Here is a 70,485-nt window from a genome sequence, read left to right on the forward strand (position 1 = left end):
GGGTTTATGTGGGAGGTAAGGTGCACGTCCCTAAACCCACTAACCCTGCTCTGTTCTGCCCATCCAGTCAGCGATGCTGGAGCGTGGCACACCCTGTATGATTTCTGTTGTTTTTTCAGCCTTTGCTAGCTGTCAGCACGATTCCCCATCAATTGTTCTAATTTAGGAGGCATTTCACACGGCAGGAGGCTGGCAGGAGCACGGGGCTGAGGGGCGGCCGGCTCAGAGGCTCACAAGCTGTTTGTGTTCATGTGGGAGTTGGGGAGGGGCCGCTTTCCTGGCTGGGGCACGGGATCAGCACTGGGCAGGAGCTCGGATAAAGGCAAAAAGTTGGTACATCTGGGTTTTACCACTTCCCCCAGCTCCCAGCTTTGCTCTACATGCCTGGAAATTCCTGCATAGAGCAGGGAACTATTCAACAGGACAAGGCAGGTGGGCAGAGGTGGCAGAGTTCACCTTTCCCAGGATGCAGAGGTGAGCAGAGACTCCACAGTGGCAAGCAGCATCCTAGTAAACTTAGTGCAGAAACAGGAATATTTACAATGCAATTGATTTTTTTAGTCCTCACCCGAGGATATTTTTTCCATTGACATTTTTTAGAGAGCGTGGAAGGGAGGGAGGAAGAGAAAGAGAGAGAGAGAGAGAGAGAGAGAGAGAGAGAGAGAGAGAGAGAGAGAGAGGAAGGAGAGGAGAGGGAGAAAGGTTGATGTGAGACACATTGATTGGTTGACTCCCCACATGAGCCCTGACCAGGCCTGGAGATCAAACCTACAACCCACGTATGTGTCCTGGAGCGGGACTCTTCAGTGCACGGGGCTGACGCTCTAACCATTGAGCACACTGGCCAGGGTCATACAAATTATTTTTTTTAAAGCACAACACACACACACACACACACACACACACACACACACACACATGCACACACACATGCACGCGCGGCCATACAAATTATTTTTAACCAGCCGTATCTAACCAGAAGCAAAAAATCAGGGTATGTTTTTCCTACTACTTTTGTTAGCCTACTGATTTATTTACCTATCCGTTTTTATTAGGGGCAGGTAATGTTGCATACATTTATTTGTTTTTTAAAGATTTAGTGATTTATTGTTATTTTTAAGATTATATGTTGGATGCCACTTCACAAAATGTGATTTTATGTTGTGTTTGCCCAGAATTTAAACTTATAAAATAAAAAATTTAATAAAGTTATTAATATTTATTTAAAAAATTATGTCAAAGTTTCAGACATCATATTTGGGGGCATTGGAATAGCCTTATTTCTGAGTTTTAAAAAGGCAGAGGACTTGTTGCTGGGATTATTTCAGTAAAGAGACATATTAGAATATTGATGGTGGGGTCTGTTTTGAAATCCCGCCCCCGCCCCCCATCCTGCCCTTGGCCACATCCCCCAGGAGACTCAGGGCAGAAGTGGTGGTGTGACTGAGTGAGGCAGTGGCCCCAGGGACAGCTTTGGCTGCCTTAAATCCTTCTCTCTGAATCCCCATCATTAAAATAAACATCTAAGTCCTCCTGTTAACTTCAAACTCCTGTTCGTGCTGCTGGCTCTCCTCCCAAGGCCCTTTAGCAAGCGGATCATCTCATTTAGAAGGTCTTATCTACTTCTGTCTTACACCAGCATCTCCTTCTGCATTGTATTCACATCATTTTGTTTATATGCTCTATTTCTCTACATCAGTGGTTCTCAACCTTCCTAATGCCGCGACCCTTTAATATATTTCCTCATGTTGTGGTGACTCCCAACCGTAAAATTATTGTCGTTGCTACTTCATAACTGTAATTTTGCTACTGTAAACAATATGTAATTATATATGTGTTTTCCGATGGTCTTAGGCGACCCCTGTGAAAGGGTCGTTCGGCCCCCAAAGGGGTCGCGACCCACAGGTTGAGAACCGCTGCTCTAGATAGACTGCAAGCCATCTGACTGTAGAATTCATGATTGGTTTGTCCTTGTATTACTCATATGATTATCACTACTACGAATAACCAGGTGGCTTATATATGTTTGATGCGTGAATGAATGAATGAAATCTCAGATCTTAATATGCTGTAAAAATGGCTACATACTTATTTTTAATCTAACAGCTCGGGCACAAGCCAGGCATAGATATTGCTTTTGTCAGGAACAGCCACACTGCTGTCATATGGGAAGAGCCCCTGACAGAGGCCACTGCCACCAGGGGAAGGTATAAGCAGAGCATTATATTGAGATGTGGGGAATAAGCAGTTTGGCTTTGCCCAAAGCTAGTGCCAACGGAGGGGTGTGAGGTCGGACTGATGAAAGCTTCCGGCAGGTACACTAGCCGCTCAGGTTTTATAGGCGCAGCCCCTACTGAACATGAACTGACACTGTGGACACCAATTAGTGTTTGTAAGATCCTGGGTGGAGGCTACTGAGAAATGCAGAAGTTATTCAGAATTAGAATAGATTTTAATACTTTATGAATTGAAAACCTCATTGGTTGGCAGGAGCTCAGTCAGGAGGGGAGACAGATGTGTAGACAGGAAGTTCTAAGTAGTCAGACAGGAGGTTCTAAGAAGAGGCCCTGTGTCCCAGCCTGTGGGTCTCAATGCTGACGTCCCAGAGGTGGCACCATCTGAGCTGAGAGGACTTAAGAGTTTGCTTGAGAATCTAGTGTTTGCTGGAAAAGGACTTCTGGGAAGAGAGAATAGCACAGGGCGAGTCAGAAACTGTGTATGTGTGTGCATGTGTTTGCACATGTGTGCGTAGGAGTGTGTGCGTGCATGCCTGTGTGTATGTGTGTATGATGAGGCAGAGGAGGTGGAGAGAACATGGCTCCTTCGCAGACTTAGGAGTAGTTTCACGTTGGAGGGTGATCTGTGTGATGTTTTACCATAAGAGAGCACCTGCTTGCTTGTGCCCATTGGCTCTGGAAGGAAAGCATGCCTGGGGCTTACAGACGTGGGTCAACCACAGTGCACTCCGTCACTGGGCACAGTGGTCTATGGCGACATGTGCAAGGCACTGTGTGAGGGGCAGGGGTACAGAAGTGGGCAGAGCATGTAAGAACCCCTGCCCGCATGTGCCAACATTTCATAGGAACAGACAATCAACAATGCAAGAGGGTGACCAGCGTGAAGAAGTAAAACAGCAGGAAAGAGGACTGAAGATGTGAGGAAGGCCTGGCTGCTCTTGTCCACTCCGTGGCCAGGGAGCGGCCCCTCTTGGTGACATTGGAGTCCAGAGTGGAAAGAAGTGCCCCCTCCTCCCGGGCCCTTTGACATGCAGATGAATTGGCTCCAATTCCAGAGACTTGGGCTGCAGACCCTTCCTCCCACTGTGAACAGCCGCTTTCCTGTTTGTGAGGAAAAGCCTTCCTGAGAGAGAGGGTGAGGAGGGCTTTTACTTTGCCAGGTTATCTACTTCCCAGTCCCTGACGCTCCTGCTTCCTTGGCCTCAGGCCCATGGTCGTCACAGGAAGGTGTCCTTCTTCAATGTGCACACATTCCTCCCACCATCAGGAAAACACATTCTGAGCTTAATCTCCCTCAGGGCCCACCTGGGGTGCTCTGGACACAGACCTCCCAGCCCTCTGAGTTAGTCGGTCTAGAGCAGTAGCATCGGATTGGACCATCTGTGCTGCTAGGAGGTTCTGTGTCTGTGTAGAGCTGGAAATGTGCCTAGTGCAACGGAGCATCTACATTTTCAATCCAAATTCAGTTCAGTGAATTACAATGTAAACAGCCACACTGGGCTAGTGGCCATGTATTGGACAGAGCAGGTCAGGAGTAATACCGTGGGGGCCATGGGGCTGGAGCTCTGGCGAGCTGGTCCTGGAGAGATTTGCAAGTCCATGAAGGTTGCCCAGAAGATCGTCTTCTAAGTGCCTCACTCCTGGATATCTCTCTCTCTCTCTCTCTCTCTCTCTCTCTCTCTCTCTCTCTCTCTCTCTCTCACACACACACACACACGTCCCTTGTGGGGATTAAAAAAACAAACTTTTCCTCCCACCTTCTAAGTTGTTTTAGCTGGGCTAATAATCAAATTAACAGAGACAGGCTAATAGGAGAAAGTCGAAGTTTATTATATGTGCACAGGGAATTCACACAAGCACGAAAATTCCAAAGACAGTGAAGCAAAATTGGGCATATATGTCATTTTGGACTAAGGAGAAAAGGGGAGAACAGGGTCTTGGATTTTAAAAGTGAAAACGAGTGGTTAAAAGTAATTGAGGAAAAGCAGAATACACATGGCAGGTGGATTTTTTGCTCGGCCACCCAGAAACAATGGGACGCCAGAGACCTGGTCAGCAGGCCGGGGCCTCCCTGTCCAATGCTGAGGCAATTATGCCGAGGCTCCTTCCTGAAGCAGGTTTTTCCATCTGAATCTCTTAGGCAGGAAAGGAGGAAGGTCAAGGTTCTTTCTGAGTCTTTCGTTTTCCAATAACCAGCTAAAAATAAAAACCCCAAAGGCAACTTTAGGACAAGCGTTGATTTTTGGAGATTCCAGTCTATATCCCTAAGGTGGGAAGCTGCTATGCCCACCTTAGAGTTGGTGCTGAGCATTCAACTACTCATCCTCTCCTCTCCCTCCACACTGCGCACAGTAGGTCTGCCAGGAAACAGGAATCTGTTTCCCTATGACCCGACCTCCCTTAAGGACCTCTCCTTGGCCACAGCAAGGCCAGACGAGCTGTGAGCATAGCTTTGGCTACCTTTGGGATGGGAGGGTGGGCTGGCTAAAACAACAGAACAGCCTGTACTGAAAGAGGAGCAAAGAAGAGAGATGAGAGCCAGGAAACGCTCGCCATGAGCAGGGCTCAGAGCGGAAGCCATGGCCATGGCCACACTGCGGTGGTTTCTCGGATGTGGCTGCCTGCGGTCTGGGTGTCCTCCTGAGAGAGGAGCCTGCGCAGCTGCACAGCACTGGGGGCGGATGCACAGCTGGAAGCTCCGCCTCCAGCGCGGGACCGGCCCCCCCCCCCCCCCCCCCCCCCCCCCGTGTCAGTGGCACGGTGGAGTGAAGCGCCGGGCCTCTCGGACTCCATCTTGCTCACGCCTGCTGTGCTCTTGCATGCAGACAGGCTGGGCATTAGAGGAACTCTGCTGCGGCTTGAGCTTTTCCAGAAAAGCTCCGTGCTGGAAGGTACCTCTCCAGAGGAGATGGGGGAAATACGTACAAAAATAATAATTGTTTAGCATAGACTTACAGGAGCCCGGGGACCAGACTCCAATCAACTGGGGACAAGGGACTGGGAACAACGAGGTTTCACGGACTTCCTCGACCCCTGCTGGTGCCCTGACATCTGAGGTCACCCCTTGCCCCTCCCATTTCTCCTTCCCTTGACATGAAAGAAGACTGAACTCTGTACTTTAGGGAGATGGACTCCCATTTTGTAGGCTGGTGCTTTCTCGATCAATAACCCTTTCCTCACTCCAAATGCTGTCATTTGCGTGTTGGCCTTTTGGAGCGTCAGGCACGTGGACTCTGCCCGGTAACATGACTACACCTGTCCTCTCACCTTGGTCTCTGAGTGCCACTGTCCACTGAGAGGAGCCAGGGAGCCTTGGAGAAATGGGCTGTCATATGGGATGGCTGGGACGAGGGAAATGCGAGATGAGCCTGGGATGTGTGTGCGGGAGGGAGAGTGTGAAGAACGATGGGGGCACATCGAGGGAGAGAGCCAGCAGGTGCCGACTGGTCACATCTACGGCAATTTCAGCACCAACACAAAGAACAGTAGCAATGGAGTATCCGTCATGAAAAAAATAAGAATCTGTGAGTCCCTACTGGTAATAAGTCATTAAAGGGGAGAAGAAGAGAAAATCAACTAGAGTAGAAATCAGCTCGTAAAGGGAGGAGTGATGGAGTTGGCCGGCCACCCCTCCCACTCCGGAGGCCCCCCGACGCAGGTAAGAAGCAGCAGTGGAAGCTGGAGTGATGGTACAACTGCCATTTACATACTTTCAAAACGTCTCCCACAAATAACTTATTAATTACAAAGGAAAGACAGCAACTTTGCACCGGAGAAACCTGCAGATGCCGCCGTGACCAATGGTCACAGTTAACCTCACCAGAAATGAAGCAAATCAACATTATGAGAACATGCCACCTCCATGAATGCCTGCCAAAAACGTTTAATGGGAATTGAGTTACGAGGAAACATTGGACAAACCCAAATGAGGGAGGTTTGGGGGTGGTGGTGGAGGAGGGGGGGTGGGTGTCAAAGGTCCTTTCTGAGCCTTTTGCTTCTTAATCAATATCCCAAAAGGCACATTTGGGGCGGCAAAGCTCTGGAACTCCCCTCTACTTTCAGTGTGGCCGGGAGCAGGTGCTGCTCCCTGGGAGTCATCTTCCTCATCACCTGTGGGGATGGGGCCATGCGGGAGGTCTGCCCACCGGGACCAGGGCGCCTGGCCTGCCCGTGCAGGCTGCCCTCCTCCCACTCCCCTGCACTTCCCCTGGGTCCTGCTTCTAAGAGCCGCTCATGCTGGGCAGGGCCAGGGAAGAACGTGCCCCAACCAGTAGGAAAATTGCCCATTTACTTGGAGACTCTGGAGATACAGTAGAACCTCGTTTCTTGAACTTAATTTGTTCCAGAAGGCTGTTCGAAAACCGAATCATTTATTCCCATTAGAAATAATGTAAATTGAATTAATCTGTTCCAGACTCCCAAATGATTCCCTGTTTTAACCTTGCTTGCATACAGGACATGTCTATTGTGCTGTTAATCTATAAATAAACACTTTAAAAACAAAAAGGACATGAAATGTAAATGAAAATTTAACAAAAAAGAAAGGAAATGTACAGTAAAAAATGAAAAATTTACAATAATTTTAAGCAGCAACAAAAGCAAAAAAACATGAAAATATTCACAGCACAGTATCCTGAGATTGTAACAGTGGTGAACTGCCTCATTTTTGTGAATTCTCTCCTTTGTTTGTCACAGAGATGGTGACTGATCATACAACATGAAAGGGTTGTCAGGTTGAGAAGCGAAGTGTTCGAGATGGGAGACATTCGAGAAATGAGGCTCCACTGTATTTCTTAAGGGTGAGGTGGCTGACACTCAGGGTCCAGCAATCAAGGCAGGGGAGCAATGTTGGGGAACAAGTCCTTGTTGAACGTCAAGCTGCCTGCTCCTCCAGTCTTCCCTAGGAGGAAACGGAGGCTTGGGCAATTAAGTGGTCTGCCCACAGCCACCCATTAGTAAGGGGACCCCAAAGCCTATGCTCTTTCTGTGGGGTGTAGCTAGTTAGCTAGTGATTAATAAAGAGGGGGAGCAAATGGATCCAGACATTATTAAACAGAATCAAGTGGGGAGCATGAGCCTGCTTGCTTCCCCAGCAGCTGCAGCTCTCATGGGACACACTCCAGGGACCCATCGGCCCATTCCCTGCAGGTCCCGGGGAAGGGAAAGAACAATAAAGGGGCAGGTAGGCACATGCGCAGTAGGAGCCAAGATGGTGACACAGAGGCCAGTTGGTCTAGCCTTGGAAAAAGGATTCGATTGGCTAAGAGACACAACCCCGGAAGGTCTAGGAAATAGATTGGTTGCGGGGTGGACCCGACAGAAGCCCATGGAAGCTTGAAAAAGTGCCTGTCAGGACTCAAGCCTGAGATGACGTAATCAGCTTAACCTTGGGCTCCCTTCTCTCCCTGAGTAACAGGCCTGACCCTGTTCACCGTCCATCGCTCATCGGGTGTTCTCTCTGTAGCAGCCATGTGGCCCCAGCAGCACCTGGGATCTGAGACAGCGCCCGCCCGGAGCAGACTAAGCCAGCCGGAGGGGACAGGAGCATGGACTGAACCCGGTGCAGTGTCTGGACACTGGTCTTGTTTCTGGGCCTGATGAAGAAGATGGGACTTTTTCTATGGCGGGGGGTTGGCACTGGGACACTGGGGACTCAGGGGAACGAACTCCTTTGTCTTTGCATCTGGCGCCACAACTAAACCTTATCACCAGCTCTTAGCCTTCCTTGCGGCTCTCCGGGAATGCTTTCCTGGCCACACCACTAGGTCTCCACTCCCACCGGCAACATTTCCACATGTAGACCTGGGCTTGGGAGCTGGGAGGGGTGGAGAGAAGGCACAGGCATCCTCCGCCACAGCTGAGCCCAGCATCAGGCCCAGGAGGTGGGCGGAGCTCAGCTGGCCACGAGGAAGATGCTCCACCTGTAGAACTTCCCCAGCAGTGACCTTTCCCGCACTGGGATTACCTGCACAGGGGCTGGCCGGCCAGGTGTGCGGGATCTACAAGGAGCAGCATCCACAGAAGCCCGTGGTTGGAGAGGGGGCGTGCCAGTCCTTTATATTTCTGTGAGAATTCGCTTATCAGGCTGCACGTGTTGCTGGCTTTCCCTCCTAAATACCCCTTGCGTCTATCCTCCTTTCATCTCCACGTTCTCCTACTCTGTGTGGAGTGCTAGCTCCGCGGTGATGGTTGGTCTCCTGCCTTCTGAGTGGCCCTCTCCTTACCCATCTTTCTCCAGCCTGCAGGCGCTGTGATTGCTCCTGAATGTGAAACTACTCATGTCCCTCTGCCTTCCCCTGCACAGCCTCCTCGCATGGCTTTGGTCACTCCAGCCCTGACTACAGGCTCATGCAGCCTTGCTCCCTGCCCTTGCTCATCTTGCACCTCCTGCCGTGTTCCTTATTCTTCCATGCTGGCCGGCGGGACAGCTGGTCTGGTGCTGTCTCACACAGGGACTGTGTACATGCTGGCCCTCCGTCTAGAGCAGCGGTCGCCAACCGGTGGTCCATGGGCCACTGGTGGCCCGTGAGGTCTGAAAGGTTGGTGACCACTGGTCTAGAGAACTCTCCACCACCTGCTCCCCTTCCACTTCTCTTAGTCAACTCCTATCTAACCTGCAGCCCTTAGCTCAGGCATCACTTCTATGGAAACCTTTCTTGGTGCCGCCAGCCCCATTCTGTCCTTAATGGTAATCATGCTGTTTTGATCACATACTGTTTATACGACAGTTTCTCCCTCGCACGCCTGCTCTCCCTCTGGCGTGAACTCCGTGAAAGCAGGCACCCCGTTTGCTTTGCTCACTGCCATCTCCAGGTGCCAAAGCTTAGTCCCCACCCACACCCACCTCGGAATTACCTGGCAGATCCTGAGCAAGGGGCCCGGGAGCGGGGCTTTGGGGCGATGGCGGGCCAGCTGCCCCTGCTGACAGGAAGGCTGTCCGGGTGCCCCGGCGGGAGTGTGTGTGTGTGTGGGGGAAGGGACCTGTTCTAAACACGCACTCATGAGGCCTCTGTGTTAATCGGTTCATCCTGGGGGACGGGTGGACAGACATTGTCTCTGGCTCTTCAAGCGGCATTTCCTCGAGGCCCTCAGATTCCCCGCATGACCCCCACCCGCCCTACCTGCCATGGGAGCTGAGGAGAGTGGAGGATGGGAAGGGCCATCCAGGGTTCACCTGGGAGGGGATGTGGGAGGGGGAGGGAGGAGTAGAGCTGGGAGCACCACAGACCCCGGGTGGGAGTTAGAAGCAGTGATCTGGATGCTGACCGCCAGGTCCCAGTGTCTCAGAAGCGTTTCTTTCTCCTCCCTGAGGGCGATGCGGAGACAGTGGAAACTGTGGCAGCTGAAGTGGTGGCTTTGGGGTGTACTGGAGGGAAGCCACCGCAAGCATTGCCTTAGTCTGCGCGACTTGGGGCTGGTCTCCGCCGTTCTGTTCTGTGGTGGGGGATCCTCTCAGTCCTGAACACTGGAGTCAGGGATTGGAGTCGAACCACCTGGGCAAGCCCTTAGCATTGGACCCTGAGCCCTTTTGCGTCACGCGTGACCTGGGTTCTGGGCACAGCTGATCTGTGAGTCCACAAGGGGGCTTCATTTTCCTAGTTTTCAACGTTTGCTTTCCATAATACTGTGCATTCTGTTTTGTTGTTTTTTGTACCAAAAATAAAACCATTTGCTTGTTTCCAATAAGTACTTGTCATCACTGAAGAGAGCTTTGTGGCGGAGGGGGTTGGGGGGCGCATGGAAGGATGAGGGCAGCCAGACAGGAATGACCCGCCGGCTGGACCTCAGGGTGGGAGGCTGGTGATGAACATTCCACGTCCCTTGTGTGGAGCTCAAACTAAGGCCTGGGTTGTACAGTCGGACTGCCGGTGGTTCTTAATCCAGCATCTAGAAGGGGTCAGGAATCTGGAGAAGCGCTGTGTGTAAATTAATCAAGAGTCCAGAGACGAAACATAATTTTGGGAGGCATTTGGGGAGTCAGAAGAGACTTAGCTAAAGGAACTAAGTTCTCCTTGTCTCAGGACCCCTTGCTTTTAATTAACACAAATTGTCCTAAGGCGAGGTAGATATACACATCAAAGGTAGGGTTTGGTACACAGAGTCCATTGTCAGATTGGGGAAAAACTGCCTACGGCTGTTCAGGTGTTTGGCCAGGAGGAGGCAATAACAGGTAGATTAAGATGCCCTCAGCTGTCTGGCAGCAAGCAATCATTTTATGCATCCTTTTCAGGTTTGGGGAAATGCCCTCAGCCATTCCAGATGACTCAGCCCTGCTGACATGGTGGAACTGGCTTCCCGCATCAGACTCTCAAAACAGACAGCCTCCTGCCAGCAGCTGCTGGAGACCCTGCCTTCCCAGGGGTGGAGCAGAGCATGGGGCCTCCTCCCGCCTTGCCTCACATCCTCCCTCATGCTCTGGCTTCCCTCCAGTACACCCCAAAGCCGCCACCACGGCTGCCACAGTTTCCACTGTCTGGGCATCGCCCTGCCCTCAGGGAGGGTGCTGTCGCCTCCTGCTGTCTCCCCGCTTCCTCTTCCCCTCAGTCTGCTCCTGACACAGGAGCCAGCGGGCCCTCACCTACAGCCCCGGCGCCTCCCCCTGCACTCAGGGGACGCCAGGTGCTCATGGCCCTCGATCCTTGCAGGATGTGCCCCCGACCCAGCCTCGACCCCCTTCCACTCGGCCTCTTGCTCGTCCTGCTGCCCCTCCATGGGCTGCCCCTCTGCCCAATGCCCTTCTCCAGGCATCTGCCTGCTCTCCTCCATCCGTCCACTTTCCCTCAGCGAGCCTCCCTTTGCCCCTCCCTCCTGAGCCCCTATGTGGCTTCATTCCCATGTTTTCATGGTGCCCGTCCCTCTAACGGCTGCACCTCACATCTGTCCGAGGCTTTCCTCCCCGCACCGCCGTCCTCGCCTGGCAGAATGCACGCTCAGTAGGACAGGGCAGCCGGCTCCCTGCTGCTCTGCGAGCACCGGGCATTGCCTGGGACAGGGCAGGTGCTCAGTCAGTGAGACGGGTTCAGTAAGGTGCTCGGGCAGCGGCGCTGGGTGTAAAGGCCATGGGCAGGCAGACTCACTCGGAGGGAGGGCCGTGAGCTCCCGGCACAGCGCTCAGGGGGTGGGAGCCAGGTGTTCCTTTTCCTGCAGGAAGGTGGGAGGGAGAGAATGACAACGGAGCAGTTGTGTGTTTTCCCTCCACCACTTACCAGTGAAGCTGGTGCTTAGTAACGGTCAGCTTCTGGTGCTGTGATTCGGGCACTGGTGGGGGGCGGCCTGCGGGGACCAGCCTGCTGTGGGCTCATCCGGGTAGCCCAGCGCTGTGAACCCGCCCTCTGAGCGGCTGCTACCGCTGTGGGAGGGCCACGCACTGACCACCAGGGGGCAGCTCCTGTGTTGAGCTTCTGGTCGATTGGTCGTTCTGGTCGTTCTGCCCTTCGGTCTGGGTTTTTATTATAAAGGATGCTATCATTAGAATATGTAAATGTCAGCCCGACTCTATTAGAAAATATAATGAAGTTATCAGATGTTTGCACCTACTTAAAACGAATATACATGGATGGAGAGGAAAGATTTTTGTTAAAGATTTTTCTCAGTGTTTGATGTTTTGAAGTAAGGGCTATAGAATGCTTATTCAGGGAACATACTGATCCACGGGGTCGCCGTGACAGCCACAAATGCAGATGTAACCAGATGTCTGTGCTGGAGATGACTGGAACACCTTGGGGGCATTGCCACTGTGACAGGATTTTTTTGAAAGAAGAGCAATTTCCTTTGATTCACAGGACTCTGCACTTAAACTTTCAGTATATATGACATTGGGTGATGTACTTTGTTTTCATATGTAAAGTGACACCAAGTTCCAATAAAAACAGGGCTGTCACCTATATGGATGTCCAGCAGCACGTTCGGAAGTGGGGTGGGGCCTGCCCATGTGCTGCAGAAGGGCCACCAGTCCTTTCAAACCCAAAGTTCTAAGGCATTCCTGGGGGCAGGAGCCCTCTGTGGGCAGCACTGCTGGGAAGAGTGGCTGGCAGCGTGGCCCAGAGGAGGAGGAGCCGGGCAGGGTTTCTGCCTCATCTGCCCTCCCCGCACCCTTGTGCCACCACCGTGCCAGCCATGGCGATGATAGCACTCGGAGTGCTCAGTGCCTCTGGCCACCGTGGTCCTGCTGACACCATTAACCCCCTCGGGTTGGTCCCATTATTCCCATTTTAAAGATGGAGACACTGAGCTCCCCCCGTACTGTGAGTGGTGGAGCCACCCCCCCCCCACCCCCGTGCTATGAGTGGTGGAGCCCCCTCCCAGGGTTACAACTGGCATTTACCTTACAGAGGAAATATCTCAGGGGCCCACAGTTCCTGGCAAGCTTGTATCCTTAGTGAATTTCATATTCAAAACACCCTAAAATTCATAATGTTATCTCCATTGTGTTGATTCGAACTGACGCTGAGAAGTTAAGTCACTCTCCCTGGGTCCCAGAGCTAGTTGGTGCCAGAGGGGAGATTGTTCAGCTCTGCCTGACTCGAGGGCCATTCTTTTCGATAATGTGGACATGTTCAACCACCAGCACGAAAGTGCCCACAGTTCTTTTTAAAAGAGGGCACAGGTTCTTTTGCACTTACTTGAGTGGTGGTACGTGCCAGGTCACCCTTGTCTCCTAGCCCTACATTTTGGTTTCTGGTCATTGGAGCTTATGTATCTGTTAAAAGTGGAACATTTAAGTCCGCCTTCGCCATTGGCTTTCTAAATGCGGCCAGCGTGTCTGGGCCGCAAGCCCGGCTTCCAGAGTGCTGCTAATATCCCTCACGACAGAGCCTTCTTAAATGTTATTTTTCCATTACAGTTCACATTCAGTATTATTTGGATTAGTTCCAGGTGTACAGCATAGTGGTCAGACAATCATATACTTACAAAGTGTTCCCCCCATATTTCCAGTACCCACCTGGCACTACACACAATTAATACAATATTACTGACCAGATTCCCTAGGCTGTACTTTCCATCCCCATGACTTTCTGTAACGACCTATAGTATTTGTATTTCTTAATCCCTTTACCTTTTTACCCAGCTCTCCAACCCCCGTCCCATCTGGCAACCATCAGTCTGATCTCTGTATCTATGAGTCAGTTTCTGTTTTGTTTGTTCACTTATTTCCACAAATAAGTAAAATCATAGGTGATTTGTCTTTATCTGACTAATTTGACGTAGCATAATACCCTCTAGGTCCATCTATGCTATCGAAAATTGTAGGATTTTTTTTTTATGGCAGAGTAATATTCCACCGTGTATATGCATCATATCTTTATCCGATCACCTATTAATGGGCACTTGAAAGTTCCTGTAGTTAGTTCTATTTTTGGAACTGGGCCGGTTAAAATCCTGTTGGCCCCTAAATCTTCCCTGCTGCTATGATGATAAAAAAAATCTCAGGCAGAAAATGAAAAACAGCTGAGCAGTGTCTCCTCCAAAGGAACATAAACAGGATACACTCATCAGCAGTTCCTTCCACCAAAGGAAAAGTTCTCTAACACTCACAGAGCGGTCAGCGGGAGCCCGACCTACTGCCCTGCCTTCTGGAGAGGAGCGCTCTCCTCCCAGCCAGCAGGAAGGGCGGGTCCTGGGAAATCAGACTAAAGGGCAGGAAGCTGCAGGGAGGGGCGTCCCCGAATCCCAGGGTGAGGGATGTCTCTAACCCTTGGCAGGGGCCCCGCCACAGTAAGCCTTTAGAAGCCCCTGGTACCTCTCCACATGCATTTCCGTCCCTATCTTCTTTAACTTGGCCGTTGAGTGCTTTTATGATAGAGATTGACCTGTTCCTCCGGTGGCTCCCGTTGGACAAAGTCCCATTTCTTAGTCTGGGGCCCAAGACCCTCGACGGTCATGCCCTAGTCTCCTGCGGGATGACCAGGCTTCCCTCACCCTAAGTCCACCGCACCCCAGGTGGGACGCCTTTCCCTCCTGGTGTTCCCCACTGCTCTGTGCCACTTCCCTCACTGCACCTGCACCCTTAGGGCCGTGAACGTGGCACGTTTGCCTTTTCCACCAGGCACAGACCCCTTGAGGCAGGGCCTGTTCCGGTCAGTGAGGCTGTCCCGCCCTTGGGTAGGTACCTAACCCCGGTGTGTGGCCTACAGCTGGATAATCAGACACACATCTGTCTCTGGATCTGAAAATTCGTCCTTAAACATTTTTATTTGGGGTCGAGCAATTTTAAAGCACAAATCACTCAAGAAGGGTCAGCATGTCAGCTAGCCAATCATTTCCTCTTTGGTGAGAGTGAGCGGGCGGCCAGCTTCCTGGGTGCTTGAAGTGTGGATGGGGTGTGACCCAACTGAAAGCATTTTACACTGCTAACCATCCCACCGAGGGCCAACTGCCCAGGACTCTGCTTGGGCCCGCTCAGAGCTGCCTCTGCCCCAGCCGGCCCTCACCAGGAACGGGGATGTTGGCGTGGGAGTCAGGTCACCGCTGGCCGGACCTGGGGTGCTGAGCCAGCACTGTCGTTCCGGCACCCTGAGTCCTGGGGCACCTGCTCTGCTCCCACGAAGAGCTCCCACTGAGGTACCTGGGCCTGGGGAGGAAGCAGGCTCCTCCCACTGGTCTCTTGGTCCTGAGAAACTATTTGACCTCCAAAAGCCCAGCAGTCTCTCTGAGCCTCAGTTTCTACAGGTCTAACGGGAGGACGAGGCCCTCCCCTGTGAGGGTGACTGAGAGGGTGAAAGGGGACCAGGTGCGGGGAAGCTGGGATTTCACACGGAGTGCGCTAGTTCCCTTTCCTCCTTCCAGCCTCCATCCCTCCTCTCCCCTTTCTTCTCCCCCTCCTTTCCTCTCCTCTACTTCCCTCCTTTCTCCCCCAGAGTCCTTGGAGCTTGGAGGTGTGGTTTGTGCATAGTTATGCTTAGGTGCCCACCCCCCTCCCCAACATCCATTGCAGGCATGCCGCTTGAAGACTTCAGCGCACTGTCAGCAGATTCCCAAGATGAGGAAAGTGTGCTCCCTGGCCTGAGGGGAGGGACACCATTTATTTGCACACTAGTGTGTATTGCATACCCGTGTGTGTGTGTGTGTGTGTGTGTGTGTGTGTGTGTGTGTGTATGCATGCTCCTGAATGAATGTGCACATCTCACTAAGTTGCTTTACTGGTTGGCGTGCTGGCCTTGCCTCTGCAGCAGCCAGTGCCAGCGCCCTTCTGATGGCATCTGGCCTGGTCACCTTGGACAGCCCAACCCTGCGGTGTCCATGTCACACTGCATCTGACATGATGGGGCCTGGGGACCCAGTGGGCTGGAGCAGGCTGTTCTTCCATACATCCTCCAGGACAGTGGGCAGGCAAGGGGGTGAGGACCAGGGCAGGTGAGGGCAAGGAGGTAAGGGCACAGAGCCCACCGCCCATGGCCGGGTCTCAGCCAGCAGCCATGCAGAGGGCTGCTGACCAGCAGAGAAGGGAGGGGAAAGTGACCATCGCTCCTCTCCCCCACAAAGGCACCTGCCAGGGGCCCTGGGCTCACCCCTCTCCCTAGAGCCTCTGTGAAGCAAGGCGCGCCTGTGTGTGGGCTCCGGGTGCAATAGATGGTGACTGTGCTTACCACCCTTGAAGACGAGGCCATAGGCCCATATGTTCTTCAAATCCTAAAGCGATGTCACAGCAGGAAGCAATGTTAGAAGTCGTTTAGTGCTTCCCAAAAGTGTTCTGAGGAACTGCTGGCACACAAATGTATAGTTGATCTTCTGGGAAGAAGTGGGGTCTCTGGCCAAATCCATCCGGGGAGACTGCATTCCCTTCCCTGCCCTCACACCTCAGGTCACAGCACACACGGGGCACTGAACATGTGGGCCCTAAACATGTGGGCAGCCTGCACTGCTTCCCTCCGCTCAATATGCCATTTCCCAAACCTGTCTGCACGGGCGCACCCTCCGTGTGGCTGTGTGGCACCTGGCAGTGGTGTTCTGTTGGGCACAGTTTGGGACATAGAGCCAGAGCCAAACCCTTCGTTTCACAGAGGAGGTGGTGGAGGGCCAGGCGCCTGGGCTGTCCCGGGAGCGGTTGCACTTGGGGGCCAGTTCCTCTCTTCTCTGTCTCTCCCTGACAGCCCTGGCTTCCAGCTCCTGTGGTGGTGGCCATTCCCCACTGTGTTCAGACCCATTAGCTGCCTGGGGAGAGTGCCTGGGGCCCCCGGTTGCACTGGTGCAGCCCTGGGGGACCTGGGCCCCAGAGCTCCCAGTACCCAGGGAGCAGTCTTACTCGGAGCTGCTGGGTTCGGGGTGACTGCCGAGCTGCTGGGGGTCTCAGGGGGATTCCTGTGAAAGAGGATGGTCAGCAGTTCATCTTTCTTTCCTGATACTCATTTTAAGTTATGATTATTATTCAGGAAGCATTTAGAAGTGGTGCAATGAGGTACTTTTGTTAACTTATCTGTACATACCAGACACCTGGTACCACGCATGGGCCAGGACACAGCACCGAGCACATGGCATGTGTGTTAGGGCCCTCAGCCCCGAGAGTTGGTACCATGGAGGGATGTCCTCTAGAGGAACAAGAACGGTGAGGCCAGAGGTCAAGCAAGCCGTCCAAGTTCCTGGGCCAGGAAAGGGGAGCCAGGGCCCAAACCCAGGAGCTTGTGCTCCAGCGGCTGCTGCAGGGAGGACGGTTCACTCGGTGCCTAAGGCTGTGTTTCTATAACCTTCTTCAGAGAACAGGGTGTCAGCCAGGGCTGCTGGGGCCACCATTCCACTCTTGGCTTTGTTTCTGAAGCTGGCGCCCCTTGGGAAAAGGAATGCTGGTCACTGGTCCCTCCCACTCTGTGGGCCCAGGACCCCGGGCCTGTCAGTGCTGGGGCTGGCAGTGCCGCTGGAAGTGGGTGGCCCAGCCCCATGCACCCGCACCGGCACGCAGGCTCTGACGGACACGGTCGCAGCACACGGTGAAAAGCCCGCCCTGGGTGGCATCTACTCTTCCCCAGACAGTGACGCTAATGCTGTTTGACTCTGGATGCTCAGTTACGTTTCAGATTTATTTCCTATCACTGAGAGGTGGATCAATGGAAGACAAAGGCACTTCAGCTCCGTCACCTGCTGCTCCCCCAAATGTCAAGGGCTGACATTTGATGCCATCGTCCCAGTCAGCATAGCCTGACTCATTTCTTGCTTCCCCAGCCCCCACCCCACTCACACCCAGCAGGGACTCACACATGCCCCGATGACAACTGCACTGCCCAGAGGACCCCGAATTTCCCCTGCAGACAAAGGCTGGCACCTGGGGGTCACCGTCCCTGGGAGGGGCCTCCGCATCTGGGCTCCTCCTCTCCTCCCGCACCCCAGCCCGGGGTTCCAGGCCACGCGTGTGGCTTGGGCCGAGGGGGTGCTCCGGAGGTCTGCTCGGTGGCGGCGTGAAGTCCTGGAGTAGGAGGAGGCGCTGGGGGAGGTGAGGTCTGTGCCCTCAGATAAAGTACTCCTTTCTGCTGCTGTCCCCAGCATCCTGGAGCGACGGGTCGCCCTGCAGGGCCGCGTCTGCGCTCTCGGCAAACTCTGTGCCCTTGTCCTCATGCGTGCGGTACGTGCCCTTGTGCCGGTACATGTAGTGCAGTATGAGCAGGAGCAGGCCGACCAGGAAGAAGGCCACGGCGGTGATCACTCCTGCAGAGGGGAGGGCACCACAGCTGTCTGAGGGCAGAGCACGAGGTCCTGCCACAGGGGTCCTGGCGGGACAGAGCCTGGCCCATTCCCGCCACTCTCCTCCCTGCCCCTGTGCCCTCACCCCTCCTCGGTGCCCATCTGAGTTGCTCTCTCTCGCCTCTCCCCACCCGTCCCCTCGGGGCACTTTGCAGACCTGTGGGCATAGTTTGTAATTAGTGTAAAGCAACTATGTGGGTTTGCCTGAAATGGAGCGGTTCAGGGGATCAGAACTTGCTGGTTTTTTAAAACCAGGATTCCTGGGGCCTGGGACTTAAAGTGCTGGAAGCAGGAAGGTACTGACACCGTGGAGCTGGCTGCCTGCTGTGCACCATGGGGGTGGGAGGGGTGGGGGGGTGGGGGGGGTAAGGCCAAGGGGATGGACTGTGCGAGCTGGGGCCTCTGGGACACTTGGGGAAGTGTAGTTTCATTGCTCCAGGCCCTGCCCACTTCCCCTGAGCCCCTGGGAGTTGGGATCTGGGAAGAGCCTGCAGGGAGCAGGGGTTGGCCAAGCAAAAGCCTAAAGGGGCGGAATCTTGGGGGACAGGTGTGCGAGCGCGGGGTGTGGACTCATTTGGAGTCAGGAGGGGAGAGATGAGGTTTGAGGGCTGGTCAGCAGAGCCAGGTCACAGGGGCCGCAGGGTGACAGGTGAGCAGGGCTAATGGGGCCCGGGGGTGTATGAGTCAGGCATTTGTTTTGAGGCCACAGAGCAAGCCTCTGCTTGGCCTTAGAGGCAGGTTCATTCGTGCCCCTCGGGGGATGTTAGAGAATGTGGGGAGGGGCAAACTGTCCCCAAGTCCCCTGAGGAACAGTGTCCTAACGGTCCTGCTGCCCGCGGGACAGCACTGCTGTGCATAACGCTAACAGCACTGTCCAAGGAGGAGGAGGGTCAGGGTCAGTGGGCAGGTTACGTAGAACTGAGAGCAGTTTGAGGGCGGCCTTCATGTCTTCCTACTTGGATGCAAAGTCCCCGAGCTGTTCAGGAGCTGGGAGATGTGTGAGTCTCAGGGGGAAACAGCAGGCTGCACCACCCAAACCCAGTCCTTCCTGAAGCGGTTAGGGGCCACAACCATGCCCAGTGGGTCACATGTTTTAAGGATGGAGGCATGGGGTGTGGGGCCAGGACATGGACTGGGGGGCGATGAGGACACAGAGAAGAGTTCAGGGAGCCCTGTCCATCCAGCACCCCCCACCCCCTCAGAGTAGCTGTGTCCAACCCCTGATCTCCGTGACTCCAGGGCCCTGTGCGCACCCTGCCATGGGGCCCTCCTGCCCTCATCTCTCCCTCACCACCGGACACTTTCTGATGGGCCAGTGCAGATGGGCCAGTCTCTTCCAGTGTCCACGCAGAGCCCCTGGGAGAGGGAGAGCATGCCCGCCCGAACCCTCAGCTGGTTCTCCTGCAGACGCCGCCTCCGACCCTCCTGACCACTGGGCGGGCCTGGGCCAGCTCACCTGCCATGATGGCTATGTCCATGGTGGTCCACGCCATCCCGGGGCCGGGCTCTGTGAACAGAACAGAGGAGCCCAAGTTGAGAGAGGAAGGTCCCCGCCACCAGCGGCGTCTCAGCCCAGCCCGCACCCTCTGCCCACAACGCAGCAGCTCTGTGAATGGCCGAGCGGACCAGAGACATGACGCTGCGCGGGCCTCTGGCCAGGGGCGCACAGAGCCATGCCAGGCTCCGCTCAGCCCTGACGGTGCCGGAGAGCACAGCAGGAACCGTCCGAGCCAGACCCAGGGCGGGCACCTCTGGGGCTGTGTGGAGTGTGAGGGTAGCATCTCTGACCGCAAGGGTGCCTGCACCTGCTGATGCTCCACACACATCTGCAGGGCGCGGAGGTTGCCCACTGCTGCACTTGGTGCTGGCACCACCTCAGCTGTTCTCACAATGATGGTCAAACCAGACCACCTGTGGCGTGTCCGCACACGGACAGCTCACCTGAGCTGGTGCCCTTTAGTGCTTTCTGTCTGTAATGTGACGTGCTCTTCACAGCAGTCCTAGCGCATGTGGTGTTATGAGCCCATTTCGCAGGAAGGACACCGAAGCTCAGAAAGTGACCTACCCATGCTCGCACAGCCCGTCCAGTGGCAGCTGGGACTGCGGGCTCTCACCTCTGGGGTGCACTCCCTTTCTCTCTCTTGAAGCCCTTCCCCGAGGGCTCCCATCAGGAGATCCCTCCCTGAGACCCCTCTACAGGTCTGCGCACCCCCCAAGGGAAGGGCCCCCGCGGCGCTCTCCTAGCTGCTAAGTGTGCTTCTCTGAAGCTCAGCGTCTGGCCAGAGGGCGAGGAACCTGCATGTGTCTCCTCCCTCTTCTGGGCCGTGAGCGAGAGGAAGGATCCGTCAGAGCGTGGAAATATCCATGTTCACGTGGAAATCCCAGTACAGCAATGACACATATCTAACAGAGAAGGCTCCTTCACGGCAGTCATTTCCGCTCAGAGCATCATTTGAGTTCTAGTGCAAGGAGGTCATTTGTTTGCTGGGGGGTCTTTGATTACTGACTCAATTTCATTAGCAGCTATGGTTCTGTTCCGTTTTGTTCCTTCCTCATTCAGTCTTGGAAGCTTGTATATTCTAAAAACGCATCCTTTTTTCCCATGTTTTCCGATTTGTTGACATATAATTGTTCATAGTATTTTCTTATAATCATTTGTAATTATAATCCCTTATAATCTCTTTCATTTCTTATTTTGTTTTTTGGGTCCTCTCTCTTCATTTCTTAGTTTTAATGCAGTTTCGTCAATGTGCTCCTGGGTGAGCTGGGTGAGCAGCAGCGGCATTTGGCTTGAATCATGTGGGGGACTTTCCTTGGCTCTGTTTAAGGACTGAGTACTCAAACCGATGAACCGGAACACCAGCCCTCCAGCAGGCCAGCCAGGCTGTGGGCTGGAGGGACCTGGGACCCGAGGGATCACCAAGAGAGCCTCCAACATGGGCTCCTGCAAGGTCGTGCCCACCAAGAGGCCTGGTGGCAGAGCCGCTCTCTGTGCCCGCACCCCTGCGGCTGTGCAGAGCTGACTTTGCTCCCGCTGTGCCATGTTACTGAGCCCCGGCTAGGGACCCTTCAGCACGACCAGAACTGCCAGAGACGGGAACTGGCACAGGGGAGGGAGCTTGCTGTTTGGGAAGGTGGGGATGGTACGAGACAGGGGTTCCTAAAGTGCGGTCACTGGAACAATAGCATTTCCTGGGAGCCGCAGACATGCAAACTTTCAGGCTCCACCCCCACTCTACGCTATCAGAAGTGCTGGGCTGGGCCGCCCTCTGTGGGAACAGGCCTTCGAGTGTTTCTATGTGCACAGGGCTGAGACATGCTGGTGGAAGAGAAGGCTTCCCAGGGAGTGTCAGCAGATTGGCCCTGGAAGGATGAATAGGAGTTTGCTGCACAGACAAGAGTATAAACAGGCCAGGGCCCAGCCGTGGGCAAACTACGGCCCGCGGGCCGGATCCGGCCCGTTTGAAATGAATAAAACTAAAAAAAAAAAAGACTGTACCCTTTTATGTAATGATGTTTACTTTGAATTTATATTAGTTCACACAAACACTCCATCCATGCTTTTGTTCCCGCCCTCCGGTCCAGTTTAAGAACCATTGTGGCCCTCGGGTCAAAAAGTTTGCCCACCCCTGGGCCAGGCAGAGAGCTCAGTGCTCACACCAGTGCTCACCTTTACCTGCTTCTCAGCTTTCCCCCCAAATGTCACTCACTGTCCGTGATCTGTGACACGAAGGCTCCAGAGCCTGGGTTTGGATCTCTCACCTCTGAGATCGGGGGGTAAGCACCCTTGCTCAGCTGAACACCCCTTGAAAGCATGGAGTGAAAACCCACCCCCTGCTGGGTGGAAGGTAAGTGTGTGCTGGGGATTAGAGTGGTACTGAGCTCAGGAACTCGGGTGGGCTCCAGGGGCAGCCGTATGAGTTGCGTTTACAGTGGAGCAGGGTGTAATCTATGGCTAACTCTGGATCTGGGATCAGACTGAGACACCGTCCAGCCCTGAGATTGGACAGGCATGAGAGGCCTTACCTTGACCTTCTGCAGAGACCCATTGAGCCCTACATCTCTCCCCGCCCCCAAGAGAGGAGCTCCACCAATCCCAACACCACAGGAGCCTCGCCACAACCCCACGCCCAGTGTTGCGCGGGTGCTCACCGGACGGCAGCTGTTTTCTGCCACTTGAAAGCTTAGCCCTTTCCAAGAACTGAGAGTCAGATTGCGCCACATCGCCATGATGGCAGCTCGGGTTCAAATCCTGGCTCAGCCAATGTAACAGTGGGGCAGTCGGCAAAGTGCTTACTATCGACCGCCTTTAGCTCCCGTGCATGTGAAACAGGGGTCGTGGTACCTGCTTGTCCTAGGGACAGGAAATGAGCAATGCTTTCTCTGTAACGCAGACAGTGGTAGCCACATGCACACAGCTCAGAACAGGGGCTTATCACTGTGGGCACTGCGATTCTGAGTCTTATGAACACTCCTGTTTGCATTGCAAAGCTGGTCACCTACGCAGCCAGTTGACAGGCCTGTGAGGCCACACAGGGCATGGACGCTGTCAGGCCCCAGCACTGCCCGCTGACAGGGAGACAGCACCTGGTGCCTGGTGGCCCTGGGTCCCCACATGGCTGCAGGGAGCAGGGCAGGTCCCAAGGAATGGGCAGCGAGCCTCTGACCTCAGGGACACACAGAGAGAAAATAGCTGAGGAGGCGTGAGGCCTCCCCTGCGGTCGGGGGACTGTTAGGTAGAGCTTTGATCTTACTTGTACACACACAGGGACCCGAACCACAATGTGAAGGGTGTTTCCAGGGTCATGCTCACCATCATGTTCGGACATTCACACTGTAAGAGGAAATACATCAAATCCTTCGCCCCACAGTGTTTCATAAAAGAAAACTCAACTAAGAGATCAAGCAACGAGCAGGCAGGTGGAGAACAAAGCAGAGGAAAGCTGATGTGGGTGACGCAGCCAAGTGGCTGAGTTGTGCCACACTCTGGCTTCCGAACCCCAGAGGTGGACGCCCAACGCAGCCTCGCCACAAGGCCAGGGCTGGGCCACACGGCCAAGTGCAGGGACCACCGAAGCTTCCCACGAGCTGGTGGATGAGAGGGAAAGGGAAGGGCTGACCTGCTCCTACACACACACCTCCCACAGGGCGCAGGGGAAAGCGGAGGCAGGGCGGTCATGGAGGCCTCGGGAAATCCCAGGTGTGGGAAGAGCACACCTAAACCATGGCAGTGATGGGACAGGTCCTGGAGGAAGAGGAGGAAGAGGAGCAGGAGGAGGAGGAAGAGGAAGAAAAGGAGGAGGAGGAGGAGGAGGAGGAGGAGCACTGTGTTGGTTCTCTGTGCATTTCCTGGGTGAAGGCCCTGGGCGAGGCTGCCATTGAAGCTCCTCATTTAATCCTACAGCAAGCCAGCAGAGGAAGGGTAGTCCTTTCTTTAATCTACAGATAGTGAAACGCTTGCCCAAAGAGCTCAAGCAACTTGCGGAAATCTCACCGCCAAAAAGGGGCAGAGCCCGCGGTCCAGCCCCGGTTCCCCAGCACAGTAGCACCGCAGCGCAGCCGGGGCTGGGAACGCTCTCCCTGTGCCGCCTGCAGTTTGGCTGTAGCCTCATCCCTGCTGGTGCTCCCGTCCACAGGGCGGCGGCAGCCCGTCCTCTGGTCAGAGGCAAGCAGTCCTTGGGCGGTGGCAGGCACACGGTGCTGCCCGCCATGCGGGTGACATCCCCACTCCAGGGGGCGGCCTGGGCGCAGTGGACAGGATGCACTTTTGCAGCTGGATCCTGGGGGTTAAGGGGGTCGCTGTTTCTCAGATGCTGACAGAGAGCAGTGGTCAGGCCTGGCCTCAAGAACACAGACTGACCCTTCCCTTGTGTTTCTATCCTCACACCCCTCCCCCCCTCAGATGGCCTTTCCTTGGGCCTCAGGGGCTGTGGAGAAAGAGCCCATTCCCCGTTTCCCAGCCACTGGGCCAGCCTGAGTCAGGGCTCCAGGCTCCGGGCAGCAAGTTCCTGGGGGTTGGGAGTGAGGAGGGCCTCAGGCAAGGAGGTCTGGTGTTCGGGGAGAAGACGATTATTAGCCTTAAAACATGAAGGGAAACACAGGGTTGTGGTGGAATCCTTGGAGAGAGCCCGCCATGACGTGTGTCCAGCAGAGCTGTGCAGCGGCAGCCACCTGTCTCGAGGCTCTGAGAAGAGAGGCTGCCTGCAGCGGCCATGCCATGGGGTCTGTGTGTTCGGGAGCACAGCTATGGGGGAGAGGGGAGGGAAAGTCCCCCTGAGCGCTCATTAAGTTTCTTGTTCCTGCTCTGGATTCTGGCCTTGAAGTTCTTATGAAAGTGAAGTAGAAATCACTTGACATTTGAAGTTTATTAACTGCCTTTTCTTCTTGGTAGAAAAAAAGGTCAAATGCATTTTCTTTCCTTGCATGGTTTGTTGTTATCATGCCCTGAAAAGATGTAGCATTCAAGCTACAGCTGGGAAAATAGGCCTCAGGCTATAATGGTCCCAAAGAAAGAAGCAAATAGCTATTGTCCATCCGGCCACCTCTCCAGCAAGCCAGAGGGCAGCAAACGGTGGGCACAACCAGCGGAGGCGAGCGGTGCACATGTGCCCGCCCCAGGCTCAGGGACACGGAGAGGACGACCCGTCCTCAGGCAGCTCTGACTCGTGGAGGAGACACCCTGTGTGTATCTCCGTGAATGGCTGAGCTACCGGCACGCTCCTCTCTGCGTGATAAGGTGCCCAAAGGAGCGGACAGAGCTACCTAGGTGTTGTGGGGGTCTCAGCCATCAGCCTCGCTCCAGGAGGCCCGGGCTCTGCGACAGTGGGAGGCTCCTCATTGTGCACGCTCTGTTCGGAAGCTTTCTCCAGCGCCTTCTCCGCCCAGCAATGTGCGCCCACGGTCAGGCCACGGCCTGCCTTCGGGAGCTTACTGTGACGCGGACAGAGACCCAGACATCCGTGGGTAAGCTCAGAGGGAGCTCTCCAATGTTCTCAGGAAAGGAAGGCTTCTCGGAGGAGGAGGTCCCAGGCTGGCCTGCTGAGAGCTGGGTCAGCAATGCCAACAGGAGAACTGGGAACCATGTTAAGCGAAGGACGCGGAGGAGGAGTCCATGGTGGAGTGGTCGGCAGGGCTTCTGGGCTCACTGCCATGTGCCTGGTCATCTCTGCAGGGGCTGGGCTCCAGGCCGGGCTGGCTGTGCGCTGGGGAGCTTAGGCTATCTGCGTCCTCCCGCACGGCCACCCCTGCCATCTGCAGAAGCGTGTGTCCACTTACCTGGTTTGCTGAGTTCACAGGGCCAGGAGGATCTGACCGCCTCGGGCACAGTGTGCCTTCCAGTCTCAAGGTCAAATGCTGGCCCTCATCATCCCTGTAACCAACCTTCCTGTTCCCGGACTGCCAGAGTGCTGTGTAACGTGATGCTGCTCTGACACCGTGCGGTGCCCCACCACCCTGCTCGCCCCCGGCCGTGCCCGGCTTCCCTGCCGCTCCATGCCTGCAGCTACCGTGTGAGCAGGGACCGATGTCTGGCAGGTACCAAAGCCTGGCAGGCCACCACCCACCCCACGTCAAAACGCTGAGGCCCGCAAGGCCAGGTGGCCGGGAGCCGTGCCTCTGCTCTAGGCAGAGAGCATTCCCGCATGGGCAGTGCGGGAGGGCAGACACTCGGCACTGAGGCGCGGGCTGTGGGCAGTGCCAGCGAGGGAGCCTCTTCCCTGTTTGCAGCTGGGGGTGAGGGCCGGGGGAGGGGAACTGGAGAGAAAGGTGAGGACGTGTGCGTCACAGCCCGAGTGTCGGGGTCCAGGCTTTCTGCACCTGCATTCCCTGCTTTTGTCCTGAACCTTTTTTTTTTTTAAGACCCTTATTTAAACTCAAGGACCAGCCCGCCTCAGTGGAGCCCAGGGTCTAAGCAAGTGGAAGGAACACTTCGTCTCCATTCTCGTCGAGAGTATAAAACAACGGGGCCATGCGGCACTGGAAGCACGTGCTGAACTGAGGCGAAGGAAGGGCAGGTGAACGGATTAGCCTTCACTGAGCACAGGACGCAAGGCCGAAGGAGCACGAATTAAATGCCGCTGAGCAGTCTCCTCAGGTGGCACGAGCTCCACCGTCCCCAGCCCGAGGCGGATTGCGCCTCTGGTGTCAGGGGAACTTCTCGGCAAGTCACCTCCTCTCTGGGCCCCCTCTCCTCCTGTGCAAACAGAAAGGAACCTCCAGCCTCGCAGGGTGCCTGCGGGCTTGCCATGAAGGCGCTGTGCTCCACCTGGGTGGCAGCAGACTGGCCTGGGACGTGCCACTGCAGGTCCCTGGACACTGCCCCCGCCGCCCAGATTCCGGTCAGCAGGCGGACACATTCCCGAGGATGCTGCTGGTGCAGGAGCCCCTCAGAGAGCACTGAGCTGGGGACTGGGAGAGGCCATGGACCTTCCGGCTTGGTTCAACTGCTGTTACCCAGTGTCCTTTGCAAGAACTGGGGTCCTGGTACCCTCAGCAGTGCCACTAAGAAGTGACAGTCACAGCTGCCCCACCACAACTCTGAGCTCAGCATGCTTCCCCCAGGAGCCAGCTGACGTAGTTGGAGAGCATTTGTCACCTCTGCAGACTCCCCTGCCTCGCCCCAGGGTGAGCTGGGCAACGGGACGAGGGCCTGTGCCAGGGTTTGACAGGTGCACACACCCTCTGACCTGTGACGAATCAGGGACTGCAGTTGTCACTGCCCTATCATCTAAAACAGCGGTCGCCAACCTTTCAAACCTCACGGACACCAGTGGTTCTCGGACCACCGGTTGGTGACCGCTGCTCTAAAAGGCCCTAACGTTTTCTGCCCTGGCCGGGTGGCTCACTTGGCTAGAACGTTGTCCCGTACACCAAAAGTCTGCAGGTTTGATCCCCAGTCTGGGCATGTATGGGAGGCAGCCGATCGATGTTTCTCTCTCACATCAGTGCTTCTCTCAGTCTCTCTCCCTTCCTCTCTCTCTAAAAAGCAATATAAAACCATATCCTTGGGTGAGGATTAAAAGACCCTAATATTTCCAAGACTTAAACTACGTCACGAGCTATGCTCACTTACAGAATTCCCCACCACAAAGACCAAGATGCTGAGTGCAAAAACCAGGATGGCAATGGGCATCACGTGCAAAAAGAATGATATGCAGAAGAGCCAGTGCAACGGAAGAATGCTAAAGGAATTTAATCTCTCCGGCCACCGTCTATAAATACAGAGCCTCTTCCCGGTGGAGAAGGTGCCACGAGAGCATGAGCTCACCCTTCTCCACTCCTTGATTAAAGAGTGAAGTTTCCGCTCCCCTTTATCGAACTCAATCTTCCGTTATTGGCGCAAGTGGCACTGGGCAGGAAGACCTGGATTTGGGTCCCTGAGCCTGGCTCTTTGGAACGTGAAGTGGGTTCCGAGGGGCTCCGGATGCCCTGCCTGCACTGAGCTCAGTGACACGGGGCGGGAGGACACACTGCTGCTTTATGTAAGTGCACCTGGGCTCTGAGGCGCAGCAGGAAGGTGCTTCTGCACAGGAAGGCATCTGGGGCCCCAGGCGGCACAGGAAATGGATGTTTGGAGACATTTTGAGGATCCAGAGTGGGGCTGTGTATCCCAAACAGTGTCTGCTTGGTTCCCAGCTCCCGGCTCCCCAGAAGGGGCTGGAGTACAGAAGGCCATAGACACACCTATTCTCCCCCCCACCCCCACCAACCTCATGCACATGAGGGGACGGTGAGGGCACCCTGCCAGGGTCAGGGATGTGGGCGCTGTTGGCGGCCAGGGATGGAGTGCCCAGGAGAAGGAGCGAGGGGCAGAGCGACCGAGCTCCGCAGCACCCTGGATTGCCCCGCGGAATGCCTCGGCCTGCAAACCTGAGCTTTGTGGCATGCCTACTGGGTAGGCTCCCCGGGGGTATGTGTGGGCGCCTGGCACGGTGCCCGTGAAGGCCGACTATCTGAATATTACTTATTACTGTTGACATGGCCTCTGTCAAAGTGGGATTCTCAAAAATGGGGACCTTTCCTGCTCCTTACACTGTTTGCCAAATGCGTCACCCTGAGAACCAAAAGCTCTGTTTCTAGTAATTGATCCTAGAAATAACCTGAAAGGGAAGACAAGTTCATGCTCAGGAAAGTATGTTGCAAGATGGTTTGAAGTAGAAAATAAAAGGAAGAGAAGGATCTAAACGGCCCTCATTAGGGAACTGGTTATGGAAATCACAGCACACCGATACGGTAGAACATTAAGCAGTTACTGAAGAGATAGCATGGGAGTCCGTGACAGGAGAAAGTACTTACAGTATAACCCGAGGGAAGGAAACAGGAGCTTGCAAATACAAATTATGTCAATTATCTTAAAAAGCCTTAGAAAAGGGAATGAAAGGAGCACATTAAGATGTTGAGGTGGTTGCTTCTGCATGGTGGATGGGGTTATGGTGGCATTGTTTTCTTCTAGGGTACAGCTGTATGTACATTTCAAACCATCTGCAATAAACGCGTGTCACTTTAAAGGACAAGGAGTGGGAGTGGGTCTTCGGAACTGGCTCTCAGAACTGACCTCAGACTAGAAGTCCATGCAGGTCCCTCCCTGCTGCACCTGTTGGCCCAACCCCGTGCCCCATTGGGTGTCTTGTGACCCTCCACAAACCAGCCCCCAAGTCTAGCTCTTTCCACCCATGCTGGGCCACCACTGGGCAGTGGGACTGTGGCTGCCTCCTCTCAGTGACCTGAGTCTTGTGTTCCCACACCCGAGGCCTGACCTGGTAAAGAGATGCCTCAAGTAGACGTTTCCAGTTCCAACCACAGAGCGCACATGGGGACAGCGCAGGAGCACTCACTGCCCGAGCGCTCACCTGCGGGTGAGGAGGCCGAGCGGTGGCCTCACTCCAGCAGTCCTCACCCGGATTCTCATTTCTCAGGTGGAGCAGGGACAGCTCCCAGGTGCATATTAGAAATCCCAGGGCTGTTGGCCACAGGTTGGCTTCTCTGTAGCTCCTTGAGGTCACCACTGCCTCTTTCTCCACTGGCTTCTCAGGACCCGGGATTGAGCATCTTCTACAGACACTTCCCAGACCGTTGACACGCTCTGGCTAGAATTCTCTGGGGGGAGGGGGGAGGCCTCAGTTGTTCTGATTACATTCTCAGGGGAAAGAACCTTGTAATGGAAATACACGGACTCAATTTTTCTCCTCTTGGGCTCCCCCCCCCCCTTTTTTAAATCCCTGTGACCATCTTCAATCTCTTCATCTCATCCAGGTAGGGGTTCAGATCCAGGTATTCCAAGATGTGCCTTTTTGATATGCAGATTATTACTGAGCCAAAGGCAACCCAGACCCTGCAGGCTCATGAGAAACTTCTGCCCCTCTTAACACCTAGGAGATCTTAAATTAGGGGCCTTGCCATAATAAGAGGTTATCAGGGCAAAGTCCTCATCACTGAATATCTGCTAAATAATTGCAACGACTGCCTCCTCTCTGAAGCCCCAACGTCCCTTACCTCACCCTTAGCTCAGACTGCCATATGCACCTAACTTTCCCTTTCTGTCTCTGAACCCCCATGTAGGTGGGGTTCCCATATGTGTGCATACATAGTTAAGTTTGGTTGTTTTATTTTGTTAATTTGTCTCAGCTAGACTTAATTTTTAGAAGGTCCAAAGGGGCCTTGAGTGCAGAGAAAAGTTTCTTCCTTCCCTACCAGTGATTTGCCCTACACTTTGCAGTCTGTGTCCATGTCCATGTTTATAGAGAAGTGGCTGGGTTTGGCCTCCTGGAGCAGTGATGTCCGGTTTGCCTTGCAGAGAGCGCATTCAGCTGAGTGGGTGTCAGAGGGGTCAGGCTGGAAAGTCCTTCTACTCCCCGGAAGCCAATCAGTGCAACTTCAGGGTAGTTGGGTTTGTATCTTAAGGTCACAGAACATCTCATCTTTCAAAATGCCTGGGAAAGAAGGGCTGGAGGAGTTTAAACCATCTCTTGCTAATATTGTAGTGAGCCTGTGTTTATCAGTGGCTGGGATCATAGCAGCTTTGGTTGGAAATGACCTTGAACACTCAGGCTGGCCATCCTTGCCTGGTCCTTCCATTGCTCTACAGCCTTCCTGACCACAGCCCTACACCATGCCCACAGCTTCCCAGGGATTATCAAACCAGCCTCCAATTCTAGCTCTTTCCAACCATGCTGGGTGGCTCTGTGTCCCCAGGACCCAGCCCTCCATCAGGCCCTTGTCTTAGTTAGATTATCTGTCTACCAGAGCTCCATGCACTGGCCTGGGGCTGCCACCACTATTTTTCATGTTGTTTTTTTGGGGAAATAAGATACAAATAGACAATAGCAAAACTTTGTTAGCAAGTTAATTTTACACATCCCCTTACCAAGTTAAGGGCACGATTATGCAAAGCAATTATAGGTCCACAATTTCATTTCCATCCTAGTCTCCTGCAGTCATGTCTGCAGAGGGGTGGTGCCCAGATGAGCAGGTGCAGAGAGGAGGGCTCTGGTAGAGCAGCAGCCGAGGAAGAGGCCCTGCAATGGGGGCACAGCTGCTCTCCACCCCTCCTCGCTGTCAGAACACTCGCTGTGTGTCTGTCCTCCAGTCACCTTCCAGTGCCTTCCAGAAAGAGGGAAGTGTAGTCGAAATAAAAGCTTTGGTCTCAGTCCATTTTCTAGCTCCTAAGTGACACACGCGAGTCACAGAGGGCAATGCTGCAGGGTTGCACTCAGAGGGAAGCCTAAAGTAGTCAAACCCACGGAAGCAGAGAGGGTGGTGGAGGTCAGGGGCCGTAGGTGTGAGGACAGGGTGCTGGTGGAGGGGCACAGAGTTCGGGAAGCCCGGGGAAGCTCTACAGATTGCTGCACAGCGCTGCCCATGGTCAAACATGGTGGACTGTGTAGTGAAACAGGTACTGGGAGGGTGGATCTCACCTTAAGTGTTCGTATCACAATGAAATAAAACCAAAGAACCAAAGCACCCCTTGTACCCAGCCTGTTCAGCAGGGGGAGGGGGCGGCCAGCTCTCCTCTCATTCTTGCCTCCTCACCAGCTCCGAGCTCAGGCCCCTGAGCGGCAGTGGGAAGGGGAAGCCAGGGGAGAGGAACCTCCTTTCTACTTAACTGGTGACAGGTTGCTCATTTGGTGGGAATGCCCCCATGTGCAAATTCTTTCTGAGGCCCAGGGGCAGCCTCAGGGAAGGAATGCCCACCCACCTGCACCATCCCCGACCAGGTGTCCTCTAGCCGCTGGACCCTGCCCAGCCTGGATGGGCTGTCGGGGGGGGCTGCTTTGAAGTGGCTCATGCCAGCCCCCCTCTGGGCCTGGGCCTGCACAGCAGGGACTGTGTAGGGTGTGCAGCAGCGGCTATGACCAGTCTCCTCGCATGTCCTGAGAACCTTCGCCACCTTCTCCCAGGGATTCCCGCCCAGCGGGGCTCTCCTCGGCGGTGACAGGAGCAAGTGCGCTCTGTGAGGGGAGCCCGGCTCCACGCACCAGCCCTGCCTGCCCCGGGCTCTCCCGGGCCCTCTCATTGGCCTGAGGTGGAGCGAGGCCCAGAGCGCTGGAGGCAGGAGCAATGCAGCGCTGTCTTCTCCCCAGTCGACCTCAGGGACGCCCGCGGGTAGGTGGCCTCCCCGGCCACTGTGGACGCCACGGAGGACGTGCCTGGTGTCTGTTTTAAATGTGAGGGTGCTTATTGCTCATTTTCCTCAGCTTTGAGTCTCTCAGTGACTTTCTGGATCAGAGGAGACCCGCTCATTCCCCATCTTTTTTAAAATATATTTTTATTGATTTCTTACAGAGAGGAAGGGAGAGGGATAGAGAGAAACATTGATGAGAGAGAAACATCGATCAGCTGCCTCCTGCACACTCCCTACTGGGTGTGCCTGCAACCAAGGTACACGCCCTTGACCAGAATCGAACCTGGGACCCTTAAGTCCGCAGGCCGACGCTCTATCCATTGAGCCAAACCGGTTAGGGCTCATTCCCCATCTGGTTCACACACACACATGCACACATGTGCACACACATCCATCCATGAACTCACATGGCCTTCCATGTCCTGCAGCCATGGCCACACCTGCCCGGCTGAGGCAGGTGCTTCTCTAAGGCACAGCCCTGGCATGCCTGGTAAGACTGAGCACCGCGGGTCCATGACTACTGTGCCCCAGCACAGGCAAGGCCGGTGCGATGGGAAGACACTTCTGCAAGGAGCAGCTATGCCTCGCGGGGAGATGCGGAGGCCCAGACAGTGCACTGGGCCCAGAGATGGGCTGTAGTGCTCTCCCCACACAGGGTGGGAGGAGCCAATCTCTCCACCTAGCACAGAGGTCAATGTTGTTATGCCTCTCCCTGGGGTGACCCTGGGCATCTGGCCGCGCTGAAGCTTACCCAGAGAGAAGTCACCTGCCCCATTCTACCTGCCATAGAAGCAGGCCCTCCAGCCGCTGGGCCGTTGGGGTGGCCTTCCCTGCTCTCCCGCTCACAATACCCTGAGGTCTGGGCCGCTCTCTGGCCTCCACTGACCCTTATTGCCCGAGGCTCTCTCTTCCCACTGAACCCCCCTTTCCTCGTGTGGATAATGATGGAACTGCTAGCATTTGGGGGCTCACTTTATAACTACATGCATTATTCCAATTTCTCAGAAGAATCACTGAAGTGGATGTTGTAACTGCCTGTCACTTTACAGTCGAGGAAGCTAAGGCCCAGATAGGTCGGTCACACAGAGGTTGTGGGTGGGATTGGAATCGGGTCTGTCTGATTCCAAAGCTCATTCTGGAATCATCCCTTCAACAAAAGTTCACCAGAGACCTCCTGTGTCCGTGTTTTAGAGCCTGTAGATATAACAGTGGACAGTGCGATGGAGTTGGGTGGCCCTCGGCAGGCGGTTAGGCCAGGAGGGTGGAGTGCTCATGAACGGACTGGCCTAGAAGCGCCTCTGGAGCCCCCCAGCCCTTCCACCAGCGAGGACCTGTGAGAAGATCCCCCTTCCTCCTCCCCGTGCACCGGCCGGAGGCCCTCCCCAGACACCGACGCTGCTGGCCTCTGATTTGGGATTTCCCAGCCTCCAAAATTGTGAGAAATAAATGTCTGTCCTTTAAGCCGCCCAGACCACAGTATTTTGTCACCGCAGCCGAAAGGATGAATGCAGGCTGAGCTAAGGGAGAGAATGGGCCCCAGACCTCGGGAAGAGGAGCCTTCTGGGAAGGCGTCAGCCAGCTGGGAGGTGGGGGGTGGGGGGTAGGCAGGCTTGGGTTCTAGGCGAACCAGGACCCTGTGGCCGACAGCAGCGAGGGGCAAAGTGCTAGGAGGGGCTTGAGGGCACAGCGGCTGGAGGACGTATTGAGGGGGTCAGCGCTTCATGCTCTGCGGGCTGGAGGCCAGGGGTCCGGCTGCAGCAGCGCGAGCTGGGCCTGAGGCGCATCCTCCGGCTGCTGCGCAGAGGACAGTCGGGATGCGGATGGGAGAGACTGTGGCGTGGCCAGGCCAGCGCCGGACGGGGACTGCGGGGTGCCGGTGAGGAGCGCTGAGGTGTGGGTGATCTGGAAAGCGGGGCCAGTACGAGTTGCCGGGGGATTAGACGTGAAGTGCGCAGAGAAGCGTCAAGGTTTGTCCTGAGCAGGAAGGATGGGGCTGCAGTTCACTGGGAGGGGAGGAGGTCCGCTGGGGACACGGGTGGGGCACTGCTGGTGCAGGACATGTCACCTTGGGGGGGCGGGGGGGGGGGGCGCGGCGCGGAGGCCTGCCTGGGCCTCCAGCATCTTGAGCATCTTGAGGGACCTCACAGCCACGGGCGGGACAAGGCCCTGGCGACTGTGCGTGGAGAAGAGGCGCAGGGAGGCTGCGAGCTGGGCTGTCACACGGGGCCTGGAGCGGAGGAAGGACCAGGGAAAGAGGCAGCGATTCAGGAAGACACCCAAACAGGCCGTGTCAGGGCCGACCTGAGCAGCCACAGCACTGGGGGCCGCACAGCTTCTCACTGTCCCACTGCCCTGTGCTGGGACCTCTGTGCACGCAGCTCCCCCTTCCTCTCTCTAGCGCATGAACCTCGCCACTGAGGCTGCCCCTCTCTCCTGCATCATCGTCAACCCCCACCCCCCAGGCAGGTGACCTGACAGCTGTTCTCCCAAGTTTAAGAAAGGAAGGCCTCCCCCCTCGCCTGGCCTCCCTCCAACTCCTGGCCCCTCTCCTCGCTCTGCTCCCTGTTACAGCAAACACAGAGGAGTCCTGCTCCTGCTACTGTTTCAAATGCTCCTTCTGCAGTGAAATCAGCTGAGAGGATGCCTTCTCGGAATGCAGGTGCTCGGAGAGAGGGGCGTGGGGAAGCATTGAGCAGAGAAAATGGCGATTTGCTGGATGGTGTGTTGGGTGTGTGACCACGGCACTGAGGTGGGCCCCGCAGTGAGTGTGCGCGCGAGTGTGAGTGGGTGTGTTTCCAGCCACGGTCAGCTGTTTGAGTGACGGTACACAGGAGAGAGAGATGTGTTTACTTATCCAAGCCTGGGCCATGAGGAGAGGAGAAATGGTTAAGTGAGTTCAACCTCTCTCTCTCTCTCTCTCTCTCTCTCTCTCTCTCTCTCTCTCTCACACACACACACACACACACACACACACACCCTGGGGAGATAGCAGAAGAGAAATCTAGGGAAGGGATACAGACTATAAAAGAAGCAACCAGTGAGCCGCGAGGCATGTAGACAGAGCTGAGACAGAGCACAGGGGCTGGGGGTGCTGCAGTCATGAAGAAGTGGCGTGTGACAAGACCCGGAGGCGGCCATGGAGGGAAGAACGTGGTGTCTGGGGCAGAGTGCTCCAGAAAAAGGGAGCCACGAGTGCAAAGGCCCTGGAGGGGGCCAGGGTTTTTATGGGGCAGCCAGGGCCAGTGAGTGTGGCAGGCACAGGGGAGGTGGCAGAGCCATCCCGGGGCCCTGGTGCACCGCTCCAGCTCAGCCCTGCTCTGGGTAGACGGCAGCCACGGGAGGATTCTGAGCAGAGGAGGGGCAGGAGCTGGCTGACATAGTGACAGTCATTCTGGCCACTGTGCAGACGAAGGGGATCGGCTGGGGTGTCCAGGTAAAGCCAGGGAGAGAGTGGAAGAGATGAGAAGTGGTGCTTTTTTTTTCAAACGGGGAAAGGGGGGGCTGTGGGGGAGGAAGAGAGAGAGAGAGAGAGAGAGAGAGAGAGAGAGAGAGAGAGAGAGAGATATCAATGATAAGAGAGAATCATTGATCGGCTGCCTCCTGCACACCCCACACTGGGGATTGGCCCGCAACTCAGGCACATGCCCTGATGGAGAATGGAACCGTGACCTCCAGGCCAGCGCTCAACCACTGAGCCAAGCCGGCCAGACAGTGGTGGGTTTTGAATATATTTCCCAGGCATTGCTGAGAGTTGAGGACATATGAGGAACCATGGCGAGGGACTGTGGGATGCGAGGGAGGAAGTGAGGACATGCAGGGTCGGGTCCGTGGAAGTGGCCAGGTCACTGGACTTGAGGCACCCAGGGTGCGGAACTGCAGGAGTGGAGATGTGGAATCCACAGGGGTGTGGGCTAGAAATGCCGGAAGTGCTCAGAGAGGAGGACGGGTGAGATGGAGGCTGGAAGGCACAGGTGATGCCCCATTCCAGTGTGTGACTGCAGGCGCTGGTGGCCGATGAGGAGGGGGGAACTGAGAGAAGTCCCCTGTGTATTGACAGCCCAGCATGGTGACGGAGGTAGATTCGAGACAGAGCAGATTATGATGGAAGGAGGAGGGGGACACATGAGTGTTTGAAGGAAGCCTCCTTTAGGAGGAGGGAGGAATAGAGCCTGGGAAGTGGCCACTGTCTATTCTGTGCCCAGTGGCACTGGAATTGGGAGAGGAAGTCAGCATGTCTTCAGGAAGCCAGGCTCCCCCTGCCAGCAGAGGGTGTTCCAGGGCTGGGGACATGATATTGGGTCCCAATGGGCGGAGGTTTTAGGGAGCCGGGAGACGGGGTTGGCTGGGGCTGAGTTGCGCTGTTTGGGGGAGGCCTGGGCAGGGGGTGACTGGAAGGTGCGATAGGCAGGTGTCCGGGAGTCTGTGAGTCAGAGGCCTGGGAGCTGTCCATGTGCTCTTCTCTCCCACCCCATTCAGTTCACAGAACAAGCCACCTGCTGATTCCAGGGCTAAAGTCACTTGACATCGAGGCCTCCAGGCGCCTGACACGTGAGTTGTCTGTCCCTTCCCACTGCCTCAGTGTTTAGGGGTAGGGCAGCCACTTCTGGCCGCAGGGCTGTTGGTCCTTCTGCTAAAGATCTAGTCCAAGTTCCAGAGCCTCAGCACTCTCATAGTTGTCATTTCAGGCCTCCTCTAAGCTGGTCTGGTGTTGTTTCTCATGTTGGGGCAGCCGGAAGGACGCTCCTGGGAAGCAGGGGCAGATGGAGGAGGCCCTGCCACAGGGACTCTGGGCCTTTGCAAACTCCTGATCAGCCATCACCTCCTCCAAGAAGCCTTCCCTGACTTGTGCAAAGGTTCTTCCAATATTCTTTCAGGAGCAGCAAGATTTTTCACAAATAATTTAGGCCTTACAGGCCACATATGGTCTCTGCTGTACTAGTATATTCTTCTTCGTTTAACTGTTTATTTTATACAACCCTTTAAAAATGTAAAAAACATTCTTAGCTAGTTGACTGTACCAAAACAGGCCAAAGGCTAGATTCAGCCTGCGGCTACAGGTTGCTGAGCAACTTGTTCAAATCACCATTAAAACGTTTTGCACACTAATTTCTGAGCTACTAGAGGACAAGGACTGAGTTTTACGCCTCAACACCTGACACAATGCTAGGGGAGTGAACTAGTGATGCGGAATAAAAGCCTCTGGCATGTCCCAATTAACTCTTTTATCATTATTCTTTTCTAGACACCTGCATCTCTCAAGTTAAATAAATCACCGCTCCATGACTTTCAAGTCATCCATCTGGTCACGCCGCAGATGTACACCGAGCTCCCACGGATATCAATGGCTCTCACTCATCAAGCCCCATATATAGCAGGTCTACTTAGAGTCCCGAGGACACAGAGGTAAAGCTGACATCATGTGTGTGTTGCATGTGTGCATGCATACAAGCCTATGCATGTGTGTGCACGTGTGCTCATACATGTGATTCAAGTGCACACCACTCGACCTCCGTGTAGCCAGGGTCACTCTGACATGCCTTCTGTGGTCCCTGCTCTCCAGCGGGACCATGTGGGTTAATCCTGACCACTTCTCTGGAGGAGGGAATTCACTTAAACAATCATATAATTGCATTTTCAGCACCATTAGGTACCTAATTACATGACTAACTGGCCTCGATCAGGCTGCACGTGTAAATAATGATGACTTAATTAGCCACGCTCTGTTATTGGATTTCCAGAAGGCTCATCAGTTGGCAAACAGGAGGCGGAAAGTGTTTTCTCCTTCCTTCCCGAGTGTGACAGGCAGGCTCTGCAGAGCCCTGTGTCCTGCGGGGAAGCAGCGAGGTGGTGAGGGCAGCGGAGGGTGCGGAGCCTCCGGGGAGCCCAGGGAGGCACTGAGTGTCGCATCCTAAAGACACAGAAGCAGGGCGTGCCCGCAGGGCATGCCCAGGGGAGGCCGTGACCCAAAGACAATGGCACCTCCAGTTTAGGAAGGACACAGAAGGGTCCTAGCAGGGAGGAGAGCCACCGGAGCAGGGAGCCAGAGAGGGGCCACAGGGATGGGCGGGGGTGCTGAGCCTCACTGTTCCTCCCTGTGCAAGGGACCCGAGGGGCCCACCCAGGGCGGCTGTGAGGATGACATGGGAGGATGCAGAGACAGAGCAGCAGGAGTTCACACGCACACTTGAGTGCTGACACTGAGGTGCGGCTATGACTTGGTTTTGCTGTTGGAGTCGTGTTTGAAAAGGGTGCTAGCAAAGAGAGGGGGCATTTTGATTTAAATGTTGGGGGTATATTGCTTGGGGGGGTGGTGATAAGAAGGGCAAATGCACATCAACCAGCTGCTCTTTACGGAAATCATCTTAACACGCTCCAGGGGCATCCTGCCGTGCGGCTCAGGGAGCCTGGGCTGTGACACAGAGACAGTGTGAGTCCTGGCACCCCACACACACCCCACACCACACACCATACACCACGCCCTACACCACACTCATACACTACACATACCACAAACATACACTGCACATACTACCGTCACTACACACACCACATACCACACCCCACACCCCACACCCCACACAGCACATACTACCGTCACTACACACACCACATACCACACACCACACGCCACACACATACACTGCACACACTACTGTCACTACACACACCACATACCACACACCACATGCCACACACCACCGTCACCACACACCACGTACCACACCCATACATACCACACACATACACTGCACACACCACCATCACCACACACCACGTACCACACCCATACATACCACACACATACACTGCACACACCACCATCACCACACACCACGTACCACACCCATACATACCACACACATACACTGCACACACCACCATCACCACACACCACGTACCACACCCATACATACCACACACATACACTGCACACTCCACCATCACCACACACCACGTACCACACCCATACATACCACACACATACACTGCACACACCACCATCACCACACACCACGTACCACACCCATACATACCACACACATACACTGCACACACCACCATCACCACACACCACGTACCACACCCATACATACCACACACATACACTGCACACACCACCATCACCACACACCACATACCACACCCATACATACCACACACCACACGCCACACACCACACAGCGCATACCACACACCACACACACACACTGCACACACCACTGTCACCACCCCCTTTCCTCACACAGGGCCTCTGGTGGGGAGAGGTCTGAGGCCTGTTCCTGGGACTTGGGGAGCGGGAAGTGCTTGCTCATGGCTTCCCGAGCACCCCTCTGTGCTGTTAGCCTCCTCTGTTCTCTGGGTGTCAGGACAGGGACGGAGCGTCAGGAAATCACGGATTCACCTCATCTTGCATCAGACAACAGAGCCAGGAAGTGTCCTGACCCTGGCGCCAGGCCCTGTGCTGCCTCTGAGCATGGGGAGGAAAAGCCATTTCTCTTCACTCTCTGCCCCAGCACCCCTGACCCCACCCTTCCCTGTTTTCCTGACAGCGGCTTCTCTATGACACCGATGTCCCAACGTCACCAGGCACACTGCTGCTCCATCTCCCTAGCCCCAACCCCAGCTCCCAGCTGCAGTTCAGGTCTTGTGAGGGATACTTCCCCACATTAATATTGCAAAAGCAAAGGCACCACGAACACATTCGTAACTCTTCCTCTGTCAGTTTGAAACCCCTTGATACAAATCAACTGCCATCTAAAGTAAATGTTTCTTTCATAGAAGGCGACAAATGCCCTGGAGACTAATCAGAAAAAGCCACCAACTCCGACTTGTTTCACCTTAGAGTTTTGTAGGGGTGTGGTTGAAGCTGGGCAGCTGGTGGGTGTTTAGGGACCAGCAGGGTGGTGACCTGGCTCACTCCTGAGGTTTCGGTGCAGTCACTACACCCAGGAGGCTTTGCCCACCTTCCTCATCGGTGATCTCAGCACTTCAAGAGCAGGTCTGAAATCTCACACACAATTTTAGGGGCAGGAGGGTAAGTACAAACACGGTTTTCTATTCTGTCAGACGGGTGTCTAATTTCTTAAGCAGGTCAAGCAACAGAGTGAAAACAGAGTAAACAAACAGACATTTGCCAGCAGTAGGGTTGGGTCCATTTGAGTATCAGGATTAGGTCTCCCAGAAAAACCAGATAGTCTAACAGATTTCAAATAAGCTTATTATTTTTAGTATGGATGCTTTTATATTAAAACAAATGCAGGTGTTCTTTTAATTTTACACCTTTCAGAGAACTATTTTGAATTGTATTTTGGGAAAAATAAAAGCATCAGTTTTAGTTAGGAAGAAAAAAAGGAAGAAAAAAACAAGAATAACTAAATCCAGTAGCTATACTGAGTTTATTCCCTCTCTTCTTTTTCCTTGTCTTATTACTTCTCCTACCATCACTACTGCATTCAATATCATTAATAAACTGTACTATTTATCTGCTTGGTGAATAATGGGCTATGAAGAGTTTTAAAGGCCAGGTGAGAGAAGCTGGGTCTTCTGTGGGGAGTGAGCAGGTGAGAGATTACAGGGGAATAAAAGGGACTCTTTAGAAATTCTGAAGTAATTCAGGGATGAAGGGAAGGAAGGCTTCTTTCTTCCAAGATTAAAAAAACATTTGAGAGCTACCAAGAATGAGAGACCAACAGAACTGAGGATAGTGGACATGGAGAGGGAGGTATGGTGTGAGGTCGGGGCTCCAGGAAGGCACACTTGGTAAGGCTGGGAGTCTTGAGGTTTAGGAAATTTGAGGTTCTGGCAAGAGTATAATTACAAGTTGATGAAAGAGACATCAGTGTGTTGGGAGTGATAGAAGGGTTATGAACAATGATTTATTATTTTGTATTTAAGTATATTCAATTATTAAATCACTTCCACACATTATTTAAAGTAATTTTCAAATTATTTAAAAATTACTATGTTTCAGATTTTCAAATTTATGTAAAAAGCGGTTTTCAACCATTGTGGGAGACATCTGTGAGGTGGGTGGAAGGGATGAGTGAGAAGGGAGTCACGCTTTTGGAGACTAGCAATGCTCCATCTACGCAGAAGTTTGTGCAGCGGGGCCTGGCCTGGGACTCAGGGAGGTGGGCCGGCCACAGCAGCAGGAGCCTCTGGCTCATGGCTCTCAGCTCCGGCTGCACATTCGCATCACCTGGGACCCTTTAGAAAACACCCATGCCCAGGGCCCCTCTTCCTAGTGCTACCAGATAAAGTGCAGGAACCCAGTTATATCTGAGTTTGAGATAAACAACACTTTTTTTTTTTTTAGTATAAATATGTCCTAAAAATTACATGCCAACTCCACAGACTGTTCAGTCCTTTCGTCAACTCACCAGATAGGCTGAGAGTTTCCCGGCAGGGACACACCCAGAGGACGGCACTCCCGGTCATGAGCCAAAGCCACAGGCACAGCCAGCCTGAGTCCCACACTGTCATCTCACAAGTTCCCATCCCACCTGCCCCACAGGAGCCCCCTGTGGGTCACACCCATGTAGGTCACATGGACTCCCTCTGTTCCCCATTCCCTGGTGCTGGCTCATGCCGTTCCCTTGGCCTGAAATGCCCACTCCTGGCCTGTATGGTGGATGCACACACATCAACCCACACGGGCCCAGCTCCACCCACAGCGGGTGTTTGTTCTGCCCTTCCAGGGGGAATGACCTCCTGTCACTGGGACAGACTCATCAAACATGTCAGAGCGGACTCCTGTCATTGCGGGAAAGGCAGGGCGTCTTTCTCCCGACGTCCCAGCATTTTGCAGTGTGGCCGGCACATAGTAGGTAGTCATGAAAAGCTTATGGAGTGCAAGCTCCCTCAGTTCAGTAAAAGCAGCAGAGAAGTCACCCAGACACCTGCAGTCATCGCTAGACCAAGGCCCCTGAGCACCTACTAGGGGCTAGGGCAGTGACGGCGAACCTTTTGAGCTCGGTGTGTCAGCATTTTGAAAAACCCTAACTTAACTCTGGTGCCGTGTCACATATAGAAATTTTTTGATATTTGCAACCATAGTAAAACAAAGACTTGTATTTTTGATATTTATTTTATATATTTAAATGCCATTTAACAAAGAAAAATCAACCAAAAAAATGAGTTCACGTGTCACCTCTGACACGTGTGTCAGAGGCTCGCCATCGCTGTGCTAGGTGGTCAAAACCACCTCTGGTGCTTACCTCCCACACTGCAGAGTGTGCTACATGCGCTACTCCCGTGACTCTAATGACTCAGCGATGCACTTACTGATTTCAGGGAAGGGATGTGAGAAGCCCCTTCTACCTTCCCCAGGCACCAGCTCACCTGAGCAGCCCCTGGCTGGTCCCTTGCCCGCCCTCAGTCGGCCCTTTCTCTGGCTTCCGCATTTGCCAGCCTTGGTGCCTGGGAGAGTCACATTTCTCGATATTTCAGTTGCAACCCCAGGCCTGGAGATCAGGCTCCATCTCAGGGCAGATCACCTGCATGATGCTGTTGGGGGTTTGAGTAGGAGATACACCCTGGCATGCCGCCAGCTTTTCCCGCAAGTTCTGGGCCCTCCCTGGCACCATCCTGTGGTCACCTCTGGGTGGCAGCACCTTCCAGGAAAGGTTCCAGCCACTGGCAGGGTGCCCTGCGGCCCTGCCCGCCCTGCCCTGTGGGAAGGTTGTGGCTGGCGGCCCGTGGCCTCTGTATGCATCTGTGTGCACAAGAGCCTGGGCGGAGGGCAGCCAGATGTCGCTGGGCTCATGCTGGCTGCTTTTCATGGGTCTGCTCCATGCTGGGGCGTCCCTGCACCTTATCACACTGATGATGCTTCTCACAAAACCTGCTCCCGTGGGACAACACAGTGTGTGGTGCCTCTCCTCAGCTGAAATCCAGGCAGCCCTGCCAGCAGGTATGTCCACCCCTCTTTATGCAGGAGAAGATTCAGGCTTGGAGACAGCATCCCTTGCCAAGGACAGAGTGAGGACAAACCCACACCTGAACCCAAGGGCCCGCTGCCCTGCCACCCAGGGTGAGGCTGAGCTGGTGATGGTGTCCTGGTGGCCAGCGGTGATGTGCCTTCCATCTGTGGTTTCTGGGGTGCACTGAGCACAGCTCTGTGAAGCTGGGATGAACAGCCCATTTTACAGATTAGATAATTAAGGTCAGAGAGGCCCATTTTACAGATTGGATAACTAGGCTCAAAGACAACCCGCTAACCCAGTCTGTCCTACCCTAAGGGTAGGAAGTTTACAGGGACCCAAGCCTAAAGGACGAGGAGCTAACTTTTGAAGGTAGGATTTCTGCCTTTAAATAGGGTGTGCGTGACATGCGGGGTGGAGGTTGGGGGACCAGTTCTTTACTCTCCTTCCAATCAGAGCTCCCAGGAGGGAGGAAGGCAGCCAAGGGGCCAGCAAACCTGGCTTCAAACCTGGTCACACATCAGAAGCCCTTCCATTTCCTAGTCGCAGTGTCCTGCCCATAGAACGCAGCGGGTGCCGCCCAGGGAACCTGAGCGGGTTCAGATCCCACTCGAAGTCCTGATGCACCATGGGAGGCTCAGCTCCCCCGCCTGCTCCCCGCCCGAAGGCCCCTGTAGAGACCGCTGCCCCATCAACTTCCTGGCCAAACCCTTGTCCCCAATGGCTCCCGCAGTCCTACTGCCTGTGGCCACCAGAAGCTTGCCTTGGTGTCCAAGGCAGGAAAGCTCCCTGCCTCGCGGTCCCTGAGGGTTGGGCTCCAGGTGCCGGCCTCAGAAATCAGCTGTGAGTGGCCGGGCCCGGGGCCACCTTATCAGCACCCGACCTGCCAGCGCGGCCCGAGTCCCCTGCAGCTGCCTGATAAAAGGTTTAGCTCTGCCCTCGTCACTCCTGGGCCTTATCAGAGGCAGGCCTGCGGGAAAGCCATTTCCATCTGCGGAACGAAGGGGAGGGAAGAAATATAGCGCCCTTGCACTCGGACACAGTCAAGCCGGGCGGCTGCCTGTGAGGCAAAGGGCTGTCCTCAGCCAGGGTTCAGGGCAGGCACCCATGCATCCCCCACCCCCAGCATGTGGGGACCCCCCACGTGGGCCTGAAGGGCACAGCTGAGCTGAGACTGAAGGCTGGCTCTCTAAGGGCACGGACATTGGGGCGCCTCCGTGTGTGTGTGTGTGTGTGTGTGTGTGTGTGTGTGTGTGTCCATACCCACAACTAAGGCATCGCTCAGGTGCTCCTCAGGAATCCTCCACCATCCCTTCCTCCCCCCTCCGCTCCCACCACAAGGCATGCTGGCCCAGCTCGCAGCCCCTTGCTAGAGATTAGCTGAGATGCTGAGGGCTCCTCTCTCAGGGTCAGAGCCTCCTACAGGTCATGAACAGGGGCGTGGAGGACCCACACGCAGGAGGAGGATGGAATCCCAGCAGCTCCAACAGGTGAACGGGCTCTCTGCCACCTCACTTGTCTGACTTCACCTCCTAGTTTCCACTTCCCACCCTTCTCCCCCAGCCGCACGGCCTCTTGGCTGTTCCCGATCCGGCCAGGCCTCTTCCTGGCTCAGGGCCTGGGCACTTGCTGTGCTCTCTGCCTCGCCTGTCTTCTCTCAGACAGCCCTGTGTTTCCTTAGGCTTTTCTAAAACATCACCTCCCCGAACAGAGACTTCTGTGGCCGTGCTCTGTAAATGGGACCCCTCGTACCCCGTGGCCTTCTCTGTCTCTCTCACTTGATTAGCACCACCTGACAGCTGCGCCTTCTACCCACGTATCTCGTGTCCACCTGTCCATCCCACCAGAATGTGAGCTCCCCTTCGGGACCTCAACCAGGGCTGACACGCAGTTGGTGCTCAATAGGTGTGCATGGACCGTGACCCCTGGCCCACAAGCTTGCTGGTGTCAGGGGCAGAGGCCAAGGCCAGGGCACAGATGCAGGGTCGAACTCAGGGCCCACCATTTTGTAACTGGTCAAATCGGCCACACTGCTCCCTGTGAGTCTCCATCTCCAAACCCGAGAAGAGGGGGGAGGGCCCAGCGGTTAGTGCAGTGCCCTGGCCTGACAGTGCCACGTGGGGTGGGATATCCCCTTGCCTGGACCCTGGGTGAGAGGCCCGGCTCTTTGAAGGCTCGGCGAGCGGGCTGGCTCTCTAGCTGAAGGCCAGGGAGAGCCTGTCCCGTGAGTGCTGGCTGAGGTGAGGGCTCTCTGCTGGTCAGCAGTGGCCCCACGTGCCTGTGTTACAGAGGGAGTGACAGGAGGGCAAGAGAGAGGCTACAGGGAGGACCCGCCCCTTTGGCCGCCTCGGAAGATCGAGTCACGGGAGCCAAGGCGCATCACCCAGGCCTGGCCGGACCCAAGTGGGCCTCCCTGCCTGCTGCCGGGTCCCTGACCTTGGCTGCGGGCCTTTTCCATGGCTTCTTGTCCATCGGTGAAGCCATGGTGTCCCCAAAGAGAGGTGCAATGGGGCAGGTGGGCTCAGGCCTAGAAGTGGAACCATGAGAATTCTCCTGTTGGTTTAAGTCAGAAGTTGGCAATCCTCACCGGAGGATATTCTTCCCATTGATTTTTAGGGAGAGTGGAAGGGAGAGGGAGAGGCAGAAAGAAACATTGATGTGAGAGAGACACATCGATTGGTTGCCTCCTGCGCGTGCTCCAACCTAGGACTGGGAATTAAGCCTGCAACTGAGGTACATGCCCTTGACTGGAATCAAACCTGTAACCCTACAGTCTGCGGGCCATCACTCTAACCACTGAGCCAAACTGGCTAGGGAGTCAGCAAACGTTTTTCATAAAGGGCACGTAATAAATAGTTTAGGCATTGTGGGACATAAGTTCTTTGTGACAACTCTGCCTTTCTTACACCAAAGTAGTCATAGACACATAAACAACTGTGTTCCAATAAAACTTTATTTATAAAAGGAGGTTGCAGGCTGAATTTGGCCTGTGTTGCAGGCCTCCATGTAAGTCTCTGTGTACCTGGGTCTCTCTCTTTCCTCCCAGGCTAACATTTGCTGAGTGCTTCCCCAGCGAGGCCTGGGCCTTAACCTACCTTTGCTTTTAAGGGCCGGAAGCTCGGGGCCACTGAGTGGCTTATGTGCACCTTGAATACAGGTCTGTCATACCCGAAACCTGCACTTTCAACCCACGTGACGTTAGAACACAGGACACTGTCCAGGTCCGCGCCCACCTGCTACGGGTTAGAGTCCAGCTGCACCTGGGCCCACTGCAGCCTGAACCCCCATGAGGTTGTAGGACCCCAGGGTCGCAGAGGCCAATGGGGTGAAGTCTATCCCGAGGCCACTCTCACTGGTTAGTGCTGGAGCTGACAGCAGCTGGCAAGGCGGCCTGGGTGAGTCTGCCTCTGACCTAAAGCCTGTGCAGGGTCCAGACCATCTCTGCAGGTGAGGGCTGTAGCCCCAGCCCCTGGGACTTCTCCAGGCAACCCCACGGATGGGTGTGGCCCTGTCACAGAGGGACTGCCCAGGAAATCCCGAGCTCCAGGTCGTAAAGTCCCAGAAGAGGACAAGTGGCCAATCCAAGTGGCCATAGCCTGGGTCTGGCTCAGGGAGGCTGGAGGGGATCTGGGCAGCGTTTAGCAGCAGTACGGAGGCCGCTGGAGGCTGCTGGCTCAGTAAACACACCACGAACTAAGGCCAAGGAACTCAGATAACCATGGCTCGGGGCAGTGGGACCTCAGAAGGGAACGTCCTGGAAACAGTGGGGAGAGGCAGTGAAGAGGTGAGGAAACAAGTGGCCCAGGAGCGCCCTGAGCGGGGAGCAGCCTCAAGGGCCCCTGGACTCCGAAGGAAACCATGGATCTCATCTGCCTTGGACCGCAATGTCTTAAAGACGGGCTCGGACTTTCTCAGCATCGTTTGTTTTCTCAGTGAGCGACCAACACCTTTTCACACAAATGAGTTGCTTTAAAATAACATGTTCTAGAACAGCGGTTCTCAACCTGTGGGTCGCGACCCCTTTGGGGGTCGAACGCCCCTTTCACAGGGGTCGCCTAAGGCCATCAGAAAACACATATATAATTACATATTGTTTTTGTGATTAATCACTATGCTTTCATTATGTTCCATTTATAACAATGAAAATACATCCTGCATATCAGATATGTACATTACGATTCATAACAGTAGCAAAATTACAGTTATGAAGTAGCAACGAAAATAATTTTATGGTTGGGGGTCACCACAACATGAGGAACTGTATTAAAGAGTCGTGGCATTAGGAAGGTTGAGAACCACTATTCTAGAAGGTCTTTCAGAAGCTCCACTATTCTTTTTTTTTTTTTTTTTAATATATTTTATTGATTTTTTACAGAGAGGAAGGGACAGGGACAGAGAGTTAGAAACATCGATGAGAGAGAAACATCGATCAGCTTCCTCCTGCACGCCCCCCACCGGGGATGTGCCCGCAACCAAGGTATATGCCCCTGACCGGAATCGAACCTGGGACCCCTCAGTCTGCAGGCCGACGCTCTATCCACTGAGCCAAACCGGTGCTGCCTCCACTATTCTTAATAGGCAATGGCCTGGGGGTGATCACCAAAGCCTGGTGTGAATAGAAGGAGTTAAAACGCCCATGGAGACAATGTTCTCTCACTCCTCCTGTGAAAGGAAACTGCTCCACTTTGAACTCCCCATTTCCTGCCCAAGTGAAAGGGGGGTGGGCAGGGGCTAAGAGATGGCCAAGGGTTGGACCACTTGGGCTCAAGTCACAGCCCTGCCATTCACAACCAAATCCTGAGTCCTGAGGCAGAGGCATGGCCTGCAGACCCAGCTCACAGGGACAGGGACAGGGACGGGGATGGCTGGCGGCCAGGGACAGCCCAGCTCACATTTCCTGGCACCTGTGACAGGCAGCCCAGCCCAGTCCAGAGCGGGTGCCCGTGCATGCCCACAGTTCGTCCTATTTTTACATCCTTGCCTCTTGCCCTACTTAGTCATTCCCTGGGGTTAGGGCATTCTCCACAGCAGTCCTGGTCACTGTCTGCTTCTTCAGCACAGACTCTCAGCTCAACAAGATAAGACTCCATCTGGCTGAGGAGAAACCCACCACACTTCAGATGAGCCATCAGTGTCAGCCGCATTAGGTCTCGGCTTACAGCTGGGGGCTACATTATCTGAACTTGTTCTTTAAACACGGGGATCTCACTAGCTCTTTCAGTGAATAATCACAAGACTCAGGCATTTCAGTCTGGAAGCTGAAATCATTCGACAGGAAATTTCCCACTAGGAGGACTGGATGCTTTTGATCCCTGCCATGTGTGCGCCTCGGTGCCCAAGAGCCTGGCAATGCTTCGAGGGCAAGGGTCCGTGGTCCGAGGTCTCCTCCCCCACCCCCAAGACAGAGGACAGGGGACACGCTGTAACACTCCGTGTTTCTACTGACGGACCAGGGAGGTATATGGTGGATAGTAAGCATTTGTGGGGAGATGGTTTCATAATAAAATCTTCCATCCAGTTTCCTTTCCAACTTTTCAGCTTGTCTTCCTGGGGCCATAGGGTTCCCGAAGTTTGGTAAGAGTTTTTCTCATGGGATTAACTGGTAAAGGTTGACAGTGGGGGTGCGCATCGTGATCTGGCTACGGCACACACTTCACCCAATGAGAGTGCTCGATGGCGTCACAGGATGGAAATGTCCAGTACGAAGGGTCCTTGAGATCCAAGCCCCAGAGCACCATCTCGGGCAGCAGAACAGAGCGATGGGCCCTCAGGCAACTGTTCCAGAAGGTGCCGGCAGGAGCTTGCAAACATGGTGCCATGAAACCCTCAGTGTCCAGAGGTGACTGCGGGCACCAGGCAGCTCACTCCCACACAACCGTGTCAGAGAGGCTTCTGTCGCCTATATTTTCAGACTTTATCCAAGAATTTATTTTGTAGAAACGTCATTTCTGATTAAAATAACTGCAGTCGAAATCTGTAGCTGTGACACCATTTTTGTGGAGTGGGGACCCCAGGAGGGAAGCCGTTCTTCTAGAGGTGCCTTCATTCCTGAGGGGACGAATGAGCCAGGTGTGGCCAATGGCCCGGAGGACCAAGTGGCTGAGAATGGTGTTTGCACCACTTTGCCTCTGATGTTCTTGGTTTTGCTCCCACTCCCAGGAGGCTGGAGACCCTGTGAAGGCACAGTCTGTGTCCCCCGGGGTCTCCTATGCAGCCCTTGCTCACAGGAGGCGCTCACTGGATTACACTCAAAGGGCACCAGCCTGGATGTGGGGTCGAAGGCGGCCCTCTGCACTGCGTACCCCAGAAGTGGACGGAGAGCTGCAGGCTCCTGGCTTCTGCCACCTGCTACCCAAGGGGTCACTGGAAACTTGGGGCTTATGAAAGGACCCCTGTTATGTGATAGGCTGGGAGTGAAGAGGACTGTGTAGGGTCAAATCTGGAAAGTGCCCCAGAATTTAACTCCTGGAACCTGAGTGCGCTGCAAGGCTCCCTGCCAGAGAGAAGGCCAACTTATTAACAGCCTCATTAATAAATCGCCATCTTCGTGAATAGACTTGGGGTGGTTCAAGGAGGGAATGCAAGGGAGAGGCAATGCTGGGCCCCACCTAAAATAACCCAAACTAGCTCACTGAACCCCCCAACCTGTGAGCATGCCCCTGTCTGCCACGCGGCTGAGGGGTCTGGCTTAGGTGAGACCAGACAGAGGGGCTTTGAGAACTCAGCACCGATAGCCGGGCACACTGCGGACATCCCAGACTGAGGTGAAGAGGTGGGCTGGTGCCTGGGAAATGATGGTGAGAGAAAAATTGAAAAGCATACCTAAGGCCAATGACGCTGTAGGCAGCAGTTCCTCCATTGCTTCCGTTACCTCTGGGGGTGGGGATAGAGGGGGGTCAGTAGGCCCCATAGACCTGCCTGCTGTGCTCCAGACCAAACTAGACTCCAAGAGAGTGCTGCTCTTACTTGAATCTCAGCTCACAGTCTGTCACTGAGAAATGCAAGGAAGTGGTAAGGGGCGTATGGGTGTGTGTTCCCGTGTGTGCATGTGTGCGTATGCCTGTGCTCACGTATGTGTCCATGTCTGTATGTGTGCGCACATGTGTGTATGTGTGCCTGCATGTGCCCATGCCTGTATGCGTGTGCACGTGTGTATGTGTGAGTGCCTGTATGTGCCCATGCCTATATGTGTGTGCACATGTGTGGATGTGTGAGTGCCTGTGTGCATGTGTGTATGTGTCCATGCCTGTATATGTGCCTGTATGTGTGAGTGCCTGTGCACGTGTGTGGGTGTGTGTAGGGCAGAGAGGTACGGGTAACATAGGGTTAATGTCATAGTTTCTTCTCTTTAGTGACATGCAGTCCCAGCATCCTCAGCATCACTCTCTCCTGAGCCCCACTAAAAGCCTGGTGACCAAGTTTCTGCGGCACCAACAGTGCACCGAAGGTTACCAGAAACCTCGTCCCAGTCTTGCCCACCTCCTTCCCCTTGCCTGTGTGAGTCTCACATGTCAAGTTGCTTTTCTGAGCTTCACTGTATGTCCCTGTCAGAGGGGGGGCGGCTCTTGAATGAAGGCAGGAAACCGACTTGACAGTGCCAGCGAAGTGTAACGTGCCTGCAGTCCCAGCCCCCGCCTGGGAGAGCTCTACAACAGAGCTTCCAGCCCGGGTGGCCTGTGGAGGCGGCCCCAGAACTGTGGGGCATTATTCTCTCCCGGTGGCCCTGTGGTGACCCTGGGGCAGTTACCCACTGCCTGCCCAGTGGAGAGGACCTGCGTGGGGGTGGCCTCAGCTGGCAGGACCTGTAGGCACAGCGGCCCCCGGTGCCTCTCTGAGCATTTCAATAGCAGCTGCCAGGCCAACAGGTGGGGGCTGCCAGAGGGCAGAGCCAGCACAAGTGGCAAAGGCGGGTGAACAAAGGAAGGTTGTTTCTTCTGAGGCCAGGAGAGTGACCTCAGGGCTGCAGGGAGCTGGGCAGAGGGACGGGGTCATGGCAAGCCCCTCCGTCATGGAGCTGCCGTGTCCCGGAGGTGGAGGGACATGCCTGGCTCAAGGCTGGGCAGTGCCCGGATGCCCAGAAAGGCCCTGGGGAAACAACCTTGTTGAACGTCGGTGTCAATATTGCCAACTGGCATGAACAGGATCGCATCCCTGTGCATGTGTATCCCAGAGGGTGTGGAGTAGCCCAACGCTACTCACCAGCCTGCCCTTGGCCCTGGGCTAAGACCACACTGCGGCCCCTGCCCCCAATCCAGGGTGACCAGCGCAGCTCCAGCAGGCTCTGCCCGGCTCCCTGGGCGCCCTCTGCGGGGCCTCTTTCCAAGAAGGTCCCATCGCTCTCTCTGCCCAGGCCTCCCTCTGAATGGTCCCCACGCCCTCATCTGGGGGTCCCCTGGGTACCTGAAATCACCCTGCTCTGGAAAGAGCCTCCCTTCATCCTTCCCCCTGTCTCATGTGCATCCTTCTACAGGGACATGAGCGGCTTCCCCAGTAATGACACCGGGCAAAGAAAGCTTGTTTTTAAACTTTTAATTGATGAGCAGCCCAATTTCCTACCTTAAAAAGCCAAGAGAGTAAGAGAAAGAAAGAGAGATAAAGACAGAGGGAGAAACGGAGGTAGAGATAGGGACAGAGGCAGAGGCAGAGGCAGAGGCAGAGGCAGAGAGAGTCCTGGGTGTCCTCGAGCATTTACTTTGACTCCGTGACTCTTTCTAGGGCAAGAGAGGCAGGAGCAAGAGCAGCCACCACATGTGGTCAGCCCGGGGGTCACACCGCACTGGGCAGGACTGCCAGGGAAGGAGCGTGAGGGCTGGAGGAGGGGCAGCCCTGTGAAGGCAGCGGAGCCCAAGCCCGGGGAGCAGGGCAGGGTCCGGTGGGAGAGCGACAGTCTGGGGACCAACAGGCATCCACTCTTAGGCCTTGATGGGCTGCAGGTGTGACCTTCGTCAGCCTGGGTGCTTTGCCTTCACAGTCCCTTCTCTCCCCAATTATTAAAAATTGATTTTTATAGTGGCATTGGTATAAAAACTGTAACGCTTAGTCCTAAAAGTTCATTTTTTCCTATTTGAGTTTAAAGGGAACACATATTTTTGTGGGTCTCCAACAGCAACATCAGCCCTAAGCAAGGTGCCCGGTGTGGCCCTAAGCAAGCGCCCGGTGTGGCCCTAAGCAAGGCGCCCCGTGTGGCCCTAAGCAAGCGCCCGGTGTGGCCCTAAGCAAGTGCCCGGTGTGGCCCTAAGCAAGGCGCCCGGTGTGGCCCTAAGCAAGGCGCCCGGTGTGGCCCTAAACAAGCGCCCCGTGTGGCCCTAAGCAAGTGCCCGGTGTGGCCCTAAGCAAGGCGCCCGGTGTGGCCCTAAGCAAGCGCCCCGTGTGGCCCTAAACAAGCGCCCGGTGTGGCCCTAAGCAAGCGCCCGGTGTGGCCCTAAACAAGCGCCCGGTGTGGCCCTAAGCAAGGCGCCCGGTGTGGCCCTAAGCAAGGCGCCCGGTGTGGCCTTAAGCAAGGCGCCCGGTGTGGCCCTAAGCAAGGCGCCCGGTGTGGCCCTAAGCAAGCGCCCGGTGTGGGCCCTAAGCAAGCGCCCGGTGTGGCCCTAAGCAAGGTGCCCCGTGTGGCCCTAAGCAAGCGCCCGGTGTGGCCCTAAGCAAGCGCCCGGTGTGGCCCTAAGCAAGCGCCCGGTGTGCGGGTGGAGCGGGCTGGGCCCTCCCCTGGAAACCTGCCTCTATGAGCTGCTCCCGGGTCACCGGCCTTCGCTCCCAGCAACCACATCACCTGCCGTTGCTTCAGTTCCAGTGTCATCACGTGCAAAATGGAGATAAGAATACCTCCCGCGGGGCTGCTCAGGGTGAAATGAGATAACTTACTCGAAATGAAGCTTTGAGTCAGAGAGTAACCATCAGAGGAGAGTGGGTCAGATAATTTACAGAATTTGTAGAAAAGGGGGAACAGAGATTGTGAAATTAAAAATGGACTACTCCAGGTTTCCAGCCACAACTAAAATTAATTCACTAAAATGGGAACTTAAAGGGTGACGATTCAAATGACAGGCAGTCCCAGGACCCGGTCACAGGCAGCCCGGCCGCCACAGGAGCTCAGGCAGGAGTGGCTAGGAGGGGAGAGGAAGCTCTGCTGGGAGAGGGCCTGCGATGAAGGGCCCTGAGAGTCCCACTGTGAACTGTCAATGGCAGCCCCAAGGGAAAGGAAAGCACGACTGTGGGAGAGACAGGAGGTGGCGCGCCTGCGGGCGGTGGACGGGGCGGCTCCCGTGTGCAGGGATAGGGCCTCTGGATGGGGCGGCTCCCGTGTGCAGGGACAGGGCCCCTGGACGGGGCGGCTCCCGTGTGCAGGGACAGGGCCCCTGGACGGGGCGGCTCCCGTGTGCAGGGACAGGGCCCCTGGACGGGGCGGCTCCCGTGTGCAGGGACAGGGCCCATGGACGGGGCGGCTCCTGTGTGCAGGGACAGGGCCCCTGGACGGGGCGGCTCCCGTGTGCAGGGACAGGGCTCCTGGATGGGGCGGCTCCCGTGGGCAGGGACAGGGCTCCTGGATGGAAAGGCCCTGGGCTGAACCAAGGGAGCTCTCATCACACAAGCCACTGAGTGGCGGAGTCCTTCCCTGATCAGGAGGGGCTTCAGGTGAATCCAGGACCCACATGGCTCTCTGTGTGGATCAGGCTTTGTCTACATGGGTTGGAACTTTCATTCATTCATTCATTCATTCATTCATTCATTCAGTGTCTTTAAAGCGTCTTCTCTTCCCGTGGAGAATGAGACAGTGAGGCCCCTTTAGATGGGGCTGGTGCTCAGGTGAGGTGGGGAGCACGGAGGGCCCGGCCCTGGTATCACGTAAAGGAGACTGAGCGCTGGGCCTCGCGCGCTCTCTGGGCTGCTCTGCACTCACTGCACCCCTGCTTTTATAGAAACATGAGGGGCAGGGGGTTGGTGGCAGCTCTCACGGCTCAGGGAGGAGCAGCTCCCCACAGCCATTGCAGGGCGCCTGCCCTGCGGGGCCGAGGCCTGGCCCCGGCTCAGGGCCTGGGCAGCTTGTGCCATCCTGTGGCTGGGTGCTACTCTCTGGGTTCAAACGGGCTGCCAGAGGGAAGGCCTGGGAACAAGGAAGTGGCGGTGGGAGGGTGCCAGCACTCATTCCGGTGCCCTTGAGGCGCAGTGAGTCCAGTGAGGAAGGTATCAGGCACTGTGCTGGGGCCTTGACCTAGGACGGCCCCTTCAGTCCTCGCGCACACCCTGAGGCAGAAATGGTTATTATCCGTTTACCCGAGGAAGACTAGCTAGAATTTCTGGGGCCCAGTGCAAAATGAAAACGTGGGACCCCTTTCCAAACGTAAGAATTTCAAGACGGTGACAACAGAGCATTAACCTAGCGAGTGTGGCCCTCTGAGGGCGGCCCTTTGTGACTGAATGCTGAGTGTGACTGAATGCTCAGGCGGGGCCCGCCGGGGCCCGTCTGCATGTTGTAGAATCTGTTCTGGTTTGACTTTCTGTGCATCTCAATTTATTTTTCATTAACTCCCTAGATATGCTGAGTCCTGGACTAGGAGCTATCAAGTGTCTGGTTTCTAAAAGGCACCTTGACATGTGGAACGGACACTCCATTCACTTCCACGTCACTCTCTGAGCACCAGCCTGTGCCAGGCCCACTCGGCGGCAGATGAGTCATGGAGACCCTGGGGAGGTCAGAATTCTGTGAGGCGGACAGGCCCAGGGGTCTGTTGGGGTTGACAAGTGTCCCCAGGGCCCTGGTGGGGATTTTCTGGTGTGGGGAGGGCAAGGGAGGTGGGAGTGCATTAACCAGGCCTAAAGCGACAAGCAGCTGCGGGCCAGGCAGGCGGTGCCTGTGTGTGCGGGTGGGGTGGGGGAGGTGCCCAGAGAATCGGGTGGGGCTGAAGCAGGCAGTTGTGAGGATGAAGCTCTGGAGGCAGGTGGCCCAGACACGAGGAGGGCCATGGAGGAGGCTCCGGGGAAGCCTGAGCTGGCTGTGCAAGGCAGGGCGGAGAGCAGCTGGCCCCGTGTGGATCAGGCCTGACCACAGGACAGGGAGCCTGGTGGGCAGTGGTGAGCCGAGGCTGGACCACAGGCCTGGATGAAGAGCCATGGCTGCCTGGCAGGCCCTGAGTGCCTGTGCCACACAGAGTCTCCCTGGGTGCAAAGCTAAGCAGTGATGCCCCAGGCACAGCTCGCAGGGGGGAGGGCAGCAGGGACAGGGACAGCAGGCCCACGTGTCCCCACATGCCCCCCTCGGGTTGGCATCTGTAGCTCTGGTGTCCCCAGCCTGGCTGAGGCCTCCGTTCTTGGGAACCCTTCCCCCTGAGCCTTGAGAGAAACAGGTAAGAAAAGGCCAGGCCGGTGAGACCAGGCTGTGGGGGTGACCCAGGCCAGGCCGCCACAGGACTTGGCATGTAGGTGCTGCTGTTGTCGTTGTTACATTATCAAAAACAAAACAGCAGCGTCGCAGCCAGACGGAGATTACCAGCACCTGCAGGCAGGGCTGGCCCTGATAACGTCAGCCAACAACAGCCACAGATACCGCTGCTCCCGGGCATGGAGCCAAGCTTTATTCCCGGCCCACCACGTGACTCCTGTGAAGAGGCTGTTATTACTCCCATGTACAGACGAGGAAACCGAGACTCAGAGGCATTTTGGACCTCCCCAAAGCCAGTGAGGGCTGGAGGCGGGGCCAACCCAGGTGACTCCACAGCATGTGTGGGACCCGGGCCCCTGCTCTACCGCCAGCTCCCCATGGGAGGGAGGACACGTCATTAACTTGTGGGGGCATTTCCCATGGGGGCGGGAACCTGACAGGCCACGGGCCAAGGCCATAAAGAGGTGCTTTCCCTGAAAAAGAAATATACTGTCCTCTAGGGGCACAAAACCCTGCCCAGTCTCACCTGTCAGGGCACCTTTCATTGGCTACTGGTGGTGTTTGTAATCACATGATCTTTTGGAGGGCAATTTCAGCATCTATTAACATTTTAAAGCCACACAGTCTTTGTCCCAGAAGTTAAATTCTGGGGGAATTTATCCTGAAAGTATGCAAACACATGCATGTACAACTCACTTATAAGTAGAGTGGCAGAACTGTGTCTGGTTAGAAAAAAGTCAATCAGACTGTACACAACCCCAATGTGCATTTGAGGAGGATCTGGTGTAATCTTTAACACCTATTCTTAAGAAAAAAACCAAGATGAGGCAGAGCACATAGATAAGTTTCCTTTTGTAGAGTGAAAAGTAACTGTAGACTAGTGCGCGTGCAGTGCTCCTAGGAGGCTTCTGACAAAGCAATAAAGTGGCTGCCCCCGAGGTGGGCAGCAGGTGTCCTCCTCCAGCATGCGCTCTTCGTTCATTGTTCAGGTTTGTTTGTTTAGCTTTTAGCTTGTGCTTGCTGGCCCATGGTGTTTGCTCAGTTTCTAGAAGGTATTTCGGTGGGGGCCTCAGAATGGCGTTTGCCTCCCAAAGAGGCAAAGAGACTTGATTTGCCAACCTTCCCCGCTTGCCTGGTAAGAGGCCTCTTCCTGCTCATTGTAGATGGGCTGATGCGCTCCCACTGCAAACCCGGGTGGCTCGCTCCCCACATACCCGTTTCCCAGGGTCCGCGGCAAGCCCCCAGATAACTGTCCAGACATGGCACCCTTGGAAAGGCCCAGGTGCTGGCTGTGCCCCTGCCACGTGACTCCCTACTCCACCCGTGTCTGCAGGGGTAGAGCAATGGCTGAGGTGGAATTCCATTTGGCTCTAGATGCGATCCTTTCTGCTCCGACTGAGGCAGCACATTTTACACAGGCTGCCAAACCTGGCCATCTCCTTACAAGCGCGCTGACCTCTTTCATCCAAGGGCAAGGCAACGGATTTCTGCACATAACTCATTTGCAATAACTGTGGCCTTTGAGCGGCTGGGAGCCCAGCTGGGTAGGGCAGGCATGGCCTGGGCGGGAGGGGAGGGGGGGCTCGAGGGGGGTAGCGGTCCTCTCCATTCTAACCTCAGGTTCTGAGGAACAGTGATGTAAACCGAGACATCCTGCCTGAGTTAGCAGCAAGAGCTAGGGCCGCAGGGTTCCCCCACAGCCGAGAGCCTGCCAGCAATCCTGTCCTGAGGGAAATCTGGAATGGTGTGCAAGTAGGGGCTGCATCCCCATCGTCCCCGAAGGGCGGTGTTTGCAGCCATTGGTCAAGGTCTGAAACTTGAATTCCAGAGCACTGCTGGGGGAGGGGCGGGCTGAGCTCTGGGGCAGGCCAGCCTGGCCTCTGCCGACAGGGCCTGTCCGCGGGCCTGCACTTCCTCAGCACCTGACCGGGATGATTGCCGGGTTCTGTCCCTCAATTCTACCCCCCTCCCATGAGCTCAGCAGTGTCTTTCTTGACGCACACACACTCTAAGACACACATGAACGAACAGATCCACTGTCTCAAACCGAACAAAGATGCCTGACATTCATCTCACACTTTGTTTGCCTCCATCTCTGTGCTGAGCCACTAACACGCACTGAATTCTCACAGTCCAATGAGGAATATTTTATATTCCCATTTTGCAGATGATAAAACTGTGGCTAAGAAGGTGGCTTGGCTACTAGGTGGCACACATGATGCCAATACAGCAGCCAGGCTCCCACTGTGACCCCTCTCTGTGTGCCCGGACCCAGCTGAGCCAGCCACGCACACAGAGGCCCACAGTACACAGACACAGACCTAGCCACACACCACCGGGGTTTTAGAGACGTAAAAGGAGCGGGTGTCACCAATACCCGCATTGTTACCACATTAATGACCTGGCATGATTACATTATAGACTCAGAATGCTTATTCCTTCACAGCTTCTAAGGACTTGGCCAGGGTTGGGGTAAGAGGGATACACGTTCATTCTTTTTCTAAATACACGTTTCGTTTTTTATTGCACAGCCCAGGGGAGGCGTGGGACGGCCCAGAAATGTTTCTGAACAGCCTCCCAGCGAGTCGCAGGGTGTATGGTTTCCTGTCAGCAACAGAACGCGCGGGTTTCTAAAAGAAACAGGCTCAGGCCATGGGAAATGACAAACCACTGAAGTCCTGGTGGAGGCGAGCTCCCCTCGCCATCTCTCGGCCCCGTCCCAAACCAGACGGGACGGTGGGCTGACCCTGCGTTTTCTCCAAAAGAGCCCACGTCCCGGGCCGGCGGCCTAGCCCTAGCGAAGCTTCTGACTCTTTCTGGGCTGCTTAACCTCCGCCCCTTCTCCTAGGAGGTCACTTATTTATGCTTTTAGGGGAAAGTTCTGTCGGATGCTTCCCGACCGGCACGCAAAGAAACAAACCGAGCAGACGCGATGCGGGGTGCGGAGGCCTCTCCGGGCCCGGGGCGCACTGTCCGCGCGCCAAGGTCGGGGCTCAAGGCGGGACCCCGCGCGCCGGGGTGGGGGTGGGGGGCACACTGCCGGGCGTCAGGGTGGAGCGGCGGGCGCAGAGCCCGCGCAAGGGTGGGGGAGCTCCGAGTCCCCCCCCCCCAGGGTGAGGGTGGGGGTGGGGGCGGGGGCAGGGTCCCTCCGGGCGGGCGCGGGACAGGGAACTCCGTGCGACCCGGCGCCGCGAGCCTTGGGATGGCGCGGGGTTCGGCCTGAACCGGCGGGCACCCCTTGTCCTGGGCCGCGGCTCGGCCCCCGCGCCCCTGTCCGGCCCGGGCTGGAGTTGGCCGGACCCCCGGACCCCGCCCGCGGCGGGCACTCACCGTGGCGGCCGGGCGAAGTGGCGTTGAGGCTGCTCATCGGCGATGGCCGGGATGGTGCCGTCGCGGCGCGCAGGGCCAGGGGCCGGCGGAGGGTGCGGGGTCGCAGGGCCTGCGCTGACCCTGCGCAGCCGGAGGACGCGGCCCTGGGTCGGCTCCTCTGCGCGGGCCGCGGGGAGGGGCTCCGGCCCCGATAGGCAGACTTCAGTTATTTTTTCTGCGGACTTGGCTGGTGGGGTTTCCACCCTTTTTTTTTAAACACACTCCCGCCCACTTCTGAACTCTTCCCCGCGCCAACTTTCCCGCGCCGGAGCCGGGGCTCTGACTGTTCTGTGTCCTCCGCAGCCGGCAGATGCAGGGGCGGTGGCTGCAGGTCCCGGCGGACGGAAGCTCTCCCAGATGTGACCAGGCCCTGCCGGGCTGTGTCCGGACGGTGACCAAGTAGGGACAGACGTGCGGGTGAATTTTGGCTGCTCTGCCCCGAGGGCGGCCCCTCCTGGTTTGGGGCCGGGAGCGTTCTTGCCGGCTGGCCCGTTGGGGGCGCTGTCCCAATTCACGGCTGACGTTTGGGGAGGATTCTCAGAAAAAAGGATGGCTGGGCAAAGGCCATGGGCTTTTTAGTTGGATCACTTTCGTCTGGGCTTCCAGTCAGAGTGGAAGTTTGTGGAAAATCCGCTTTACTTAGACAACGGAACACTCCCCTTGGATTTTGGCACACTGATTGGTTAAATGGGGTCTACGACCCCCGTCCACTCCCCCCCAAAGAAAGGAAGGGGCCTTACACATGTCACCCTGGTATTAAATTGCAGCCCTAGGAGACACCCTGTACTTCTCCGTTCTGACGTCTGAGCCTCCCTGTGGGTGGGGATTTCCATGCGGTTTACCCAGCAGTCCTCCACTCACGGCTGGGAACCCCCCTTCCCTTCTGCAACCCCGGGGGACGGTGCCAGCTGTCAGCACGAGGTGCGTGTCCTTGGGAGGACTGTCCTGTTGAGCACAGCAGGCTGCCCCTGGAGGTGCGGCGCAGATTCCTGTCCAGCGCACCCCCCCCCCCGGGGGGGGGGCAGCTCCAGCATCATTGTGAGGACTGTCTGAGAGTGGGAGCGAGTTTATAAGTCTCTTTAGTTCTATAATGAAGCACCGCAATTGCTGATAAATCTTCTGGGAAACTTCCAAGCTGGCCATGCCCGTGTGGACTGCCAGGGAACTGTATGCAGAGCACCCCTGGCCAGGCGTGGGCACCCTGGGTTTGTGCATGGAGGCGTCTGCTTTCCTTGTCTGTGACATGGAGACAAGAACCCTTCCAATCCAGAGTTGTACAGGGACAGTGCCTCTAAACAGCGGTGGGGTAGGAAAGCGGCAACAGTGACTGCAATAGTTTCACATCTGCTTTGTCATGCAAGTAGGTCTGTGTTGAATAATAATATCCCTTGGGTCAGAGTTCATAAATTAAACAACTTCGATGATCAGAAATACAGCTGGGGAGCTGGAAGGCAGTCAAAGGCTCACAGGGTGACCAAGAGCAAGTCCTCATGGGTCACAGCTCACCACGGGAGGACTTCTCAGAGGCTCACTTACAGCCCATTGGCCTTTAGACAATCAGAAGAGATTCGCTTATTTAACTTCTCGGACTAGGACAGGTTAAAAACACCAAAACATAACAAGAATTCCTCAGAGAGAGGACGCCAAAAACCAAATAACTAACTGACCACAGTCTAAAGCTCGACAGGCTATAGAGATGAGAGGTTAAGAGCCAAGTCACATTCACTACCAGCCAAAGCCTCTGGGCCCCAGCCAGGAATGGGGTGCGATGGCGCCGGGCAGTCCAGGGGCCCAGGCGTCGGGGCTCCATGGGCTCCGTCTGGGTTTAGCTTCACTGCCTCGGAGATGGATAACCTTCAGCATTTACTGACCTTCTCTGAGCCACCATTTCCTCAGCTGTGAGACTGGAGCCATCTGCGAGGGGAGGTTGTGGTGAGCAGCAGTACATCAGACAGGAGTTAATTAATGGGATGACACAGTGTCTTCCCTGGCACATGGGGCTCATGGTATTATGCTGGGGGTCCCCTTCTTCACCAGGGGCACCCTTGGGTTACAGTAAGGACCTCAGGCCATTCTGAAAAGAAGGTAAACACCATTGAGTGAATAGTTTAACTAGTAGGGAAATGTTTGATATACTTGAGGAGATTTAACCATGGAAGTGTCTAATTTTACAGAAATGAAGGCTATTTTAAGAAGGTAAGTAATTCTAAGAAAAATTAGCTTATATTTATCGGAAATGCATTGTTAGTGTGTTTCTGTGTTGGGTATTTATTAATGGAGTAGAAAGAACTCAGCTCTATTTTGTAACAATAAAACAGTTCTTGTCTCATTTAATTCCCATGAAGACCGTCAAAGAGGATACTGTCAAGGCCCATTTTTAAGAGTGAGGAGACTGGGTGGCAGCAGTGACAACCCGATGAGGCTGCAGGGAGGGCTGAGACAGCGCTGGCGGCTCTGTGGGGCCGCAGGACGGCGGGGTGAGCTGCTGAGCCTTCCAGGGGTGAGAGGTGTGGTGGGGCCCAGGGAACTGTGTGCTCCTTCCCAGCACTGCAGGCAGGAGCTGCCAGGGGAGGGGATCCCTCCTGCCTTAGCCCCCCGCCCCAACCAACACCCCCAGGGCTGCCCCCTCTTGGGAGGGGCTCTGTCTTCTGGCTGTGAGCTCTCCAGGCGGAGGTGGGTTCTCTAAGACTTTTGCCCTTCATCAAAGTAACAGGTGCTCTCTGTGCAGAAAATTAAGTGGAGAGAAGAAAAACAAACCCCAACAACAGCTCATAATCTCCAGCACAATAAGGGATGTTTATTTCAAGCTGGCGTATGTGTTTGGGACATTTGCTTTATACGACTGAGATTTTCCTGAACGTATGATTTTGAGTGCTGGGTTTTTGCTACCAAACATTATGCCACAACCGTTTTCCCACATGGATGTGTAGAAGCTCTTTAATTTGTTTTAATTACCTAGTTGTTTCCTTTCCTTTGCCAGTTAAATTGTGCTGTAATAAAGCATGTGAACGTAAATATCTGCATTTCATACTTTTTTGTTAGCCTGTGTTCCAACAATGAAATTACTGGGTCAAAGGTTAGGAGTGTTTCAAACTTGGATGCATTCCTGGGTTGTGGCTGCAGAAATTTATATTCTCAGCAATCAATGATGAGATGTACCAGTGCTCACTTCAGAGCCTCTTGTCAGAATTAAGCATTAGATTTTAAATAAAAAATAATTTATGTAGATGACAAACATTTGAAGTTATTTGTTTGCACTTTCTTGATTACTAGCAAGGTTGAGTATACTGTCATGCTCATTTATAAATTACAAGTTCTTTTAGGTGAATATTTTGTTCTTGCTGTTTCCTCAGTCAGAGGGATGATTAACGCTTTTATTATTAATTTACTAGAGGCCCAGTGCACAGAATCGTGTGGGTAGGGTCCCTAGGGCCTAGCCTCCTGCGATCAGGGCCATCTTCTGCCCGTTTGCCAGTCCCCAGGCCGAAAGCTGCTTCCGCCACTGGGCTGTCAGGCTATTGGGATCACCAGCTCATCCCTGGCTGCTTGGAGGCTCAGGCCTGCAGGAAAGCAGGCACCGGTGACTTCACCTCCATGCAGGTGTGCTGGGCCGGCCGCTGATGGAACACGCTGCCTGCTTGGGGCCACTCATGGGTGCTGCTGCTGCCGCTGCTGCTGCCACTGGGGATTGGGGTGCTGATAGAAGCTGTGGGGTGCACCCACGACCTACCCATCCTGGTGTGAGCGGCCCTGAGAGGGCAGCGCATTTCATCAGTGGCCGGCCCGGTGCACGTGCATGAAGGTGAAGTCGCTGGCACCTGCTTTCCCTCAGGCCTGAGCCCCCGAGCAGCTGGGGAGGAGCTGGTGATTCCAACAGCCTAACAGCCCGGCCCTCCCACCACCCACCCCGATTCCCCCGTTCACCATTGCTGATCCATTGGAGCCTTCGGGCCGGGGGCAGGGACCAAGAGGTCAGCCGTTCAGCCCACTCGCCAGCCCCCAGTCCCACCCCACCCCGCTCGTGGGCCGGGGGTAGGGACCGAGAAATGCTCCATGCACCTCATGGTGAGCGGTCGTTTGGTCATCATGGTCGTCACAGACACTGGCTTTTTATATATATAGATTTGACTCTTTATACAGAAAAGACAGCACCACCTTTTCATGTGTATTGCAAACATATTTTCCTTGGACCTTTTTCCTGTTCTTGTGCATGAGAACAGAGGTATAGTTTGACTTATCCATTGGAAAGTCAGCAGCTTTTAAGAAAACCAAACTGTGGCCCTAACCAGTTTGGTTCAGTGAATAGAGCATCAGCCTGTGGAGTGAAGGGTCCTGGGTTTGATTCGGTCAAGGGCACGTGCCCGGGTTGTGGGCTTCATCAACAGTAGGGAGCATGCAGGAGGCAGCCGATCAATGATTTTCTCTTATCATTGATGTTTCTCTCTCTCTCTCTCTCTTCCTTCCTCTCTGAAATTAATAAAAATGCATTTTAAAAAAGAAAACCAAATCATGGCTATACATATTTTAAGAGGTGTGAAGAGAAGCAACAGCCTGTCACAGGCTGTGGGTGAGGAGGGTGCAATGGGGCATGGGAGGCGGGTCCAGGGAAGCCAAGTGCAGAGATCCGGGCTCAGGCCCTGCAGCCTTGGTCTGAAGCCCCTCCCTCCCCAGCAGCACCAGGTCTTCCTGAAGAGAAGCTGTGAGTGAGGAGGGCTGAGGCTGAGAGGCAGCAGGCCTAGTGCTGAGGCCAGGACTGAACTGCCCGGCCCCTTTTCTCTGCACGTTGCTAAAGGCTGGTGGTCAGCGTGCGGGCACAGAGGAGGGCCAGGTTGATGAGGCTGTGAGAGCCAGAGCTACCCTGGGGCCCCAACTTCCGGGGGCACCTCATCCAGGGGTACATCTTTAAGCCTCTGGCCTCCTCCTAACCCACTGTCTCCCTGAGGAAAGAGGAGCAGCCTAGGGACCGGGAGGAACTCCCGGGCAGGTGGTCTGGGAAAGTCTGACGTGACCATAGGCAAAACGTCCCATGTTGTTGACAGCACTGAAGGCAACCAGCTGTGGACTAGACGGGAAAAGCGAGGAAGCTTCCGACTGGAAAAAAGGTAGAAGGGACGAAGGAAGCAAGAAAGGACAAAGGTCAGGGGTAGGGCTGGCTCGAATCTCAGGCAGAGAAGAGGAGCGAGTCAGAAGAAGGACACAGCCTGCTGCTCAGCCCACATGGTTCTGAGCCTCAGGAGACATGTGAGGTCCGCATCCCAGCAGAGGTTGGAGTGTACAGACAGCGACCACTCCTTGAGCACCTAGAAGGATCCAGGCCTGTCCTCACTGCCCACCCCGGTGCTTGTTGCGATGTCAGGGCATTCCATCACAGGGAAGGTGGGCTTTCTCCTGCTTGTTTGGTTTTCCTTTTTTCTCTTCTTCATTTTGTAAAAAAGGAAACTGAGGAACAGAGAGGTAAGGGAACTGCTCATGCTCCCCAGCTCCTCAGTGACAGCTCGAATATGAGCCAGGGTTGTCCAAACCCAAAGCTCTGCCAGTTCTCCTCGCTTCCCTCCTGTGCTGCCTGGAGGCCCTGGAGCCGGTCTCTGGTGCCACCGCTCAGCCTGGGCGACTCATGCTGGAGGCCCTGAGACACAGGGAAGCAGGCAGGGAGCTGCTGGGGGGGCCCCACCCCGACGTTCCCATCAAAACGGAGAGAAATGGAAATCTCACTAATTAGTGAGTGGATTGCCAAATTCCAGGCAGGTGTGTTTGGATCACAGCCTTTGGTTCCAAGTTGTTGGTGTGAAAACTGAACTAAATTCGCATTTCAGCTGCTACCAACTGAACTCGGAGTCCCCTGCAGGAAGGAGGCCACTTCCTCCCAAGAGCTTTGCTGTGGCCTTTGTCCTCTTTCCATGAGGAGAGAGGAAGAGGGGTGGGTAGGTCTGTGACCAAGAAGGGGGAGCTGGAACGGTAATTCTTATGCCAGACTTTTCTGTGAGTTCCACGTATTTTATCGCATTTAGTCCCCAGAACAATTTGAGCCAGGAGAGAGCAGGGGTGGGAATGTGGCCACACGACTGCTCATTCCTGGCTCACCACTCGCCACTCTGCTAAGTGGCTTTGCCTCCACATATTCTCAGGTGCAAATAAGGTTAATGACACGGACATCCGAGATGTGCTCTGGAAGGCTGGTGCAGGTGCCCCAGGGAGGCTCACTCATTCGTTAAGGTGATAAAGACTAAGTCTTCCCAGCACTCAGAAAAACTGTAAAACTATGCTGTGAAACACACACACACACACACACACACACACACACACACACACACACAAACACACACACAAACACACACACACACAAAAACACACACAAACACATATGCACACTCACACAGTGTGCCACAGTCACAACCAGGTGTAACTGTGCTCACCTGCAGATGGGACTGGCCATGCACAGGCCACAGGATCATGGGTGTGTTCATCTAGTGTTCTCGTGTATCGGTTCCTTCAAATGTACGGTATAACTCAAGACAATAGACTTACTAGTAGCCTATTTGGTGCTTTCTGCCTTTCAACAGGCCATTACAATTATATTTTAAATGGATAGATAATAAAAGAAAAAACACAAGAATTCCTGGAGGCTGGATGGGGTGGAGAGCATGTTAAGGGGAAGAAATAAAGAGATGGAGGCTCCAGCCTAGAGGAAGCCTGGGGGAGGCTGGCTGCAGGGTAGCCTTGGTGTGTGTGTATTTTTGGGGGTGGGGGTGGGGGTGGGGTGGAGGGTGGAGAGTGGAAAGGCTAAGCCCATCAGAGCCACAGGGTCTGGGCTCAGAGGCGGCAGGTGGGAGTCGGGGGTTGAAAGGGGATGAATATAAGGAGACTGGCGGAAGATCCATTTAGGGTGGGGGAACTCATCCCCACTTCCCCACCTTTGGGTACAAAATGTCAAGCTGGCCACAGAAGTTCCTCTAGGAACAAAAATGTGTGGATGTCTCTAAGGTGATAAAGAAACTGCAAGAGAATCAAGGCTGCTGGTGCTGGGCGGAGCCTCTTTTAGTAAAGCCCTCCTCCTGCTGCGATCTGGCTGTCAGCAAGCCCCCTCCTGCTCCCCCTGAGGCAGGAATAATGCCATCCTGAAAACAGGCCCCTCAGCCCGAGTTTCCCAGGTGAAGGGCTGATCAGGAGCCAGAGGATTCAGATGGCAGAAGAGGAAGCCCCTGTGTTACAGAAAAACCGGACCAGAACCAAACAGCGCTCTGAGAGTTTGGAGTTACACTTTATTCACCGCGGCGGGTGTGAATAAAGCAAAGCTCCAAGCAGAACTTCCCTTTTTATGGAAGAGCCAGCCCTTTGTGCGCTTGCTGGCGGCGGCCTTGAAAACTACACAGTTTTATCCAATTAAAAAATGCACCTGGCATGGCATTGGGTGTATTTAGTCTCTGGCCTACAAGGTCAGATAGCTAAGTTTATCTCCCCCATTATTCAAGCAGGCTAGAAAGCAAAGTTACTTTTTCAAAATTAGATAGAGGCCGTCCAAAGAATAGCAGAGAATTCCAAACAGTAGTTTTACAGAATAGGGGTTTTCCTTCACACCTGAGCATCCTATAGGTCATCAGTGGGTGTGGAGAGATGACTGCATATGACAACCAAGTCAGATAGGAGAAGAGAGTGTGGAAGAAAGGGCCAGAGTGAAAAAAGGGACACACTGACCTAGTAAAAGAAACAAACAATTAAGAAGGGAACTTAAGAGAAACAAAGGAACAGGCAAAACTTTAATATGCTCAGAGACTTGAGAAAATATTAAAACCATAAAATCAGAGTAGTGTGCTATGAAAAAGAAAAAGAAAAGAATAAGAAAGAATTCCTGTACAGTGGCTGAAATGAAAATTCAATCCAAAGGTTGAAAATTAAGGCCAAAGAAATTATAAGAAAAGAGCAAAACAAGACAGAGGGAAAAAATGAAGGATGATATAGAAAGGCCAACTGCTATGAATTTCTCAAAGAGGGAACAGAAAAGAAGGAAGGGAGAAAATTACGTATAAATTTTATGAAGAGGAAGAGCAAAGAGGAGAAGGAAACAGCAGAGCTGCAGAAGACCTCAGGACCACGGACTGGAAGGGAGGAGCTTAAAAACAGTGTTTACACATTATGTAATTTCAGAACAACAATGATAAAGTGAAGGTTTTTAAAGGCTTTCAGAGCCTGGTGGTGGCAGGCGGGCGGCGGGGCGCCTTCCACAGAAGAATAAAGTCAGACAGCCTCAGAGCTCACACCGCGCATGGAATGCTATGAGACAAGAGTGGTCCAGGGAGTGGGGGTGACTTTGAACCTCAAATCTTGTACTTGGCTAAAAGATCAATGGTCTTAGGAAAAAGAATAAAGGTGTCTTTGGATATGTAAAGACTAAAAATGTTTACTTCTTACAGAGAAGAAAGCTGTTGGAGAATAAAAATCCGTCAGAACAAGGCAGATGCTCAGCCAAAGGAGCCACGGGTCCAGGGACGGTGGGTGTGGTGGGAGGGAGGGCAGGGAGGGTCCAGGGCGTTCCCTTAGTTCTGGAGGGTGGAGAACGTCAGGAGGGATATATGCTGCAGGAGGCAAGAGGGTTGAGCAACTAAATACCCCTGAAAATGTGGTGAGAATGCATACTTTGCTACCCCTCAAGGAAAAAAGAAATGTTGACTAAAAGCCCAATAAAGCAAACAAAGAACTACACATATAAGTCATGGTCTGAATAGGAAGCCAACTCCAATGTAGCATGATTTTGAGCTCCTGATGAAGTATGAGAAACGATCATTCATTTCACCACAAGTCGGGGTGCATTTTCCTTTGGGAAATGGAGACCCCAAGAACAGGAGACACAACCCTCCCACACCACTGGGCTCTGCAATGGGAACGGTTCCTCAGCGACCACACAAAACCATGGTTAACTGGTATTCAGGTTCCGAATAAGCCTGTAGAAAACAAACAAATGACAACTAGGATCACTGACTGCAGGTTTTGATAACATTGACAATTTACAAATCCTGGTCCTCAAGTCCTGGCTGACAGAGGGGGTCGGGGGAGCGGGAATGGAGGGAAGGGGAAGAATGTGGATGTTCTTACTTCACACAGAGGCCATTGAGATGTCGATGGCATCAAGGTTGCCTGCCCTAAGGATCATGCTGAGAGTTACAAAGACAATCAACTGAGAGAAGAACCAAATATAATAATGCAACTCTCTGCCATTTGGAGAAAAAGGGGGAAGGAAGTGGGGAGTGGTGCCCAGTGCTAATGTGCTATCATTTCTTGTGAAGGGAGATTAGTCAGGACCCTGGAGGCACAATGATGACACATCATAAAGGATGAACAGCCTGGTTGGTGGAGCATCGTCCTGTACAGGTTGTAGATTCAATTCACAGTCAGGGCATATACCAAGGTTGCGAGTTTGATCCCTGGTGTGTGTGTGTACAGGAGGTAACAGATCAATGTTTATCTCTCACATTGATGTTTCTCTCTCTCTCTCTCTCTCTCTCTCTCTCTCTCTCTCTCTCATCAATAAAAATATATCCTCGGGTGAGGATTTAAAGAAAAGGATGACATACAGAGTGTTTAGAGGGACTGGTCTGGTATCCTAGGATGAACACCAGGCTCAGGGTTAAAAGTGCAGGGGAGGAACAGGTTATGAGGGCTGGGCCTGGGCAGGGCCCAGCGTGGGGGCCTCCCAACAGTGGCTGCTTTGGAGGAATATGGCCCCACAGAACCACAGAGGAGGGCGGCAGCAGGGTAGGCTGTGGAGCAGCTACCCCACTTCTCTGTCCACCTGTCTGGTGCTGGGGCCTTCTTTGGTCTAACCCAGCTGGACACTCTGCTGATGACGCCCTTACCAGGTGAAATCAGGACACATCGTTAGCAAGTCCAAAACTAAACTGTCAAAAAGACAGCTGGCTAAGAAAATGGGCTTGACTTAGGAAGATGAAATTTAGCAGCAATTCATTTATATCCCTGGTTTTGTTTCAAAAAAGTACACATGGGCAGTGCCAAGGACACATAACTGAGCTCCGCTCTCAGCCTCAGCTCTGCCCACAGTGTGATTTAAGGGGGAGTGTCTCAGTGTCTGTGATCTGTTCATGGCCGGCTCTGAGCACTCCCTCCAGGCAAGTCCAGCGGAAGCTCTGAGTACAAATGACACCCTGCCTTCTCCGGGGTTACCTTATAGAATACTACCCTTGGGCACCCCTTTCTCTTCAGCCACCACCAAGTTCAAGCTTCCCAGTTCCCTCCTCCCATCCAGCTCTTAAGTCCTTACTATCACCCATTCCCCCTGACGTCCCAAAGCTCCCACAGGTGCTCCAAAACTCACAGTCCTACCAGCAAATGTCTCTGTGTTCCGTGACCTTTTTGTTAAATGTTACTTCCATGTTCTTGCTCTTCCAAGAGCATGGTTTTCCCTAGTGACATTCCTTCCTCTTTAGTCCTCTCAAGTGGAGATTGTTCGGTTTTTGTTGTTTGTCTGTATGTCAGTGTCTACATTGTGGTCAACATCTATGCACATCGCACACGACGCAGGAGGAGTGGACTAGCTGGGCTACAGTAGAGCTGCATTCGACTTAGAAGATGCCAAATTATTCTCCAAAGTGCCAAATTCCATCGCCACCGGTGGGGTGCGGAGTTCTTGATACACCTTCCAAACACTTGGTATTTTGGAGTCTTTCAAATTTGCTTACTCTGTTTGCTGTGAGGAGCATTTCATTGTGCTGTTAATTGGCATAAAGAAATAAATAAATCCTACTAGATGACAGTGTGGCTGCCCACTCTAAAAAACTAGAAAGTGCTCGGGGGCAATTAGATGAGCTGCTGGAAAGGCCTTGCCTTTATCTTTGGTCTGAACTTGGTGACATTGGACTAGACACGTTCTCTCTTTGATTTTAGCTTCTCATATATAATGTGGGCATACCAACTCTCACCTTACAGATTTGTGGTGAAAATTAAAAATAGTAGTGACTGGGAGTAGAAAAATGGTGGTTGATCAGGCAGAACTGTTGTGCACATCCTCCTAGGGCCCAGCTGGAAATATGACTAAATCGGAGAACATGCACCTGGAATTACCAGCTGGGGCCCAGCTGAGGAGGAGACTTATCCAGGAAGAACAGAAAACACCTGGAGACCACAGAAGGGCAAGGTCAGGGGGGAGCTGACCCAGCTTCCAGGGGGGCAAGTCGCAGGTGGAGAATGAGGGGGAGCGCTGGGCTATGGGAGGGTCTGCTCCCTCAGAAGATAAAGGCCCAGAATCCAGGCTGGGCTCCACAGCCCAGAGCACCAGAGCCAGACCCCCGGCCCACGTAACCTCCAGCGTGAAAGGCGGCAGGGCTGCTGGCCACTGCCGAGTCTGGAAACGGCAGACCAGAGCGGGTCAGAGAGAAAGCCACAGTTTCCTTTCATCTGTTTTGTTTTTAACCCAGAGGACAGGAGTTTCCATTTGCAGCTGCTCACCGTGGCTTTGGGGCAGGGAAGAAGATGTGGACTCGCGGTGCCTGAGGAGAGACTGGGGTGGGAAGCAGTTGCAGGGAGACCTGGAAAGCAGCAGCCAGGAGGGTGTAGTCACAGGCCCCCAAACCGAAATGGCCATTTCTCCTAAGAGGAGCTAGCTGCTCCCAGTAGCCACAGGGCAGGAAAAGGAAAAACCGTTCCCTAGGCCAGTGGTCGGCACACCGCGGCTTGCGAGCCACATGAGGCTCTTTGGCCCCTTGAGTGTGGTTCTTCCACAAAATACCATGTGCGGGCGCGCACGTACAGTGCGAAGTTGACTTAAAACTTTAAGTAAACTTTATTAAGTTAATTTTAGGGAACATTATGGAGTGAAAGAAGATGTAGTGTCGAGGACTGAGGAAGGTATGTTGAGATGGCTTGGACATATAGAGAGGGAAAGGAGGTAGACGAAACAAATATACAAGACGAGTGTGGATGGGAGAGTTGGAAGAGGTCGACCTCAGCGAATGTACCTCAATCTGATTGAGGACGTTTTTAGCAAAGGCCAGCTTAGGAGTACCCTAATTAAGTTCATAACAATGTACCTACCTATACAGTTTAAGTTTAAAAAATTTGGCTCTCAGAAGAAATTTCAATCGTTGTACTGTTGATATTTGGCTCTGTGGACTAATGAGTTTGCCCACCACTGCCCTAGGTGATACAGCCCACCCCGCTCAGGGGGCCTGCATGCCACACCCTGCATTTTGAGCTTTCCAGAGGAAACAAAAACAGAGGCCAAGCCTGAGGGTCTGAACAGTCTCAGGAGCATCAGGGCCTGGACTGGGGGAGGGGCTGTCCGCCCCACTG

General features: G+C 54.5%; 1 protein-coding gene across 1 annotated transcript; it reads right to left on the minus strand.

Annotated features, from left to right (window-relative positions):
• Nucleotides 1-17,215: 17,215 nt before the first annotated feature.
• Nucleotides 17,216-59,021, minus strand: GYPC (glycophorin C (Gerbich blood group)). Its single transcript, XM_036320001.1, has 3 exons — nt 58,150-59,021; nt 19,363-19,413; nt 17,216-17,870 (listed from the first exon to the last, which is right to left on the minus strand). Exons 1-3 carry the CDS (start codon nt 58,184-58,186, stop codon nt 17,674-17,676), a joined length of 285 nt encoding a protein of 94 aa, XP_036175894.1. The 5' UTR covers nt 58,187-59,021; the 3' UTR covers nt 17,216-17,673.
• Between the last annotated feature and the right edge of the window lie 11,464 nt (nt 59,022-70,485).

This window comes from Myotis myotis, unplaced genomic scaffold (genome assembly GCF_014108235.1).
Source record: "Myotis myotis isolate mMyoMyo1 unplaced genomic scaffold, mMyoMyo1.p scaffold_m19_p_8, whole genome shotgun sequence".
Taxonomy (NCBI): Eukaryota; Metazoa; Chordata; class Mammalia; order Chiroptera; family Vespertilionidae; genus Myotis; species Myotis myotis.

Excerpts from the sequence above, each read along its gene's own strand:
- GYPC (XM_036320001.1), bottom strand. The coding sequence starts at position 58,186 with ATGAGCAGCCTCAACGCCACTTCGCCCGGCCGCCACG. Across the intron at positions 19,414-58,149 it reads CACTTCGCCCGGCCGCCACG|AGCCCGGCCCCGGGATGGCG; the intron begins GTGAGTGCCCGC and ends TTCTGTTCACAG. Across the intron at positions 17,871-19,362 it reads GGACATAGCCATCATGGCAG|GAGTGATCACCGCCGTGGCC; the intron begins GTGAGCTGGCCC and ends TCCCCTCTGCAG.